The 72,089-nt window shown below is 50.1% G+C and overlaps 3 non-coding genes and 1 pseudogene across 3 annotated transcripts; 3 read left to right on the top strand and 1 right to left on the bottom strand.

The window, feature by feature from the left end:
- Positions 1–16,557: 16,557 nt before the first annotated feature.
- LOC140390753 (U1 spliceosomal RNA) lies at positions 16,558–16,721 on the top strand. The gene has a single exon (XR_011934810.1). It is a non-coding gene; the product is annotated as a U1 spliceosomal RNA (small nuclear RNA).
- An 8,846-nt stretch (positions 16,722–25,567) lies between these two features.
- On the bottom strand, positions 25,568–25,715 carry LOC140390907 (U1 spliceosomal RNA; annotated as a pseudogene).
- Positions 25,716–50,574: 24,859 nt separating this feature from the next.
- LOC140390742 (U1 spliceosomal RNA) lies at positions 50,575–50,738 on the top strand. Its single transcript, XR_011934799.1, has one exon. It is a non-coding gene; the product is annotated as a U1 spliceosomal RNA (small nuclear RNA).
- Positions 50,739–64,172: 13,434 nt separating this feature from the next.
- LOC140390730 (U1 spliceosomal RNA) lies at positions 64,173–64,336 on the top strand. The gene has a single exon (XR_011934788.1). It is a non-coding gene; the product is annotated as a U1 spliceosomal RNA (small nuclear RNA).
- Positions 64,337–72,089: the final 7,753 nt, after the last annotated feature.

The raw sequence follows: 72,089 nt of genomic DNA, 5'->3' as shown, positions 1-72,089 counted from the left end.
GTTTAGTGTGTTTTGGGGCGTTTTGGAGAATGTTTTTGAGGTTTTGATGTTCAGTTTTAGATTAGCTCTCTCTCTCTCTCTCTCCCTCTTTTTCATGTTTCATTTCCAGACTTTGACCTTTTAAAAGTTACTTTCGAGCTGTCTGCCTAAGCAAGAAAATAATGTCTTTGATTCTTCTGAAAGCTTCAAATTGTCTACGAATTGCCTTTTAAATGACTTTCAAATTGTAATCAATAGAAGACAAATAAAAGAATTCCTTTTGGCACCTGAGAAGTTTTAACTGCAAATTTCTGCAGTCCCAGTAATCGCAAAGTGCTTCTGGTAACCGAATAGTAGGAATACTATAAATTCCTTCAACTTTACACAGTCAAATAAGACTAGATCTAACAACTTGGCGTAGTCCAATAATATTAAAGATCTGACACCCCCCCAATGCATCCCCGTCGGGTTCACGGGCCCAGTGTGGACCAGGACAGCTTTCTCAGCCCTGCAACTGTGCAACAGTTTGCGAGCACCACCGGCATGCTGGGGAACATTCAACAGCTGGAACACCCAACTGCATAGACTCTGGACTCTGAGACTGGTAAATCTACCTTTTTAAAATGGGGTTTAAAATTGCATCTATTAATGTGCGAAGCATTAAAGATACTTCGCGGTGTGTAGCCACACTCGGATACTTCACAAACGTGAAAGCCGACCTACTGTTCCTGCAGGAGTGCGGAATTCCTCACCTCAGCAACTACAGGCACTGGTCGAGCTGGTGGCCCCATGGGCCATCCATCTGGTTAGGAGGAAACGACTGTCGTTCGTCCGGCCTGGGTATTCTGCTGCGGGGAGGCAACTTCACCATCTCCGACGTTAAGGAGGCAGTGGGTGGACGGCTCCTTGTAGCAGACGTTAAACTCAATAAGGTCCCTCTCAGACTCATTAACGTGTACGCCCCGGCCGTAAAGAGTGAGCGGCCGGCAGTCCTTCAGCAACTCCCGCTGCTGTTGGCCACCTCCAAGCCGGTCATCCTGGGCGGTGACTTGAACTGCATCATCGATGCGGCTGGACGATCCGGCAGAGCCAACAGCAAACTAGACGCTACCTCCAGGCTCCTGATGGAAACGGTAAAAGACGCCAAGCTGCTCGACGTCTTCAGCAACCCTGCAGACGGAGCGCAGCGTAGGTACACATGGTCACGACCAGACGGGTCCGTCCGCTCCAGGATAGGCTTCTTCTTTGTGTCCCGTGCTTTTACGGTCAGGTCCACCGTCATTAAGCTGGTGTTCTTCTCTGACCACTGCCTCCTACTGGCCGACTGTCACATGCAGGAAAACCAGGGGGCGGGCAGGGGGACATGGAAGCTGAATGTAAAACTGTTGACTCCAGCGAACCAGAAAAAGGGATTACAAAGGTTGGAGAACCGTGAAACCCCTCTTTGAGTCTCCACATCTCTGGTGGGAAGCAATCAAGGGGAACATCAAAAGGTTTTTCATCCTCAAAGGCATTCAAAAGGTGAGAGTGAGACGAGGGGCCGTGTCCAGGCTCCAGAAATGTATGCAGAATTTGCTCCAGCTGCAGTCGATGGGGGTTGATGTCAAGGAGGATCTCCAAGAGGTGAAGAGCCAGCAATGAATGAATGAATGGACGGACGGAAGTGCAGGCTGTCATAGGGAGCACTGGCATTGCTGGCTGTGGGGGGGCATGAGCACTGGCAGTGCTGGCTCAGGGGCTGGTTGAGGGAGCACTGGCAGCGCTGCCTGTTGGGTTGCACTGGCAGTGCTGGCTGTTGGGGGTGGCGGAGCACTGGCTGTGGGGATGGAGGTAGCACTGGCTGTGGGGGAATGGGGGTGCAGTCCTGGCTATGTGTGGGAGATCAGGCAGTGCTGGGTTTGGGGTTGAGCACTGGCAGTGCTGACTGTGGGGGTCACTGGCAGCGCTGGCTGGGGAGGGAAGCACTGGCATTGCTGGCTGTGGGGGGAGCACTAGCAGTACAGGCTGTGGGGGTGGGGGTGCACTGCCTGTGGGCAGGTGCGGGGAGCACTGGAAGTGCTGTCTGTGGGGGGGCACTGGCAGTGCTGGCTGTGGAGGGCACTGGCAGTGCTGGCAGTGGGGGGGCACTGGCAGTGCTGGCTGTGGAGGGCACTGGCAGTGCTCCCCCCCATTCCAACATTCCACCATGTTGATGTGGACATCTGTACATGTTTCAGAGCTGACACTGAGACACACACAAAATGTACAATATCAATTATTATTCTGAAGCAATTGATTAAATCACCCCTTAATCTAAATTCCATTGTTTTAGAGTAAAGCTTCATTTACACTGTTCATCGAACACTCACAACCCAAATACTGGGGTTAAAAACAGGGTCAAAATCCCCCTGACGATTATAAGAATTGAGCCCCAAGTTCAAATCCCTCTTCTTCTCCACCTCTTTGCTCTCTTCACGCTCTTCTTCCTGCCCGGGTCACCCAGCAACAACGAACCAACATTGACCGTGACCGGAGCAGTGAAGATCAAAGTCGTAAGTCTTAATTCAACGCTCGCTACGAGATAGGCGCTCCTAGCTACCAATCCGTACCAACTTCGAATCCCGCAGGCTCAGAACCCAAACGAAAGGCCATTTGTTTCCCTGACCTGGTGGGCCAGTTCAAAGTTAAGTATAGGCCTGTTAGTTGTAGAAGTAGCTTAGACGTAGTATTTGTGCATGAGTAGTGATTACTGTGTATAATAAATGTGCTTTGATTTAAATCTTACTAATCAGTGTATTGGATTATTGATCATTACTCGGACTTGAACCTCGTGGCGGTATCATAAAGATACCTGGCGACTCGAGAGCAAAGGTAATAAAACAGAGCAATTGAACTAAGGCAAAGTTAGCAACATCACCCACCAAAGGGTTAATGTGTTTGTGTCGAAGTGCAAGGCCGGGGCGGCAATAAAGAGACAACTCATGTGAGTGTGGCCTGTGGAGTAGGCCTCAGTCCATCCACTTGTCCTCTGGAGAATAGCCCTTGTCCAAAGATTCCTGCTCACATTGCAGTCTTCAAAATTCAAATTCCTGGGGAAAAGAGGGAGAAAGTTAACTGAAAGACAGGAAAACGTTGACACTATTTGATCTAGTGAGATCCCAGGATCCACTTTTCAGTTACACAAACTCTCAGCAATGTTCAAACACAAAAATGGCACAGCTTTCAACCAGAGGCTAAAAAAAGATGAGAGACAGTTTCCCCCTTCCCTTATGTTTCTCTCTGTCTTTCGATCCCTCACTCATTTATATTTCTGTCTCCCTCCCTCACTCACTATCCCTCAGATATTAAAATTACACCTCGGTCAGGGTAATAACCAGACACAACTCACCCTGGGTGAAGCCTGCAGAACAGGCCTCAGCCAGCGCTGAGTTCAAATACTATTGGGAAATGATTAGAAACAGTATTGGTTGGGATCTCCTCAGAGTTCTGTGTACAAACCTACCCCCTGACTTTCTGTCATGAATGTTTTCAGTCTGTCCGCTGCGATGGTTTACTAAAGGTGTGTCTTCACATGAGAGGCCAGAGGCATTTGTCCTGTCTATGATCATGTTAATTCAGGGCACAGCAACAGATCTACACTGTCATCATTAAACCCTCCCAGGACAGGTACAGCACGGGGTTCGATACAGAGTAAAGTTCCCTCTACACTGTCCCCATCAAACAGTCCCAGGACAGGTGCAACATGGGTTTAGATACAGAGTAAATCTCCCTCTACACTGTCCCATCAAACACACCCAGGACAGGTACAGCACGGGGTTAGATACAGAGTAAAGCTCCCTCTACACTGTCCCCATCAAACACTCCCAGGATAGGTACAGCACGGGGTTAGATACAGAGTAAAGCTCCCTCTACACTGTCCCCATCAAACACTCCCAGGACAGGTGCAACATGGGTTTGGATAGAGAGATGCAGAGATGGAGAGGCTAACAAAAGACATTCATTTGAGAATTTGAAATTCCATTTAACACTGCCAGCAAAGGTACATCATGGGGTTAGTTACAAGTTGCACATCCCTCTATACTGTCCCCATCAAACACTCAAATGTGGGGTACAGCACGGGGTTAGATACAGAGTAAAGCTCCCTCTAGACTGTCCCTATCAAACACTCCCAGGACAGGTACAGCACGGGGTTAGATACAGAGTAAAGCTCCCTCTACACTGTTCCATCAAACACTCCCAGGACAGGTATATAGGGACAGGAGTTGGCCATTCAGCCTATCGAGCTTTCTCGAGCGACTACACCATCTCAATTTCGATGAATCAAGAACCTGTTTTAATTTTCCGACAAAAAACGCTGAATCAATTTAACTCCTGGCAGCATCAGTAGCTGTAAATGCTGCTGTACACTCTGTCTGAAATATTACTGCATTAGAGAATGTCATTGTGAATATTAGCTTGTAATATATAACTGTTCACATCCATATCGCTATTGAGAACACATTAGCTCCTTTCCAGGTTATCACTGCAGTTGACTCTGTCACTGTTTATGCTATAAGATCTTGTCCCAGTTAATACGACATTACGCCATGTACATCTGTACATGTTTCAGAGCTGACACTGAGACACACACAAAATGTACAATATCAATTATTATTTTGAAGCAATTGATTAAATCACCCCCTAACCTAAATTCCATTGTTTCGGAGTAAAGCTTCATTTACACTGTTCATCAAACACTCACGACCCAAATACTGTCTGGGGTTAAAAACAGAGTCAAAATCCCTCTGATTCAACAAATTTTTCATTCAAGGTTTTTATTTTTATTTTTTGGAAATACAGAACTCAAATTGCACACAATCCCACGGTGGACTCTTGCTTATTTCAATCATGAGCTCTGCGCTTCACATTCAAACATGAAGTTTAAGCTCCAATTAAAGGTGGCTGCTTGTCTCTGTTTGTGTATTCGCTGTTCCTGCTGCTTTGTCACTTGCCTGAAGTATTTGAATAATAGGTGTTGGTTAATCAGTCCTTTCTACCAGCACATGGAAGTTGTGAACATTCAAGCCTCACAGTCTGATGTAGTTAACAAACAACTGCATCCTTTGATAATCAATCGATTTCCTATCCCTAAATAGATTGGACACATTTTCATAATGCAGGAATATCTCAATCAAACTTCAGTTCCCATACACTTGTTAACACTTGACTGCAAAAGGTAAATGCCACTGAGAGATTCCGAAAGCTGCCACAGAAGTGACTGGTTAGATTAAATTTTGAAACAGAACTATGTTAACTGATGCCTCAATCCTATCACACAGAAATGTTGTACGTTTTGAACTTCCACTGTTTCTATCTTCTCATCATTTATAAAGAACACGGTTCTGTCCTTTCTAAGTCAAAAGTGCATCATCTTATATTTCCCTACACTGAAACACGTCCACCAGTTGTGCCTACTGACAAAACATTAATATCTCTCTGCAATTTGATGTTCCCAGCTATGCTGCTTACAATGCTGTCTAATGATTGGTGTCGTTGGCAAACTAGGATGTGTTGCATTCTATCAAATTATCTTAAATGACTAAGATATTCAGTAAAACTCTGTGTGTGTGCATGCGTGTGTGTGTATCTGTGAGTGTGTGTTTGCATTTAAGTCTCAAAGGAATATAGGAGCAGATGCAGTCCATTCAGCCCATTGAGCCTGATCCACCATTCAAACAGATCTTGGCAAGCCCAGACTCATGCACACTCACACACTCATTCCTATGTTACTACACACAGTCGATTTGTGTCTCGAACATGTTCAATGATTGAGCTTCCACAGCCCTCTGGAATAGCATGACAAAGATTCCCCATTTTCTACAGAGTGAAGCTCCCGCTACACTGTCCCGATCAAACACTCCCAGGACAGATACAGCACTGGATTAGATACAGAATGAAGCTCCCGCTACACTGTCCCCATCAAACACTCCCAGGACAGGTACAGCACGGGGCTAGATACAGAGTAAAGCTTCCTCAATACTATCCCTATCAAACACTCCCAGGTCAGGTACAGAACACGGTTAGATACAGAGTAAAGCTCCCACTACACTGTCCCCATCAAACACTCCCAGGACAGGTACAGCACGGGGCTAGATACAGAGTAAAGCTCCCTCTACGCTGTCCAAATCAAACACTCCCAGGACAGGTACGGCACGGTGTGAGGTACAGAGTAAAGCTATGGATGAACAAACAAAGAACAAAGAAATGTACAGCACAGGAACAGGCCCTTCGGCCCTCCAAGCCCGTGCCGACCATACTGCCCGACTAAACTACAATCTTCTACACTTCCTGGGTCCGTATCCTTCTATTCCCATCCTATTCATTATGGATGGACAGATGGTCGGACGGATGGAATGGGGTCGAAAGAGACAGGGAATTTCCCCCACACCCCCTCAGATCTGTCTCTCTTTCTCTCTCTCAGGGGTTCTCTCCCTCCCGAGACATTTTCAAATCGACCGTCTCAGGATTATAGCTTGTGTAAAATCGCACTTTCTAAAACATGTAACTGGGCCGTGACTGCACACAGCGGACCCCCACCCCAAAACCCTCTCTTTTCCACAATATCTCTGTCTTTCTCTCACCCCCTCTCTTTTTCTCTCGTTCTCCCGCCACCCTCTCTCTCTGTCTTTCTCTTTCCCTCTCTCTTACCTCTCGACAAATCACATTGGGGTTTTCTTTTACATTTATTACAAGATAAATATAGAAAGAAATGGCTGGAAAGAGGGAGAGATTGGAAAGAGAGAGAGATTGGAAAGAGAGAGAGATAGAAAGCTGGAGGGACAGAGACAGGGATATTTCACCACATAACCCCCTCAGAAATCCTTCCAAAGCCACCGCCCTGTCTAAAACACAAACACCACTGGGATTGAGGACAAATCTTTACCCAGGCTGCGGCCTATTCATTTCAGACCCACTCCCTCACCCCCTCCCGACTGCTTCACACTCAGTGAAGCTGAGTTGCTTCTTTTAATTGGGTGGTTACCAGTTGCAGTACAGGAAAGGCCCCAGGTCACTGACACACAGCAGGATCCCACAGATAGCAATGAAACCAGCTGCCCCAGACCTTGAGAGACTTTTTCAAACCGCCTTCTGAGCATTTCATACCTCCCAGCATTAACTTCTGTTTTGTGCCAAATCAGGGTATACCCAGAAGTGTTTGATTGGACTTTCACAAGGAACCGTGACATTAATTACAGTAAAACACGGGCACTGTGCGATTGGGAAATTAAACTGCACCCCCCCGCCCCCCCCCCCGCCCCCCCCCAACCCGGCCAATCGCAGCCTTTTTCATTCAAGCCCCTTTGTGAGGGCCGGATTGAAATCATAGAATTTACAGTACAAAAGGAGGCCATTCAGCCCATCGAGTCTGCACCGGCCCTTGGAAAGAGCACCCTACCCAAGCCCACACCTCCAGCCTATCCCACTTTATCCCCATAACCCAGTAACTCCACTTAACCTTTTTGGACACAAAGGGCAATTTAGAACAGCCAATCCACCTAACCTGCACATCTTTGGACTGTGGGAGGAATCCAGAGCACCCGGAGGAAACCCACGCAGACACGGGGAGAACGTGCAGACTCCGCACACACAGTGCCCCAGCCGGGAATCGAACCTGGGACCCTGGAGCTGTGAAGCAACTGTGCTAACCACAATGCCACCATGCTGCCCAGAGGGAATGTCCTCTGAAAGGTTTCTGTCTTCCCATTTGTAATACATGTCCCACCACACTAGACATGTTTAATATTTGTAATTCCACAGATCCATCCCTTTCATCTCCTCTCAGTCAGTCAATTAAAGGTTTTTCTCTCCCTCCACCCCCACCCTCCTCCTCCTTTCCCTCAATCTATTTTTGGACACTGTGGCGGTGTGAGGACTATAAGGTGGAGGGGGGGGAGCCAGAGTATGTGTACACAGCAGGATCTCACACAAACCTGGGTATGGCCAGATACAAAGCAATTTTTAAGTGAGGATTGGGGTTCAAGTGAGTGGGAAATCATAGATTATCATAGAATTTACAGTGCAGAAGGAGGCCATTCGGCCCATCGAGTCTGCACCGGCTCTTGCAAAGAGCACCCTACCCAAGGTCAACACCTCCACCCAACACTAAGGGCAATTTTGGACACTAAGGGCAATTTATCATGGCCAATTTATCATAGCCAAATCACCTAACCCGCACATCTTTGGACTGTGGGAGGAAACCGGAGCACCCGGAGGAAACCCACGCACACACGGGGAGGATGTGCAGACTCCGCACAGACAGTGACCCAAGCCGGAATCGAACCTGGGACCCTGGAGCTGTGAAGCAATTGTGCTATCCACAATGCTACTGTGCTGCCCAGCGTGTGTCCACGCCTCTCTCTCACTCTCTCGGATTTTCACACGGTGGAATACAGACAGGCAGAGAGAGAGAGAGAGAGAAATACTCAGTCAAGTCCTCAATAAACTCCATTCAAAGTGCTTCCTGCACATCCACTAAACCCGAGATTCTTCGTAGGGTGCAAAATTGAGGCCTAGTCAGAGAGGCTGCATTAAACCGCAGGGACAAAGAACAAAACCCCCCCCGCCCCCCAACCCCCTCGCCTCCGCCCCCAGTTAAACAGAACAATCCTCAGCATCAGCAACTCAGTCGCGAAACCTCCCAGACAGAGCACGAGGGAGCGAGAGGGAAAGGGGACCCCAACTGACCTCCCCTCCCTCTTAACCAACCAAACCCCCCAATTAAAATAACCACAAATCACCTTGGGATTCTCAACCCCATTTATTAGAAGATTCAATGTACAAATAAATGATTGGAAAGGGAGAGATAGAACGCTGGAGGGACAGAGACAGGGATATTTAACCCCTAAACTCCCCCTCAGAAATCCTTCTAACCCCACCGCCCTGTCTAAAACACAAACACCACCTTTGAGGACAAACCTGTACCCAGGCTGCGGCCTATTCATTTCAGACCCACTTCCTCACCGCCTCCCGACTGCTTCACACTCAGTGAGCCAGTTTAATTTTAAATTGTGCCTGGTCACTAAGTTGACAGTTCAGGAAAGGCTGCAGGCCATTGGTGCACAGCAGGATCCCACACACAGCAATGTGATTCTGTCAGGGTGGGACAGGCAGGTGAGCAGGGGGTGGGGGACATGTTCCTTCCCTTGACTGCTATATTCTTTCTTCCATCTCCCCTCGCCACCACCCCAACCTCTGAACAGCACGGGTATTCCGAGTCTGGAGACACAGCCGCCCTCAGAAAGTTAAACTCCCCTCTTTAAACTGGGAAGCCCGGTCCATGAGGGGACTTTTTAAAATCAACCTCCCAGCATTTATTTCTATTCTTTTCCCAAATCAAGGAATCCCCGGGAAGGTGTGCTGGAAGCTCCCCGTTGCAGTTTGTGGGGTGGTTTTCATTGATTGAAGGTTTAAAGAGACACGAAGAAGGTGGAGAGAGATGGACAGATATCGGCAGAACGCTGGGAAGACAGAGAGAGAGAGACAAGAATGTTAAGAAGGCAGAAAGGGAGAGAAAGCCTCTCTTTTTCACTACCTCCCTCTCTGTCTTTCTCCTCTCCCTCTCTGTAATCTCCATCACCACGCCAGCACCACACTGTTTCTGTACTTCTCTCTCTCTCTTGAGGGTTCTACCATTCACTGTATATTCCATTTGTGCGGAATAAACTCCATCTGCCATCTCTCTGCCCAAGTCCCCAAACGGAGACTTAATATAATATTAAAACAGGTTTCTTTTTTTTGTTATAAATATAGAGAACCCAATTGTTTTTTCCAAATAAGGGGCAATTTAGTGTAGCTAATCCACCAAACCTGCACATCTTTGGGTTGTGGGGGTGAAACACACACTGTCACTGGGAGAATGTGCAAACTCCACACAGACAGTAACCCAGGGCGGGGATCGAACACAGATCCTCAGCGCTGTCGTGTTGGGTGTTCCGATACACAAACGAACCAACACGGTTGTAGATGGTACAACTCTGTTTTATTATTCTGTACAATAATAACTATTAACTTCTGGCTGTGGTTCGTACTTCACCAGCTAACCTGTGGACCCAGCCCTAGCACTATCTTAGTGAGGCACTCAGCACATGGTGCATGTCTGAGTGGCGCGCTGTGAGCTCTGTGCTCTGAGCTACCTCCTTGTCGAATGAGCGGGAACTGTGGTGTTCCCTGTTTTATAGACATCCCCCCTTTTCACAAGAATATGTGCCTACATGGTAATAAATATTGGTGTGTACTGAGTGCATCGGAGTATGTGTGTGCAATATTTACAACATGTACATGAGGCTAAACTATAGACAGAGGAAGGTGTCAGGTGCAACAGAGCAACGAGGCTGTACCACGAACAAAACAAGTGCAAACAGCGAACATCGAAAGAGAACTTCTGGAACGACAAGAAAGAAAGACGTTAACAGTATGGCAAAGCAATTCAGTGAGTCCAATGTGCAAACAGGCTTATAAGTCCAGTCTATTAGGTGGGCGACAAATTCGGGTTGATCGCCTCAAGTGTGGGTCAGGATCCACCGGCTGAGGAATGGGCCTGGCCACGGGCGAGAGAGGAATAGGCAGAGTGGCAGGAAGCTCAACAAAGTCAACATCAGGGACAACAGGAGGACGTGGCACCGGTGCATGATCACGTAGCGAGTGCGGAAGCAGCCGAAGGGCCCGCCGATTACGCCGGCGAATGGAGTCATCAGGCAGGCGAACCAGGAACGAGCGGGGTGCCACGCGGCGGAGAACCTCGGTGGTTGCCGACCAGCCACCCTCCGGTAGGTGTATGCGGACGTTGTCTCCAGGTGCCAGGGCAGGAAGATCAGTTGCCCGAGCGTCATGTGCCACCTTCTGCTGAGCACGCTGCTGTCGCATCCTTTGCAGTACTGGAGCATGGTCGGGTTTAGGAACTTGAATGGACGACACAGTGGTCCTGAGGTACGACCCATCAACAGCTGGGCTGGCGAGAGGCCCGTGGACAGTGGGGCCGAGCGATAGGCCAGCAGGGCTAAACAGAAGTCAGATCCGGCATCAGAGCCTTGCAGAGGAGCCGCTTCACGATATGGACGCCCTTTTCTGCCTTGCCATTGGACTGGGGATGCAAAGGGCTGGACGTCATGTGTGTGAAGTCATATAAGTGGCAAAAGAAGACCATTCTTGGCTCGCAAAACAGGGCCCGTTGTCAGACATGACGGTGAGCGAAATCCCATGGCGAGATAAGGTTTCTTTGCATGCTTTGATGACAGCTGATGATGTCAAGTCGTGCAGGCGTATGACCTCTGGATAATTTGAAAAATAGTCAATTATAATGACGTAGTCCCTGCTGAGCGCATGAAAGAGGTCCACACCCACCTTTGCCCAGGGGGACGTGATGGCCTTCGTGTAGTTGTTCGAGGACAAGCCGGTGCATGCTGTGTGGGATCACAATCCGGTCCAACTTGAGGAGGACACCATCAACGACGGCCAAGTCGTCCCGGACATTGTAGGATTGTGGGCACTGCCCCTTGAGCCACCCTTCCATCATGTGGCGCATCACACGTTGTAGAAGGGGGTCAGCCGCAGTCTCAGGGTGGCGAATGTGGGCCAGACGTGCATCAGTAGCCGGCAGGTTGGCCGATGTGAAGGCTACTTGTGCGTCGACCTGACAAACGAACCCCTCCGATTCGGGCGGTGTGTTCACTGCTCTGGACAGGGCATCCGTGATGGTGAGGTCCTTCCCGGGGTGTAGACAAGTTGGAAGTCGTACCTCCGGAGCTTGAGCAGAATGCGCTGGAGGCGAAGGGTCATATCCTTGAGGTCCTTCTGAATGATGCCGACCAGGGGGCGATGGTCGGTCTCCACAGTGGACTGCGGAAGACCATACACATAATCGTGGAATTTGTCGATGCTGGTCAACAAACCCAGGCACTCCTTTTTAATCTGCGCATAGCTGGAGACGACTGATGTGCTCCTGTGGTTTGGTGGACCAGATGATGACGTCGTCAACATAGACTCGTACCCCTTCGATGCCCCCATCATCTGTTCCATGATGCGATGAAACACCTCGGATGCCGAGATGATGCCAAACGGCATCCTATTGTAGTAGTATGGGTATGGGGTAGTGTTCCCTCATGATGTTGTTGTTCAGGTCTTTCGGGTCGATGCAGATCCGGAGCTCGCTGGAGGGCTTTTTTACGCACACATTGGAGCTGACCCATGGCGTGGGCTCCGTGACCCAGGAAAGCACTCCTTGGTCCTGCAGGTCCTGCAGCTGCTGCTTGAGGCGGTCCTTGAGTGGTGCTGGGACTCTACGAGGTGCGTGAATGACCGGGGTGGCGTCCGGTTTGAGCCGTATTCTGTAAGTATAGGGCAGTGTGCCCATGCCCTCGAAAACCTCCTGGTTGTGGGCAAGGAGCGAGTGGAGCTGCGCCTAAAAGTCTGCATCCGGGAAATCGGACGTGCCTTCTGGAGACAAAGTGTGTACCCGCTGAACGAGGTGGAGGATCTTGCACGCCTGTGCGCCTAACAGAGAGTCCTTCGAGGATTCAACTATCTCAAAAGACAGTGTGGCTGTATGTGAAATGTGTGCGACCTCGAGCTGGCAGGACCCCATGGCCAGGATTACTTTTCCGTTATAATCAACCAGCTGAGAATGGGATGGCAGAATCGGTGGTTTAACCTTCAAGGTGTGGATGGCTGACTATATAATGAGATTGGCGGAGGCACCAGTGTCTAAGCGGAATGTAATTGGTGATCGGTTGACTGTTAGGGTGGCATACCATTCATCGCCCAGATTAATGCTGTGCACTGGCATCGGCTGGTGGGTCCGACTTGGGGATATCCGGTTCTTGTTTATTACTGCAACGCGGAAGGGTTCCCGGTCGTCGGCATCACCGGTCAGCACGTCAGCGAGGCTGGCGGAATTGCGGAGAGTTGGCAGGTTGAGCTGCTCGACAGCCGGCAGCGTAGTGGCCCATCCTGCCACAGCGGAGGCATTGTCGCGCTTTGGCCGGACATTGCCGTTTTAAGTGTGCGGATCCACAGTTGTCGCACTTCGTGACGTCATGGTGTTCGTTGCGCCACCGCGCATGCGCGGTGCGGTCTTGCGTAGAGCGCGCCTGCGCGTCCCGTCCCTCTGCGTCGATGTCCCCTCTTTTGGCACGTACAAGCGCGGGAGGCCTCGGAAAGCGAGCGAAATGGCCGCCCTCGTCCGGGCCGCGGGCCGGGAGGAACCCGATCGACTGGACCCGCTCGGGCTCGTAGGACCCCTGCCGTGCCGGCCGCCTGGAATTGGGAGTACCGGCTGGTCGCGTTTTCGTGGAGGACGCAGGTCTCGATGGCGGTGGCTAGGGTGAGACGCTTTATTTTGAGGAGCTGCTGGCGTAGTGTCCGAGGTGACCCCAAAGACTATCTGATCCCGAGTCATGGAGTCGGAGGTGGCCTCATAGCCGCAGGACTGCACGAGGATACGGAGGTGTGTCAAATAAGACAGAAAAGGCTCATCCTTACCCTGCAGGCGCTGCTGGAAGATGTACCTCTCGAAGCTCTCATTGACTTCCACATTGAAGTGTTCCTCAAATTTGAGCAGGACCGTCTTGTACTTTGTCTTGTCCTCGCCTTCCGCGAATGCCAGGGAGTTGTAGGCGTGGATGGCGTGTTGCCCCGCCGTGGAGAGGAGGAGGGCGATCTTCCTGGTGTCCGATGCATTCTCCCTGTGTGTGGCTTCTAGGAAGAGCTCGAAGCACTGTTTAAACAGCTTCCAGTTGACGCCGAGATTTCCAGCGATTTGGAGCGGCTGCGACGGTCTGATGGTTTCCATGGCGCAGGATGCCGGGTTTCTGAAGAGGTACAGGTAGGTCTGACAGTCGCTGGCGAGTTTCCAGACCTGGTATCATGTCGTGTTCGGTACACAAACGAACCAACACGGTTGTAGATGGTGCAACTCTGTTTTATTATTCTGTACAATAATAACAGTGACTTCTGGCCGTGGTTCGTACTTCACCAGCTAACCTGTGGACCCAGCCCTAGCACTATCTTAGTGAGGCACTCAGCACATGGTGTATGTCTGAGTGGCACGCTGTGAGCTCTGTGCTCTGAGCTATCTCTGGTCGAATGAGCGGGAACTGTTGTGTTCCCTGTTTTATAGTGCGTGTGCTCTCACTGGTGATTGGCTGCGATGTTGTGTGTGTGTTGATTGGTCCGTCGACCTGTCCATCAATGTGTGTGTGATCGCACCATGATATGTTAATGTGGATATCATGACAAGCGCCATAGACTGCAGTGCTAACCACTGCGCCACCTCCGACCTCACCACCTCAACCTTGCACCTCTCTGGAGGCATACTCATATACTGCCCCTCTTACCCTTCGCAACTGCCCAACCGCCTTACCCGTGGTTACCAACTCAAATTTCATTTGCACCATCTGCCGTTCCTTTAACAGCCCTTCCTCCGGGATCTCTGCATATCTCCGGTCCACCTGCAACATTTCCTCCACTAGCCTTTCTATCTCACCCGCTCAGCCTCTTCCCCATGGGTCCGCATCGAAACCAACTCCCCCCCTGGCAACTGCTTTCAGTGCCTCCCAGGCCGAACCTGCCGAAACCTCCACGTCCCAGCCAATAACGTCTTATCTGCCACGATAAAATCTATTTGTGAGTACACCTTGTGCACATGGGAGTAAAACTAAAATTCTTTCGCCCTCGGCGTCCCAAATCTCCACGGGTCCACCCCACCCACCCACCACCCCCCCACCCCCCCCCCCCCACCCCCCCCCCCCCCCACCCCTCCCCGTTTGCTGCATGAACCAGAGGAGCTCTTTAGCTGCAGGCAACACCCTCCCCGACCTCGAGCTCGACTGGTCCAGTCTCGGATCCAAGATTGTATTAAGGTCGTCCCCCCCATAATCAGTCGCTGAGAGTCCAGCTCCGGAATATTCCCCAGCACCCGCCTCATAAATTCCACGTCATCCCAGTTTGGGGCATGGATGCTGACCAACACCACCAGCATCCCCTCCAGTTTCCCACTTACGAGCGGGAGTCAGCAAATGTGTGAGCGCTCACTCCATGGTCGCCTCCAGAAGTCCCCTCTCTCTGTGTTTCTGCACGAACATGTAGAAACTGACAGCAGGCATATTGACTGCACAGCAAGATCCCAGAATCAGAAATCGTGATCACGATAGAAAAATGTCCATGTCGCCTGCGGAAAGTATTAATTAACTCCCTCATTCCCACGTTTGAAGTTTAAGACTTTTAGTTCATGACCGTCAAACTTACGTTTCAATCTGTGAGCTATTTTAATGTCCACTGCTGCTGAATTAAAAAAATATATTTTCATTCAGATGAGGACGGACATAACAACATACAATCATTGGGGGAGGGGTGTGTGGGGGGTGAGTGTGTGTGTGGGGGGGAAGAGTATGGGGGGGATGTGGGGGGGGGAGTGTGTGTGTGGGGGGGGAGTGTGTGTGGGGGGAAGTGTGTGTGTGGGGGGGGATTGTGTGTGTGGGCGGGGAGAGTGTGGGAGATGTGGGGGGGGGGAGTGTGTGTGGGGGAGTATGTGTGTGGGGGGGAGTGTGTGTGTGTGGGGGGGGGAGTGTGTGTGTGTGGGGGGAGTGTGTGTGGGGGGCGTGTGTGTGGGGGGAGTGTGTGGGGGGGAGTGTGTGTGTGTGGTGCGGTATGTTAGTGGCAGCACGTAGCATTGTGGATAGCATAATTGCTTCACAGCTCCAGGGTCCCAGGTTCGATTCCAGCTTGGGTCACTGTCTGTGTGGAGTCTGCACATCCTCCCCCTGTGTGCGTGGGTTTCCTCCGGGTGCTCCAGTTTCCTCCCACAGACCAAAGATGTGCAGGTTAGGTGGATTGGCCATGATAAATTGCCCTTAGTGTCCAAAATTGCCCTTAGTGTTGGGTGGGGTTACTGGGTTATGGGGTTAGGGTGGAGGTGTTGACCTTGGGTAGGGTGCTCTTTCCAAGAGCCGGTGCAGACTCGATGGGCCGAATGGCCTCCTTCTGCACTGTAAATTCTATGAATGAAATGTGGGGGGGAGTGTGTGTGTGGGGGGAACTGTGTGTGGGGGGAGTGTGTGTGGGGTGGGAGTGTGGGGTGGAATGTGTGTGTGGGGGGGGCGTGTGTGTGGGGGGAGTGTGTGGGGGCGGGGAGTGTGGGGGGGCGGGGGGGGCCTCAACCTCGTGACCAAAAACATCTCTCCGAGTGACAATAATCAGCATGTTTGTGACTCCAAACCCTCCTGATCAATGTCTCTCTGCCAGTGTCAGAGAAGTTTCATCTTTCCTCGCCGAACAAAGTGAGACAGAGAAAGTTTTCTTTCCCGAAAGCCGAGCCTGTGATTGTGGCTGAGGGGCGGTTCACTTCCTTTTAAGGGCAATATGCAAATCAGCATAGCGGACTCTTTAAGCCATTTTTCTCCAACTAGAGAGGAACATTCCAACATTTGTCAGAACAATACCGAAGATCTAAAGTTACTGGTGAGAGGAAATTGTAAGTAAAGGGACAGTTTGGCGGTGTAAATGCAGTAAGTGTGAGTGAAAGATGTGATGTGTGGTGTGGGCTGGGAGTGTGTCGTGTTTTTAAGCATACTTACCTGGCAGGGGTGAAACCATGATCAAAAAGGTGGTTCGCCCAGGACGAGGCTAGCCCATTGCACTTCGGGTGTGCTGACGCCTGCGATGTCCCCAAATGCGGGATACTCGACTGCAAAATTTGTGGTAGTGGGGGACTGCGTTCGCGCTCTCCCCTGGTTTACAAAACAAAAATAGAACTGGTCTTCACACACTTGCCAGTAGGGCGCTCAATTCCTTCTATACCCATTCAGTCCGAAGTATTTCCACACAATAATTGACGACCTCCATTATTTTACTCTCTTCCCGTTATCACCAATTATTCCTTCTGCTCAGAGTTTATTACTCTGCCTGCAATCCACCCACAACTGGAATTTATTTCCCCCAGAAAAAATTACCCTCACCCCACACAATTCTCACCCTGACATTTTGTTTTGTGCCCGGCAAATTCCAAACACCGTGGGCTGGATTCTCCAATCCTCAGGCTAAGTGCTGATGCCAACGGAGGGTCCGTGGAGTTTCACGATGGCAAAATTGACGCAAAACCCTCACCAATTCTGCTACCGGTGAGTGGCTAGCAGCGGCGTTGCGTGGAACACTCGTGGAACGCGCGGTAAATGGTTGGAGAATCGCCAGGTCCCGTGCCGAGTGTTGCAGACTGGCACATTCCAAGGTCCAGGACTACGTGCTGAGGGACGCACTCAAGCAGCTGCTGCCAAGGCGCAATGGGGAAAGACCACTGTGTAAGGTCTCACCAGCAAATGTACACCGAGGGGTGGGTGACAGTGTAAACCCCCCTCGGTCTGGGTCATTAACACTCCAATGTATAAAAGAAACATGACAATGGAAATGTTTAAGAAGGAATTGTAACGTAAAGAGCGATATGTGTGTAAGGTTATCAAACTTGAATGGAAGAAAGTCAAGGGAATGTGTAACTCTGATGGAAATGTACAGTCAAGACAATTCAAAATGTTCTGTAATGTTTATGACAGGTTTTATGAATAAAGTATATTTTTTGAAAAAAAAAGGTTCGCCCAGGACGAGGCTAGCCCATTGCACTGCGGGTGTGCTGACGCCTGCGATGTCCCTAAATGTAACTTCATTGAAGCCTACTTGTGACAATAAGCAATTTCCATTTCATTTCTATCCTAAATCACCTTGGGATTCTCAAACCCATTTATTAGGAGATTCAATGTACAAATAAATGATTGGAAAGGGAGAGATAGGAAGCTGGAGGGACAGAGACAGGGATATTTAACCCCAAACCCCCCCATAGAAATCCTTCCAACCCCTCCGCCCTGTCTAAAACACAAACACCACCATTGAGGACAAACCTGTACCCAGGCTGCGGCCTACTCATTTCAGACCCACTCCCTCACCGCTTCACACTCAGTGAGCCAGTTTAATTTTAAATTGCGTGTGGTCACTAAGTTGACAGTTCAGGAAAGGCTGCAGGCCATTGGTGCACAGCAGGACCCCACACACAGCAATGTGATCCTGTCAGGTGGGACAGGCAGGTGAGCAGGGGGTGGGGGACATGTTCCTTCTCTTGACTGCTATATTCTTTCTTCCATCTCCCCTCGCCACCACCCCAACCTCTGAACAGCACGGGTATGCCCGACACACGTACACACATGCACCCCACCACATGCATCAGTACTCCCCCCTCCGAAACACACACATTTCTATATTTTTTAAAGTAAATTTAGAGGACCCAATTAAGGGGCAATTTAGCATGGCCAATCCACCTACCCTGCACATCTTTGGATTGTGGGGGTGAGACCCACGCAGACATGGGGAAAATGTGCTCACTCCATATGGATAATAACCCGGGGCCGGGATCGAACCCGGGTCCTCGGTGGCGTGAGGCAGCAGTGCTAACTACTGGGCCACCATGCTGCCCCAAACAGACACAATCCTTCTTAAAATAAATTTAGAGTACCCAATTATTTTTTTTTTCCAATTAAGGGGCAATTTAGCGTGGTCAGTCCACCTAACCTGCACATCTTTGGGTTGAGGGGGTGAAACCCACGCAGACATGTGGAGAATGTGCAAATTCCACACGGACAGTGACCCAGGGCCGGGATTCGAACCCGTGTCCTCAGCGCCGCACAAACACACACAATTCTGACACACACACAGCTATCTGACACACGCACACCCGGCACACCACCCCCTCCAACGAAAAACACACACACCCAGCTTTGATACACACAATCACCCCGACACATATACACAATCCCCACACACATCCCGACACCCACACGTACCTGGCTCGGGCACACACACCCAATACGTACACACATCCCGACACATACAATCACGCAATTCACCCACACATACCTCTGACGCACACACACCCCCTACACAGACTTAACTTTTTTGAAACTGGGATAGAAAGAAATTGATGGAGGTTTTGAGAGTCCCAAAGATGTTGATTGTTGTCTCCAGCGGGGAGAGGTTTTTAGGATCATGAGGAGGTTACTGAAAATAAACTGAGGAGGTTTTTATGAGGGGTTTAGGTTAATGTTCTTCGGGACACATTCCCACACACACAGGCACACACACCCACACTCTACACACATCCTTCACACACATACAAACACCTGACACACCACACTCACTCACGCACAGACATAAGACACAAATCCCTGACACAATTGATTGACACACAGCGACTCATACACATTTATAAGACACTCTTTAGAGATACTCAGCACTGCGGAAGCTGAATATATGAAATAAGTACAGTAACTATAATTTACAGTAACTGGTGGGGCATAATCATCAGGACAGGCGGCAACTTTGAGGAGGGAGACAGAAATAGTTTTTCAGCTCTAGTGATCTTCATATACACAATCCCCACACACAATCTTCAGCTCTTCCGGGGCAGGTGTGACCTGTATAAGATGGATGGGTTGCATCTAAACCGGAGAGGCATAAATATCCTGGCCGCGAGGTTTGCTAGTGTCACACGGGAGGGTTTAAACTAGTATGGCAGGGGGGTGGGCACGGGAGCAATAGGTCAGAAGGTGAGGGCATTGAGGGAGAACTAGGGAATAGGGACAGTGTGGCTCTGAGGCAGAGCAGACGGGGAAAAGTTGCTGAACACAGCGGGTCTGGTGGCCTGAAGTGCATATGTTTTAATGCAAGGAGCATTACGGGTAAGGCAGATGAACTTAGAGCTTGGATTACTACTTGGAACTATGATGTTGTTGCCATTACAGAGACCTGGTTGAGGGAAGGGCAGGATTGGCAGCTAAACGTTCCAGGATTTAGATGTTTCAGGCGGGATAGAGGGGGATGTAAAAGGGGAGGCGGAGTTGCGCTACTTGTTCGGGAGAATATCACAGCTATACTGCGAGAGGACACCTCAGAGGGCAGTGAGGCTATATGGGTAGAGATCAGGAATAAGAAGGGTGCAGTCACAATGTTGGGGGTATACTACAGGCCTCCCAACAGCCAGCGGGAGATAGAGGAGCAGATAGGTAGACAGATTTTGGAAAAGAGTAAAAACAACAGGGTTGTGGTGATGGGAGACTTCAACTTCCCCAATATTGACTGGGACTCACTTAGTGCCAGGGGCTTAGACGGGGCGGAGTTTGTAAGGAGCATCCAGGAGGGCTTCTTAAAACAATATGTAAACAGTCCAACTAGGGAAGGGGCGGTACTGGACCTGGTATTGGGGAATGAGCCCGGCCAGGTGGTAGATGTTTCAGTAGGGGAGCATTTCGGTAACAGTGACCACAATTCAGTAAGTTTTAAAGTACTGGTGGACAAGGATAAGAGTGGTCCGAGGATGAATGTGCTAAATTGGGGGAAGGCTAATTATAACAATATTAGGCGGGAACTGAAGAACATAGATTGGGGGCGGATGTTTGAGGGCAAATCAACATCTGACATGTGGGAGGCTTTCAAGTGTCAGTTGAAAGGAATACAGGACAGGCATGTTCCTGTGAGGAAGAAAGATAAATACGGCAATTTTCGGGAACCTTGGATGACGAGTGATATTGTAGGCCTCGTCAAAAAGAAAAAGGAGGCATTTGTCGGGGCTAAAAGGCTGGGAACAGACAAAGCCTGTGTGGCATATAAGGAAAGTAGGAAGGAACTTAAGCAAGGAGTCAGGAGGGCTAGAAGGGGTCATGAAAAGTCATTGGCAAATAGGGTTAAGGAAAATCCCAAGGCTTTTTACACGTACATAAAAAGCAAGAGGGTAGCCAGGGAAAGGGTTGGCCCACTGAAGGATAGGCAAGGGAATCTATGTGTGGAGCCAGAGGAAATGGGCGAGGTACTAAATGAATACTTTGCATCAGTATTCACCAAAGAGAAGGAATTGGTAGATGTTGAGTCTGGAGAAGGGGGTGTAGATAGCCTGGGTCACATTGTGATCCAAAAAGACGAGGTGTTGGGTGTCTTAAAAAATATTAAGGTAGATAAGTCCCCAGGGCCTGATGGGATCTACCCAGAATACTGAAGGAGGCTGGAGAGGAAATTGCTGAGGCCTTGACAGAAATCTTTGGATCCTCGCTGTCTTCAGGGGATGTCCCGGAGGACTGGAGAATAGCCAATGTTGTTCCTCTGTTTAAGAAGGGTAGCAAGGATAATCCCGGGAACTACAGGCCGGTGAGCCTTACTTCAGTGGTAGGGAAATTACTGGAGAGAATTCTTCGAGACAGGATCTACTCCCATTTGGAAGCAAATGGACGTATTAGTGAGAGGCAGCACGGTTTTGTGAAGGGGAGGTCGTGTCTCACTAACTTGATAGAGTTTTTCGAGGAGGTCACTAAGATGATTGATGCAGGTAGGGCAGTAGATGTTGTCTATATGGACTTCAGTAAGGCCTTTGACAAGGTCCCTCATGGTAGACTAGTACAAAAGGTGAAGTCACACGGGATCAGGGGTGAACTGGCAAGGTGGATACAGAACTGGCTAGGCCATAGAAGGCAGAGGGTAGCAATGGAGGGATGCTTTTCTAATTGGAGGGCTGTGACCAGTGGTGTTCCACAGGGATCAGTGCTGGGACCTTTGCTATTTGTAGTATATATAAATGATTTGGAGGAAAATGTAACTGGTCTGATTAGTAAGTTTGCAGACGACACAAAGGTTGGTGGAATTGCGAATAGCGATGAGGACTGTCTGAGGATACAGCAGGATTTAGATTGTCTGGAGACTTGGGCGGAGAGATGGCAGATGGAGTTTAATCCGGACAAATGTGAGGTAATGCATTTTGGAAGGGCTAATGCAGGTAGGGAATATACAGTGAATGGTAGAACCCTCAAGAGTATTGAAAGTCAAAGAGATCTAGGAGTACAGATCCACAGGTCATTGAAAGGGGCAACACAGGTGGAGAAGGTAGTCAAGAAGGCATACGGCATGCTTGCCTTCATTGGCCGGGGCATTGAGTATAAGAATTGGCAAGTCATGTTGCAGCTGTATAGAACCTTAGTTAGGCCACACTTGGAGTATAGTGTTCAATTCTGGTCGCCACACTACCAGAAGGATGTGCAGGCATTAGAGAGGGTGCAGAAGAGATTTACCAGAATGTTGCCTGGTATGGAGGGCATTAGCTATGAGGAGCGATTGAATAAACTCGGTTTGTTCTCACTGGAACGAAGGAGGTTGAGGGGCGACCTGATAGAGGTATACAAAATTATGAGGGGCATAGACAGAGTGGATAGTCAGAGGCTTTTCCCCAGGGTAGAGGGGTCAATTACTAGGGGGCATAGGTTTAAGGTGAGAGGGGCAAGGTTTAGAGTAGATGTACGAGGCAAGTTTTTTACGCAGAGGGTAGTGGGTGCCTGGAACTCGCTACCGGAGGAGGTAGTGGAAGCAGGGACGATAGGGACATTTAAGGTGGCATCTTGACAAATATATGAATAGGATGGGAATAAAAGGATACGGACCCAGGAAGTATAGAAGATTGTAGTTGAGTCGGGCAGTATGGTCGGCACGGGCTTGGAGGGCCGAAGGGCCTGTTCCTGTGCTGTACATTTCTTTGTTCTTTGTTGTTGTTTGAAAAGCTGGATGCTTAATGAGTTTAAAACAAAGTGTATGGGTGGCAGGGAGGGGAGTTGAATAAATCAGAAGGTCTGTGACAAAATGGAAGAGAGGACAGATTGAGAATCTGTAGAATCCTTACAGTGCAGAATGAGGCCATTCAGCCCATCGAGTCTGCATCAAACCTCTGAAAGGACACCCTACGAAGAACCATAGCCCCTCCCTATCCCCATAACTAAAGGAGCATTTTAGCACGGCCAATCCACTTAACGTGCTCATTTCTGGACTGTGGGAGGAAACTGGGGCGCCCAGAGGAAACCCACGTAGTCATGGGAAAACGTACAAATTCCACCCAACGCCGGAATAGACCTGGATTCCTGGTGCTGTGAGGCAGCCATGCTAACTACTGTGCCACCGTGCAGGGATGTGTCTTTACAAAGCAGGCCTGGAGAATGATGCAGTAATTTTTGTAGCAGTTCAGTTCGAGTGACTCTGTGATACAGGAACCTGTGCTCCAACTGTTCCCAGGGATGTACCCCAAGATATCCTATTTATTCATAAATTGTGAAACAAACCTGTTGGACTTTAACCTAGTGTTGTAAGACTTCGTACTGTGCTCACCCCAGTCCAACGCCGGCATCTCCACTTCATAAAATATGTAAGGTATATGAAATGATCCTTCCAATTTGACATCATATAAAGGGCAATACGATGGCGCAGTGGTTAGCACTGCTCCCTCATACGACAGCACGGCGGGGCAGTGAGTTAGCCCTGCCGCCTCACGGTGTCGAGGTCCCAGGTTTGATCCCGGCTCTGGGTCACTGTCCGTGTGGAGTTTGCACATTCTCCCCGTGTCTGCGATTCGCTCCCACAACCCAAAGCTGTGTCGGGTAGGTGGATTGTCCATGCTAGATTGCCCCTTAATTGGAATTTTTTTTTTTAATGATTTAAAAAATATATATGTATATATATATATATATAAAAATGGCAATGCAGTTCAAATACAGTCTGCGACATTGACATACTTCAGTACACTTACAAACAGAAAATTCTGTTCACACCCCAGAGACGCAGGCACCCTTCCTCAATACTCGATACACATATCCCGGATGCACACACACCTCGACACATACAGCCCGGAAGCACACATATAATCTGGATATACACCCCCGACACAGCCCCGGCACACACACATGCATAAAACCTGGCATGCACACGCATCACAGACAGACTAAAAACCCCCCCACTCTCCGACACGGATGTGAGGAAAAGCCTTTTTACCCAGAGGGTGATGGGAGTTTGAAACTCGCTGTCTGAAATGGGGCGGGGGGGGGGGGGGTAGAGGCAGAGAACCTCAGAACATTGAGGAAGTATTTAAATACGTACTTGGGATCCCAAGGCTATGGGACAAGTGCTGGGAAATGGCATTAGAATGGTTGTTTTTGGCCGGTGCTGGCTAGATGGGCCGAAGGGGCTTTTGTGTGCTGCATTACGCAATGACTCCATCTATTTCTTTCTTTAATACACTCCGTGACTTGTTTCGCTACAGCCTGCAGTGGTAGAGAATTCTACAGGTTTACCATCTTTTGTGTAAAGAGATTTCCCCTCATCTCAATCCTAAATCATCTACCTAGTTTCACGAGACGGTGTCCCAGGTTCTAGATTCCCTAACCAGGGAAAACACCCTCCCAGCAGCTAGTCTGTCCAGCCGTTAGAATTTTATACGTTTCAACCGGGGTTGGAGTCTCCGGCCGCCCAGCCGCGTGCTTCTCAGCAGTACACCGTTCGCTGGCAGCAGGATTCACTGCTCCCGCTGCTCGTCAATGGGCTTTCCCATTTACCGGGAAACCCGTGGGCCGGGTAGCACTGCCAGCAGAAGACGTGAATCGCAACAGTTGGAGAATTCCAGCCCAGATCTCCTCTAATCCTTCTAAATGCCAGTGAATACGGGCACAGTTGAACCAATCTCTCTTCATAAGACAGTCCTGCCAACCCCAGTGTCAGCCTAGTGAACCTCTGCTGCATTGCCTCAATAGCAAGTATATCCTTTCTTCTCTCAGTCGGCCCAAACAGACGCCAGAGTGTGGCAACTAGGGGCTTTTATTAATGTAAACCTAATTGTTACGATAAAGATTATTATTAATTGTTTGCTGCATTTTCATTGACTGGTGTACAAGGCCACACAGATCCCTTTGTACATCCACAGCCTGGACTGATGGGGAGCCTTACTCACCTGTATAGGTTCATTATCTCGCCACTGCTCTCCCCCTTACACTGTAAACCAGCTACTGCTGTCAATGTAAATACATAGACACCGGCATCGGGCGAAGCATACAGGAGTGTAGTATTAATCAGATCAGTCCACGAGAGGGTCATTTGGGAGTCTGGCGACAGTGGGGGAGAAGCTGTTTTTGAATCTATTCGTGTTTGTTCTCAGACTTTTGTATCTCCTGCCCGATGGAAAAAGTTGGAAGAGTGAGTAAGCCGGGTGGGAGGGGTCTTTGATTATGCTGTCCGCTTTCCCCAGGTAGCGGGAGGTGTAGATCGAAAATCCCCTAGTCGGCACATTATGGCGCCTGTTCAGATTCACTGAGGGAGAATTCAGAACGTCCAATCACCTAACAAGCACGTCCTTTGGAGTTAACCGGGGCACCCGGAGGAAACCCAAGCAGATACAGGGAGAACCGTGCAGACTCCACACAGACAGTGAGCCAAACCGGGAATGAACCTGTGTCCCTGGTGCTGTGTAGCAATAGTGCTACTGTACCGAATTAGATATACCTCTTGGGGCTAAAGGGATATGGGGGAAGGTGGGATGAAAGTATTGAACTTGATGATCAGCCATGATTATAACAAATGGGTGGCAGCGCAGACAGAAAGGGCCTCTTCCTGCTTCTATTTTGTATCTGTCTACTGAACCTGTGGAGTTTTCGAATCACCATGATTTAACTGACTGGCAGGGAAACAAACTGAGTGGAACAACTCCCTCTGCAGGAATCGAATAAGTTTCTATTTTTGATTTGTAAATCAGGGGAGAGCGCGAACGCAGTCCCCCACTACCACAAATTTTGCAGTCGAGTATCCCGCATTTGGGGACATCGCAGGCGTCAGCACACCCGAAGTGCAATGGGCTAGCCTCGTCCTGGGCGAACCTTTTTTTCCCAAAAGATATACTTTATTCATAAAATCTATCATAAACATTACAGAACATTTCGAATTGTCTTGACTGTACATTTCCATCAGAGTTACACATTCCCTTGACTTTCTTCCATTCAAGTTTGATAACCTTACACACATATCGCTCTTTACGTAACAATTCCTTCTTAAACATTTCCATTGTCATGTTTCTTTTATACATTGGAGTGTTAATGACCCAGACCGAGGGGGGTTTACACTGTTACCCACCCCTCGGTGTACATTTGCTGGTAAGACCTTGAGTGCGTCCCTCAGCACGTAGTCCTGGACCTTGGAATGTGCCAGTCTGCAACACTCGGTCGAGGACAGCTTGTTGCACTGGAAGATCAGCAAGTTTCGGGCAGACCAAAGAGCGTCTTTCACCGAGTTGATGACCTTCCAGCAGCAGTTGATGTTTGTCTCGGTGTGTGTCCGTGGAAACAGTCCGTAGAGCAAGAGTCCTGTGTCACAGAGCTGCTCGGGACAAATACCACTGCATCTCTCTCCAGACCTTCTTTGCAAAGGCACATTCCACAAGGAGGTGGGTGACATTTTTCCCTCCCTTATCCAGAGGTTTGTACATAGTGTTCCTTCGGACACGGTCCATCTTGGATCTCCAGATGAATTTGATGATGGCCCAGGTGACTGCTGTGGCGTAGGGTCGGGTAATGGGCCAGACCTGCTCTACGTGCAGGAACACCGAGAGTGCCTCACACCTGATGACCAGGGTTTTGCCCGCAATGGAGAGGGAGTGTTGCTCCCACCCGCCCAGTTTCTGTCTTACCTTGGCGATGCGCTCCTCCCAGTTTTTGGTGCACGGCCCAGCAGCTCCGAACCATATCCCCAGCACCTTCAGGTAATCTGACCTGACAGTGAAGGGACAAAGGACCGGTCGGCCCAGTTCCCAAAGAACATGGCGTCGCTCTTGCCGCGGTTTACCTTGGCTCCCGAGGCCAGTTCAAACTGGTCGCAGGCATTCAAGAGCCTGCGTACAGACGCAGGATCCGAGCAGAAGACGGCGACATCGTCCATATACAGGGAGGCTTTAACTTGCACTCCTCCACTGCCTGGGATCGTCACTCCTCTTATACCCGGATCCCTCCTGATGGACTCGGCAAAAGGTTCTATGCAGCACACAAACAGGGCCGAGGAGAGAGGGCAGCCCTGCCTGACTCCAGATTTGATCTGGAACTTTTCTGATTCCCACCCATTGATTGAGACTGCGCTATCGATGTTTGTGTAGAGCAGTTTGATCCAATTGCGAATTCCCTCCCCAAACCCCATTTTGGAAAGCACATCCATCATGTAGGTGTGCGATATTCTGTCAAAAGCCTTCTCCTGGTCAAGGCTGATGAGGCAGGTGTCCACCCTCCTGTCCTGCACGTAGGCGATCGTTACCCTGAGTAGCACGAGGCTATCAGAGATCTTCCTGCCGGTTACAGCACAGGTCTGGTCAGGGTGGATCACCGACTCCAGAGCAGACCTGACCCGATTGGCGATGAGCTTGGCTAGAATTTTATAATCCACATTCAACAGTGAAATGGGTCGCCAATTTCGAATTTCTTCCCTTTCCCCCTTCTGCTTGTAGATGAGGGTGATGATGTCTTTCTTCATGGACTCTGACATGCTGCCTTCCAGGAGCATACTCTCGTACACTTCCAGCAGGTCTGGGCCCATCCAGTCCCACAGAGCCGAATACAACTCAGCCAGTAAGCCGTCGCTTCCGGGGATTTTACTCGTCTCAAAACGACCTGACGACCTTTGTCAGCTCTTCCAGAGTTAGCGGTTTGTCCAGGTTTTCCCGCTCGCTGTCGCCCAAGACCTCCGTGATAGACGACAGGAAGGTCTGAGAAACAGTGTTATCTGTTGGCTCCAGGTCATACAGTCCAGCATAAAAGGATTTGCTGATCCTCAGGATGTCAGACTGCGATGAATTTACAGAGCCATCTTCTTCCTTTAGGCTGCTGATCACAGAGGTCTCTCTGTGCACCTTTTGGAAGAAGAAGCGTGAGCACTTTTCATCCTGCTCCACGGAGCGGACTCTAGAACGGAAGATAACCTTGGAGGCCTCCGCGGTGTAGAGTGAGGCTTGCTGGCTCTTCACCTCTTGGAGATCCTCCTTAACATCAACCCCCATCGACTGCAGCTGGAGCAAATTCTGCATACATTTTTGGAGCCTGGACATGGCCCCTCGTCTCACTCTCACCTTTTGAATGCCTTTGAGGATGAAAAACCTTTTGATGTTCCCCTTGATTGCTTCCCACCAGAGATGTGGAGACTCAAGAGGGGTTTCACGGTTCTCCAACCTTTGTAATCCCGTTTAAGTTCCTCGAGGTTCTCTGGAGTCAACAGTTTTACATTCAGCTTCCATGTCCCCCTGCCCGCCCCCTGGTTTTCCTGCAGGTGGCAGTCGGCCAGTAGGAGGCAGTGGTCAGAGATGAACACCGGCTTAACGACGGTGGACCTGAACGTGAAAGCACGGGACATAAAGAAGAAGTCTATCCTGGAGCGGACAGACCCGTCTGGCCGTGACCATGCGTATCTACGCTGCGCTCCGTCTGCAGGGTTGCTGAAGACGTCGAGCAGCTTGGCGTCTTTTACCGTTTCCATCAGGAGTCTGGACGTAGCGTCTAGTTTGCTGTTGGCTCTGCTGGATCGTCCAGCCGCATCAATGATGCAGTTCAAGTCACCGCCCAGGATGACCAGCTTGGAGGTGGCCAACAGCAGCGGGAGTCGCTGAAGGACTGCCGGCCGCTCACTCTTTATGGCCGGAGCGTACACGTTAATGAGTCTGAGAGGGACGTTTGTGTATTTAACGTCTGCCAGAAGGGGCCGTCCACCCACTACCTCCTTAACGTCGGAGATGGTGAAGTTGCCTCCCCGTAGCAGAGTACCCAGGCCTGAGGAACGACAGTCGTTTCCTCCTCACCAGGTGGATAGCCCGTGGGACCATCAGCGCCTGTAGTTGCTGAGGTGAGGAATTCCGCACTCCTGCAGGAACAGTGGGTCGGCTTTCACGTTTGCTAAGTAGCCGAGTGTGGCTACACACCGCGAAGTATCTTAAATGCTTCGCACATTAATCAATGCAATTGACTTCCGGTTACGGCGATGCTCAGCTAAGCCGCACGTTTCGGCGGCTCCAGCTCTGACGGACTTTCGGGCTCTTTGAGAGCCCCAACGGGAAATTTTCGCGACGAACCCCGGTGTGGGGTGAAGCAACAGTGAGTCCCCCCCAGTGTGAAAGAAAAAGATCGGCGGTGGTGGCCAGATCATGGAGGATCCTCGAGGGCAGCGGCAGAGGAAAGAAAGAAACAAGATGGCGTCGGAGGGAGCCCAGGCGACATGGGGACCGGACCAGGAAGAATTTCTAAGACCGTGTGTGGAGGTGTTAAAAAAGGAGGTGCTGGCCCCGATGTTACAGGCAATCGAGGGGCTTAAAGAGACACCAAAGGCCCAGGAGATAGAGCTCCATGTGGTGGAGCAGAAGGTAACTGATAACGAGGACGCGATCCTGGGCCTAGCGGTCAAAATGCAGACGCACGAGGCGCTTCATAAGAAGTGCATCGAAAGAATTGAAATCCTGGAAAATAGATCAAGGAGAAAGAACCTCCGGATCCTGGGTCTCCCCAAGGGAGTGGAAGGAGCTGACGACGGGGCCTATGCGAGCGCGATGCTACGTTCGCTAATGGGAGCTGAGGCCCCCTCGGGCCCCTTGGAAGTGGAAGGGGCTCACCGGGTCACTGCGAGGAGACCAAAGGCTGGAGAACCACCAAGGGCGATGGTCGTGCGATTTCACCGCTTCAATGACAGAGAGGTTGTTTTGAGCTGGGCCAAGGTGGTACGGAGTAGCAGATGGGAGAATGCGGTGATACGAGTGTATCAGGACTGGAGCGCGGAGGTGTCGAGAAGGAGGGTGAGTTTCAATTGAGCCAAGGAGGGGCTGCATAAGAAGAAAGTAATGTTCGGGATGTTGCAGCCGGCGCGATTATGGGTCTTCGTAAGGGGGAGACAATTGAATGTCAACATGCAACGGCTATTGGGGGTGATAATGATGCCCCCTGCAGAGGGGGAGGCAGAGATAGTGGCGGCAATGGATGCAGAGAAGGCATTTGATAGGGTAGAGTGGGAGTATCTATGGGAGGTGCTGAGGAGGTTCGGGGAGGGGTGTGTCAGCTGGGTTAAACTTCTCTATGGGGCCCTAATGGCAAGTGTAGTCTCAAATCAGAAAGATCGGAGTATTTTCGGCTCCAGGAAATGGAGAGGGTGGTTAGAAGGGGAGAGGAACACAGAGTGTCACTCTACGCAGATGACCTACTGGTGTATGTGGCGGATCCAGTGGGTGGGGGGGGGGGGGGGGGGGGGGGGGGGGGAATGACAGAGGTTCTGCAGATTTTGAGGGAGTTTGGAGATTTCTCGGGATATAAGCTTAACATGGGAAAGAGTGAGCTTTTCGTAATACACCCTGGGGACCAGAGTAGAGGGATAGATGGCCTGCCGCTAAGGAGAGTGGAAAGAAACTTCCGATACCTGGGGATTCAGATAGCCAGGAGCTGGGGGACCTTACACAAACTCAATCTGACTCGGCTGGTGGAGCAAATGGAAGAGGATTTCAAAAGGTGGGATATGCAGCCGCTGTCACTGGCGGGCAGAGTGCAGGCGAAGATGATGGTCCTCCCGAAGTTCCTATTTGTGTTTCAATGTCTCCCCATATTGATCACTAAGGCCTTTTTCAAGAAAATAGATAGGAGCATCATGAGCTTTGTGAACAGGGAAGGCCCCGAGGGTAAGGAGGGGGTTCCTGCAACGTAGCAGGGACAGAGGGGGACTGGCTTTGCCGAATTTGGGCGACTATTCCTGGGCCGCCAATGTGGCGATGATCCATAAGTGGATGATAGAGGGAGAGGGGGCGGCGTGGAAAAGGCTGGAGATGGCGTCCTGTAAAAGAACGAGCTTAAAAGCGCTGGTGACGGTGCCACTACCGCTCTCCCCGAAAAGGTTTACCGCGAACCCAGTGGTGGCAGCAACATTAAGTATCTGGGGGCCATGGAGGTGACAGAAGGGTGTGTTGGGAGCCTCGGTGTGGTCCCCGATCTGGAACAACCATAGGTTTGCCCCAGGGAGGTTGGACGGAGGGTTCCAGAGCTGGCACCGGGCAGGAATTAGGAGAGTGGGAGACGGATTTATAGATGGGACGTTTACGAGCGCTAGAGGAAAAGTATGAGCTGCCTCCAGGGAATATCTTCAGGTATATGCAGGCGAGGGCGTTCACCAGCCAACAGGTGAGGGAATTTCCGCTGCTCCCGACACAGGGGAGCCAGGATAGAGTGCTTTCAGGGGTGTGAGTCAGGAGGGCAGTGTCCGAAATATACCAGGAGATGAGAGAAGAGGGGGAGGAGCTGGTAGAAGAGCTGAAAGGAAAAAGGGAAGAAAAGCTCGGGGAGGAGAGTTTGTGGGCTGATGCCCTAAGCAGGGTAAATTCCTTTTCCTCGTGTGCCAGGCTTAGCCTGATCCAATTTAATGTGCTACATAGAGCACATATAACGGGAGCGAGGATGAGCAGGTTCTTCGGAGTAGAGGACAGATGCGGGAGGAGCGGGGTAAGCCCGGCGAACCACACACAAGTTTTGGGCGTGTCCGGCACTGGAGGTGTATTGGAGGGGAGTGGCGGGACTGAGCTCGAAGGTGGTGAAGGTCTGGGTCAAGCCAAGCTGGGGGTTAGCTATATTTGAGGTAGCGGATGAGCCAGGAGTGCAGGAGGCGAAAGAGGCCGATATTGTGGCCTTTGCGTCCCTGGTAGCCCGGCGAAGGATTTTACTCATGCGGAAGGAAGCGAAACCCCCCCGGCGTGGAGGCCTGGATAAACGATATGGCAGGGTTCATAAAACTGGAGCGGATGAAGTTTGCGCTGAGGGGATCGGCTCAGGGGTTCTCCAGGTGGTGGCAACCGTTCCTCGACTATCCAGCGGAATGTTAGGGGGGAAAATAGATAGCCAGCAGCAGCAGCCCTGGAGAGGGAGGGGGGGGGGGGGATTGTTTTTGTTCAAGATGGGGTGGAGAGGCGGGGGGGGGGGGGGGAAAGAGCACTATTGTGTTATTTTGTTAGTCCACTATTTTATTTAAACAATGTTATCTATTAGTTATCATGTTACCGTTTTTGTTGATTTGTAAGGAGGAAAAATTGTGTTTGAAAACTTTAATAAAACATATATTTTTTAAAAAATAGATGCAATTTTAAACCCCATTTTAAAAAGGTAGATTTACCAGTCTGAGTCCAGAGTCTATGCAGTTGGGTGTTCCAGCTGTTGAATGTTCCCCAGCATGCCGGTGGTGCTCGCAAACTGTTGCACAGTTGCAGGGCTGAGAAAGCTGTCCTGGTCCGCACTGGGCCCGCGAACTCGACGGGGATGCATTGGGGGGGGGGGGGGGCGGCATAGTGTAGCCCTGGCATCCGTCGTGCCATTCAGTGAGTGTTGGGGTTGCAGGCCGGTTTTCACCTGGGTGGTTGCTGCTTGTTAATTTCTGGAGTTGGGTCTGTGACCTTATCTTTAATGTCGGGCGTTTGGTGTCCGTTGGTCATATTGCTGTTCCCATCCACCAGAGGTTGATGATCTCGGCGTGCTTTATTTCCTTCCCTGTCCTCAGTGCCGTATGCAGCAGTGCTAACCACTGTAACCCGTGCCACCCCCTAAAATGCTGCAAATGTTGATTCTTCAACATTATTAACTAAAGCTGACTGTGAAAGTTTCTATAAGTATGTAAAGAGGCACATGGAACAAAGAAATAGCTGACGAACTCAATTCGTACTTTGCTCTGTCATAGATTCATAGGATTCACAGTGCAGAAGGAGGCCATTCGGCCCATCGAGTCTGCACCGGCTCTTAGGAAAGAGCACCCTACCCAAGCCCACACCACCCTATCCCCATAACCCAGTAACCCCACCCAACACTAAGGGCAATTTTGGACACTAAGGGCAATTTAACATGGCCAATCCACCTAACCTGCACATCTTTGGACTGTGGGAGGAAACCGGAGCACCCGGAGGAAACCCACGCACACAGGGGGAGAACGTGCAGACTCCGCACAGGCAGTGACCCAGCCGGGAATCGAACCTGGGACCCTGGAGCTGTGAAGCAATTGCGCTAACCGCTATGCTACCGTGCTGCCCAAAGAAGGGCAAGGAAGGCATGAACAATGTACTGGAAGTTCTGAGAAGCATAAGTTTTAGTGAGGAACTTTGAAGGAAATTAGTAGGATTAAAGAAATGGTTTTGGGGAAATGAATGGGATTGACAAATCCCCAAGGCCTGATAATCTTCATCCCAGAGTATTTGAGGAAGTGGCCCCAGAAATGGTAGATCCATTGGTGGTCATTTTCCAAACTTTTGTACTCTGAAATGGTTCCTACAGATTGGAGGGGAGCGAATTCAAAAAGGGACGGAGAGAGAAAACAGGGAACTATAGACCAGTGAGCCTAACGTCAGTAGGAGGAAAGTTGCTGGAGTCCATTATCAAGGATTTCATAGCACAGCATTTGGAAAGCAGTGGTGCAATCAGACAAAGTCAGCAAGGATTTACAAAAGGGAAAGCATGCTTGACAAATCTAGTAGAATTCTTTGAAGATGTGACCAGTAGTGTTGACCAGAGAGAATCGGTGAATGTGGTTTATTTAGACTTTCAGAAGGCTTTCAACATGGTCTCACATAGCAGATTAATATGTAAAGTTTAAAGCACATGGGATTACAGGTGGTGTCTCATGACGGATAAAAAAAAACTGGTTAGCAGTCAGAAAGTAAAAAGATGGAATAAATGGGTCTTTTTCTTTTTTTTTTTAAATAATATTTTATTAAGGTATTTGAAAATTTTTATGACAGTAACAAAAACAATGACATCAACATGGTAAAATAAACATTCCCCCCCCTCAGCCCAAACGTCACACACCTCACCCATACAACAGTCCCCCCCCCCCCCCCCCGCCTTCCCCCCCCCTTCTTTCCCCCCCCCCCCCACCCAGCAGATGTGGTCATGCTACAGGAGACGCACCTGAAACTGGCAGATCAGGTCAGATTACGTAAAGGATGGGTGGGACAGGTATGTCATTCGGGTTTGGATGCGAAAAATAGAGGGGTGGCTATATTAGTGGGGAAACGGGTAGTGTTTGAGGCGAGGACCATAGTAGCGGACAGTGGGGGTAGATACGTGATGGTGAGTGGCAGATTACAAGGGGAAGCGGTGGTTCTGGTGAACGTATATGCCCCGAACTGGGATGATGCAAACTTCATGAAGCATATGAAGGCAGCACGGTAGCATAGTGGATAGCACAATTGCTTCACAGCTCCAGGGTCCCAGGTTCGATTCCGGCTTGGGTCACTGTCTGTGCAGAGTCTGCACGTTCTCCCCGTGTGCACGTGGGTTTCCTCCGGGTGCTCCGGTTTCCTCCCACAGTCCAAAGATGTGCAGGTTAGGTGGATTGGCCATGATAAATTGCCCTTGGTGTCCAAAATTGCCCTTAGTGTTGGGTGGGGTTGCTGGGTTATGGGGATAGTGTGGGGGTGTGGACCTTGGGTAGGGTGCTCTTTCCAAGAGCCGGTGCAGACTCGATGGGCCGAATGGCCTCCTTCTGCACTGTAAATTCTATGATGATTCTGTGCTGGGGCATATCCCGGACCTGGAGGCGGGAAAGTTGGTAATGGGGGGGAAGATTTCAATACGGTGCAGGATCCAGGACTGGACCAGTCCAGGTCTAGGACCGGCAGCGGCCAAGGTGCTTAAGGACTTCATGGAGCAGATGGGAGGAGTAGACCCCTGGAGATTCACTAGGCCCAGGAGCAGGGAGTTTTCCTTCTTCTCCCATGTCCACAAGGTGTATTCTCGGATAGACTCCTTTGTCCTGGGAAGGGCACTGATCCCGAAGGTGACAGGGACGGAGTATTCGGCCATAGCCATCTCGGACCATTGGGTAGATCTGGTAGTAGGAGGGGAAATGGAACGGCACCCACTCAGGAGATTAGATATGGGACTGTTGGCGGATGAGGGGGTGTGTATAAGGGTGAGGGGATGTATCGAAAGGTACCTTGAGATTAACGATGGAGAGGTTCAGGTGGGAGAGGTCTGGGAGGCACTGAAGGCGGTGGTCAGAGGGGAAGTTCCCGCGCCAGAAAGGTGATGGCGGGAAGATAGGCGCAAGGTAGATGGGAGTTCCCCACATGGGGGGTCAGGGAGTGAGCGGGAGAAGCCGGGGTCAGTTGAAGTCAGCTGACTTGCAGAAGTAATATGGGGGGAGCAATCACGGGGATCTGGTGGGGGGGGGGGGGGGGGGGGGGGGGGCGGGGGAGGATAACTGGGTTGCTGCTGCGGAAATCAAAGAGTAACTGGCTAAAGAAAGGGTGGTCGGGGCTGGAATGCGCCACCTGGGGAACGAGTGGGAGCGCGGAATCGGGACGTGGGACTGGCCTAGAGAGGGTGATGGCTAGTCGACACGGGAAGGGGGCAGGTAGCCCCCCAGTGCGGCTGATCACGTGGAACGTGAGAGGCCTAAATGGACCGATTAAAAGGGCCCGAGTATTCACGCCCTTGAAAGGACTGAGGGCAGACATGGCTATGCTCCAGGAGACGCACCTGAAGGTGGTGGACCAAGTTAGGCTAAGGAAAGGATGGGTGGGACAGGTGTTCCATTCAGGGCTGGATGCAAAGAATAGAGGGTGGCCATACTGGTGGGGAAACGGGTATCATTCGAAGCAAGGAGCATTGTAGCAGATAGTGGAGGCAGATATGTGATGGTGAGTGGCAGGCTGGAGGGAATGGAGGTCGTGTTGGTTAACATGTATGCCCCGAATTGGGATGATGCGGGATTCATGAAGCGGATGCTGGGACGTATACCGGACATGGAGGTAGGAAACTTGATAATGGGGGGGGTCCACCATGCTGGACCCAGGGTTAGATAGATCCAGATCTAAGACCGGAAGAAGGCCGGCAGCGGCCAAGGTGCTTAAGGGGTTTATGGACCAAATGCGGGGAGTGGATCCATGGCGATTTGTTAGACCGAAGGCCAGGGAGTTCTCCTTCTTCTTCCCCCATGTTCATAAGGTGTACTCCCGGATAGATTTTTTTGTTTTGGGAAGGCCATTGATCTCGAGGGTGGAAGAAACTGAGTATTCAGCCATAGCTATCTCGGATCATGCCCCACATTGGGTGGACCTGGAACTAGGAGAGGAGAGGGAGCAGCATGCACTCTGGTAATTAGATGTGGGATTGTTGGCGGATGAGGGAGTCTGTGGAAGGGTTCAGGGATGTATCGAGAGATACCTGGAGGCCAATGACGACGGGAGGTCCGAGTGGGAGTGGTATGGGAAGCACTAAAGGCGGTGGTCAGAGGAGAGCTGATCTCCATCAGGGCCCACAAAGGGAGAACAGAGGCCAAGGAAAGGGAAAGATTACTGGGGGAGATCTTAAGGGTGGACAAAGAATATGCGGAGACCCCGGAGGAGGGACTGTACAGGGAGAGACGACGACTCCAGACGGAGTTCAATCTTCTGACCACCAGGAGGGCGGAGGTGCTGTGGAGGATGGCACAGGGGATGAGATATGAATATGGGGAAAAGGCTAGTCGCCTGTTGGCCCATCAGCTGCGAAAGAGGACAGCGGCGAGGGAGATAGGGGGAATTAGAGACGAAAAGGGAGCTACGGAAAGCAGGGAAGATAAACGAGGTGTTTAAGACCTTTTACGAAAGACTTTATAGGTCCCAACCCCCGGAGGGAAAAGAGGGGATGCAGCAGTTTCTGGACCAACTAAGGTTCCCGAGGGTGGAGGAGCAGGAGGTGGAAGGCCTGGGGGCACCAATTGGGGTGGACGAGGTTACCAAGGGGCTGGGGAACATGCAGGCAGGGAAGGCCCCGGGACCAGATGGGTTCCCGGTGGAATTTTATAGAAAATGTGGACTTGCTGGCCCCACTGTTGGTGAGGACTTTTAACGAGGCCAGGGAAGGAGGGACTCGACCCCCGACAATGTCGGAGGCGACGATATCGCTAATTTTGAAGCGGGATAAAGATCCGCTGCAGTGCGGGTCCTATAGGTCTATTTCACTATTAAATGTGGACGCCAAATTGCTAGCAAAGGGGCTGGCATCGAGGATAGAGGACCATGTCCCGGGGGTGGTGCACGTAGACCAGACAGGATTCGTAAAGGGGAGACAACTAAATGTCAACGTGCGACGGCTCTTAGGGGCGATAATGATGCCCCCAGTAGAGGGGGAGGCAGAGATAGTGGCAGCAATGGGTGCAGAGAAGGCATTTGACAGGGTGGAGTGGGAGTATCTATGGGAGGTGCGGAGGAGGTTCGGGGACAGGTTTGTTAGCTGGGTCAAACTCCTCTATGGGGCCCCAACGGCAAGTGTGGTCACGGGTCGGCAAAGATCGGAGTATTTCCGACTATACAGGGGAACAAGACAGGGATGCCCGCTATCTCCATTACTGTTCGCGTTGGCAATTGAACCACTGGCCATGGCGCTGAGAGACTCCAGAAAATGAAGAGGGGTGATTAGAGGGGGAGAAGAACACCGAGTGTCACTCTACGCGGATGACCTACTGTTGTATGTGACAGACCCAGTGGGAGGGATGACAGAGGTCATGCAGATATTGAGGGAGTTCGGAGATTTCTCGGGATATAGGCTTAACATGGGGAAGAGTGAACTTTTCGTGATACACCCTGGGGACCAGAGTAGAGGGATAGAGGGCCTGCCTTTAAAGAAAGTGGAAAGGAACTTTCGATACCTGGGGATTCAGATACCCAGGAGCTGGGGAACCTTGCACAGACTTAATCTGACACGATTGGTAGAACAAATGGAAGAGGACTTCAAGAGGTGGGACATGCAGCCGCTGTCACTGGCAGGCAGAGTGCAGGCAATTAAGATGATGGTCCTCCCGAGGTTCCTATTTGTATTCCAATGTCTCCCTATACTGATCACTAAGGCCTTCTTTAAAAAAATAGACAGGACCATCACAAGCTTCGTGGGGGCAGGGAAAGTTCCGAGGGTAAGGAGGGGATTCTTACAACGTAGCAGAGACAGGGGGACTGGCGCTGCCGAATTTGGGCGACTACTACTGGGCCGCCAATGTGGCGATGATCCGTAAATGGATGATAGAGGGAGAGGGAGCGGCGTGGAAAAGACTAGAGAGAAAGTCCTGTAAAGGGACGAGTCTAGAGGCACTGGTGACGGCACCACTACCATTCTCACCAAAAAAATTTACCACGAACCCAGTGGTGGCAGCAACATTAAATATCTGGGGGCAATGGAGGCGACAGAGGGGTGTGCTGGGAGCCCTGGTGGGGTCCCCAATTAGGAACAACCATAGGTTTGCCCCAGGGAGGATGGATGGAGGATTCCAGAGCTGGCACCAGTTGGGAATTAGGAGGGTGGGAGATTTATTTAGACGGGGAGTTTGCGAGTTGGAGGAAAAGTATAAGCTGCCCCGGGGAAATTTCTTTAGGTAGATGTAGATGAGGGCGTTCAGAAGACAACAGGTGATGAAATTTCCATTGCTCCCGACACAGGAGATCCAGGATAGAATGCTCTCGGAGGTGTGGGTCGGGGAGGGCAAGGTGTCAGAGATATACCGAGAGAGGAGAGAAGAGGGGGAGGAGCTGGTGGGCAAACTAAAAGGAAAGTGGGAAGAAGAGCTCAGGGAGGAGATAGAGGAGGGTCTGTGGGCTGATGCCCTAAGCAGGGTAAATTCCTCTTCCTCATGTGCCAGGCTTAGCCTGATTCAATTTAAGGTGCTACATAGAGCACACATAACAGGAGCAAGGTTGAGCAGGTTCTTCGGAGTGGAGGACAAGTGTGGGAGGTGCGGCGGAAGCCCGGCAAACCACACACATATGTTTTGGTTGTGCCCGGCACTGGAGGGGTATTGGAGGGGAGTGACGGGAGTGACTTCGAAGGTGGTGAAGGTCCGGTCAAACCAGGCTGGGGGTTAGCTTTATTTGGAGTTGCGGATGAGCCGGGAGTGCAGGAGGCAAAAGAGGCCGATGTCGTGGCCTTTGCGTCCCTAGTAGCCCGGCGTAGGATTCTACTCATGTGGAAGGAAGCGAAACCCCCCGGACTGGAGGCCTGGATAAACGATATGGCAGGGTTCATAAAACTGGAGTGGATGAAGTTTGCGCTGAGGGGATCGGCTCAGGGGTTCTCCAGGCGGTGGCAACCGTTCTTCGCCTATCTAGCGGAACATTAGGGGAAAATAGATAGCCAGCATCCCAGAAGGGGGGGGGGGGAATTGTTTTTGTTCTAGATGGGGTGGAGAGGTTGGGGAAGCACTATTTTGTGTTATTTTGTTAGTTCACTATTTTATTTAAACAATGTTATCTATTAGTTATCATGTTACCGTTTTTGTTGATTTGTAAGGAGGAAAAATTGTGTTTGAAAACTTTAAAAAAATATATACTTTTAAAAAATTAATAGATGCAATTTTAAACCCCATTTTAAAAAGGTAGATTTACCAGTCTGAGTCCAGAGTCTATGCAGTTGGGTGTTCCAGATGTTGAATGTTCCCCAGCATGCCGGTGGTGCTCGCAAACTGTTGCACAGTTTCAGGGCTGAGAAAGCTGTCCTGGTCCACACTGGGCCCGTGAACTCGACGGGGATGCATTGGGGTGGGGGGGGGGGGGGGTTAGTGTAGCCCTGGCGTCCGTCGTGGCATTCAGTGGGTGTTGGAGTTGCAGGCCGGTTTTCGCCTGGGTTGTTGCTGCTTGTTAATTTCTGGAGTTGGTCTGTGACCTTATTTTTAATGTCCGGCGTCCGTTGGTCATATTGCTGTTCCCATCCACCAGAGGTTGATGATCTCGGTGTGCTTTATTTCCTTCCCTGTCTGTGGTCTGGGGGGTCTGTGCATCCCATTCTACATTGGTACTTTGCCTCTTTATTTGAGGTCGATTCTGGTCTTGTTTTCCCTCACCGGAGGAGGTTTCGGCACTAAGCCAGCTGGCTGAAAGGTGCCGCTGTTTGCATTCCCCATCGGGGGTTCCTTCAGTTCAATTTGGTTTCCTCTTTCATTTGTCCCTGTTCACCGTTTCCCAGGGCCCTTGATTCTTCAGCCTCTTCCGTTGATTCTTCCTCGTCAGATGAGGTTGAGTTGTCAGGTTGAGCTGGGGCCTCCACTTTTTGTTGAAGGCCCTTCAGTTGATCTTCAGCATTCTGTGCTGTGGTGTCTTTGTCGATGGAGGGGGCATGAACCTCCTCTGTGGTCGCCTTTTTGACTCCGCCGCTGATGATTTGTGCGTACGTTGCCCCGCGTTTTGGGCAGGCCCTGTAAAGATGGCTGGCCTCCCCACACAGGTTACAGCACTTGTCTTCCTTGCAGTCCTTTGTCATGTGTCCCTCCTGCCTGCAGTTTTTGCAGAAGGAGACATTGCAGTTGGCGTCAACATGCCCTGTTTTGCCACAGGTGCAGCATACTTGTGGCTGTCCCTCGTAGTAGAGATGGCCTCGATTTCCTCCAATGGCGAAACTGGAGGGGGGATGCAGGATGGTTCCGTCGTCACCTGTTCTCAGAGTCACCTTGACCTGGTGCTCACTTGTCCAGATGCCAAAGGTGTCCTTCACTTGCACGCTGTTACTTTTCAGCTCGACGTACCTGGCCAGGAACGTGAGCACATCAGACACAGGGACGTGGGGGTTGTACATGTGCACTGTAACAACCCGGTTTTGCTGCGACGGTAGCGTAAACAGAGGCTCCGCAGTCAGCATAGACAGGGGGCTCTGGTTACCTTTTTCCTTGAACAAGTTCAAGAATTTGATGCAAGCTGCGACACTCTTGAAGGTGACATCAAAAAAACCATTGTTGGGGAGGTTTTGCAAGCAGATGATATCTGCTCCTTGAAACCCACAGCATTCAAACAGCACACGCTTCACAAAGAAATTGCGGTCCACAGGTGACTCCCCTTCAGACTTCTTCACTGTGACTCGTACAGTGTTTCGCATTCGGCAGCCTGGTGGGCTGGATGCAGCTGCAGCCATAGCTCAAATGTTGAGTCTGAACTGTATCGGCGTTAGGCCTAAACCAGAGGCTTAGACCAGCATGAAGATCCACCAATAGCAGCAGAGCTCTAAACGTTTCCTCTTCCAACAACTTTAATCGCTCAGTGTTCTCCAATCCACGATCACCATCACACTCCTTTCAGCGAAAAAATCTTCATTTCACCCCTGCAAGGTAAGCATGCCTGGAAACTCTCGCACTCTCCCAGCCCACACCACACATCACATCTTACACTCACACTTACTGTATTTACACCGCCAAACTGTCCCTTTACTTACAATTATCTCTACCGATTCAGACTAGTTCTGTTGTATTAATTTGAAAATTGTCGAATATACCTCTTCAGTAAGAAAAACATTGATAAAAAAGCCTGAATTTGCATATTGCCCTTAAAAGGAAGTGAACCGCCCCTGAACCAATCTGTCCGTCAAACGAGGGACTGTTTTACGGAAAGAAAACTTTCTCTGTCTAACTTTGTTCAGCAAGGAAAGATTTAACCTTTCTAACACTGGGATAGAGAGAGATTGATGAGGAGGTTTTTGGAGTCACAAAGATGTTGATTGTTGTCTCAAAGAGAATGTTTTAGGGTCATGAGGAGGTTATTGAGAGGCATCTTTGGAGGTTTGTTTGGGGGGGGGGGCAGATTAATGTTCATGGGGACACAATTCCCCCCACCCCCCCACACACGCACACACACACACACACACACACACATACCACCGAAACATGCACACCAGACACACACACTCCTATAATTTTTTTTTTAATTTAGAGGACCCAATTCATTTTTTTTCTAATTAAGGGGCAATTTAGCGTGGCCAATCCACCTCGCCTGTACATCTTTGGGTTGTGGGGGTGAGGCCCATACAACCACGTGGAAAATGCGCAAAGTTCACATGGACCGTGACCCGGGCTCGGGATCAAACTCGAGTCTTCGATGCCGTGAGGCAACAGTGCTAAGCACATGCACGACCATGCCACACCCATCTGGCACACACACACACCACCGACACACATACATAACCCCCACACGCATCCCGACACACACATACCCGACACGAACACACACACCCAACACGCACACAAACCCCAATACATACAATAACCCAACTCATACACACACCTCTGACACACACACCCCCCGACACAGAGTTAACTTTTCTGAAACTGGGATAGAAAGAAATTGATGAGGATGTTTTGAGGGTCACAAAGAGGTTGATTGTAATAACAAGTAAGCACCAATTTTTTATAATCCAGGTTAACATAGTCCAAAACCATTTAAACAGACTTGCTATAATTTTAATTGCTGTTTTAACTGTTTCTTTAAATTTTAAGCCTACATCTATCAAATTGTTTCCCAAATTACTGCTAGTTGCGGTTTTGTTTTGTAACGCGTTTCCTATCTTAACTTGTCCTTTCTCGGGGTCCCATTGAGTATCATTAGTTTTCCCCGAATACTGTCTAAAAATCTTCAATCTATCTGATAGGTTGTATGTATCCCAGGCTGCTTGTAAGTGCTCCCCACATTTTACTGAACATGTTGTTCCTGTCGCTCTTTCTTGATTTTAACATACTGCTGTTGAATGAATGAAATGAAATGAAAGGAAAATGAAAATTGCTTATTGTCACAAGTAGGCTTCAATGAAGTTACTGTGAAAAGCCCCTAGTCGCTACATTCCGGCGCCTGTTCGGGGAGGCTGGTACGGGAATTGAACCGTGCTGCTGGCCTGCCTTGGTCTGCTTTAAAAGGATCTCCTGGATGTCCTGAAAATTAACGATTTCTTCTGTTATACTTAAACATTTGTTTATTCTTATTTTTATTATGTGTTCTGTGTGATTCAATCTGGTATCTATTTTTCCATATCCCATATCCCATTACCTGATTTCCCTAATTAGCCATACTGATATTCCCAAACTAATTGCGGTAATCCCCATTAACATTGTTGCCTCCCATTTTAACCAATCTAGCTTACTCCCAGTCCTAGCTTCTTCCATTCCTTCTGCAAATTTGATCCTCATTTTCCTCTTGATTGTAGTCCTTTTTCTCCTTCTAAACAAATGGGTCTGTATCATTCTCTCTAGCTGAAAAATCAAACGAACAGGTCAAGGTTGGAGAGGGCCCTATTTCTTTAAGTTGTGTCTTTCTATTCTTGTTTGGATATTCCAGAAGTGCCCTCTCCAGGACTTCCATTGCCACCATTTCTTTCTTTTTTCTTTCTTAAATGACTTCTTTTTTCTGACCATTTATGTACATCATTCAATTAAGGCTGGTTAACCCTCCTTCTTCTATCATTGCACACCTGAGTGAGATTCGAAGAATCTCAAAGTCCTCCTCTTTCGCTCGCTCAGTGGGAGGGGGTGTGGACCTAGGTAGGGTGCTCTTTGGGAGAGTCAGTGCAGGCTTGATGGGCCAAAAGGCTTTCTGCACTGTAGGGTTCTGTGATTCCACGCTGTTTTGAAAGTGGTGGACCATTGAAAATAAAAGCAAAATGCTGCAAAACCCGGGTCCTCGGCGCCGTAGGCAGCAGTGCTAACCACTGCACCCCGTGCCACCCCCTAAAATGCTGCAAATGTTGATTCTTCAACATTATTAACTAAAGCTGACTGTGAAAGTTTCTATAAGTATGTAAAGAGGCACATGGAACAAAGAAATATCTGAGGAACTCAATTCGTACTTTGCTCTGTCCTCGCAAGGAAGACATGAACAATGTACTGGAAGTTCTGAGAAGCATAAGTTTTAGTGAGGAACTTTGAAGGAAATTAGTATGAGTAAAGAAATGGTTTTGGGGAAATGAATGGGATTGACAAATCGGCTTAACTTTACAAGGCTGGTGGAGCAAATGGAGGAGGGGTTCAAGAGGTGGGACGCGTTGCCGCTGTCCTTGGCGGGTAGGGTGCAGTCAATCAAAATGACGGTGCTCCCAAGGTTTTTGTTCCTGTTCCAGTGCCTCCCTGTGTTTATCCCGAATACTTTTTTCAGGCGGGTTAACAGGACTTTAATGGGGTTTGTGTGGGCGCGAGGGACTCCGAGGGTGAGAAGGGTGTTCCTGGAGCAGAGTAGAGATAGGGGGGGCTGGCGCTGCCCAACCTCTGTGGGTACTACTGGGCCGCCAATGCGACAATGGTGCGCAAGTGGGTGATGGAGGGGGAGGGGGCTGCATGGACGAGGCTGGAGACGGCGTCCTGTGTGGGTATGAGCCTGGGGGCGCTGGCAGCGGCGCCGCTGCCGCCCCCTCCAAGGAGGTATACCACGAGCCCGGTGGTGGTGGCGGCCCTCAAAATATGGGGGCAGTGGAGGCGGCATAGGGGGGAAGTTGGGGCCTCGGGGTGGACCCCATTACGGGGGAACCACCGGTTCGCCCCAGGAAGAACAGGTGGAGGGTTTTCGGGGTGGCACAGGGCAGGGATACGAAAGTTGGGGGACCTGTTTGTGGACGGGAAGTTCGCGAGCTTGGGTGAGCTGGAGGAGAAGTACGGGCTCCCCCCGGGGAACACCTTCAGGTACTTACAGGTAAGGGCGTTTGCCAGACGGCAGGTTGTGGAATTCCCGCGGCTACTGCCACACGCAGTACAGGACAGGGTGCTCTCGTGGGGGTGGGTGGGAGTGGGGAAGATCTCGGAAACTTACCAGGTGATGCAGGAGGAGGAGGAGGCCCCGGTGGTGGAGTTGAAAGGTAAGTGGGAGAAGGCGTTGGGAGAGGAGATCGAAGAGGGGACGTGGGCAGATGCCCTAGGGAGGGTGAATTCTTCCTCTTTGTGCGCGAGGCTCAGCCTCACACAGTTTAAGGTGCTGCACAGGGCACACATGACCGGGACAAGGATGAGCCGGTTCTTTGGGGGTGAGGACAGGTGTGTTAGGTGCTCAGGGAGCCCAGCAAATCACATCCATATGTTCTGGGCATGCCCAGCGCTGGAGGAATTTTGGAAGGGCGTAGCGAGGATGGTGTCGAGGGTGGTAGGATCCAGGGTCAGACCGGGCTGGGGGCTCGCAATATTTGGGGTGGCATAGGAGCCGGGAGTGCAGGAGGCGAAAGAGGCCGGAAATTCTGGCCTTTGCGTCCCTGGTAGCCTGGCGAAGGATTCTCCTTCAGTGGAAAGATGCGAGGCCCCCAAGCGTGGAATCCTGGATCAGCGATATGGCAGGGTTCATTAAATTGGAGAGGGTGAAATTCGCCTTGAGAGGGTCGGTACAAGGGTTCTTTAGGCAGTGGCAACCGTTCTTAGACTTTCTGGCAGAGCGATAGACATTGGTCAATGGCAGCAGCAGCTCGGGGGGGGGGGGGGGGGGGGGGGGGGGGTTAACTTTATTTTTGTTTATGTTATTTACACTGGAGGGTCTGAGGGGGTGTATACACCTGTTGTGTTAAGTCGGGGTGTTAATGTTAATTTATAATTTAGGTACAGTGGGGGAGGGGTTTGGGGGGTTGTTTTTTTAGATTGTGTTTTGTACTTAACCCTGTTGGGTTCTTTTTTCTTTCTCATTTTGTTATTGATATTTTATGAAAACCTTTAATAAAATTTTTTTTTTTTTTTAAATGTCACTATCGTCCCTGCTTCCACCACCTCCTCCAGCAGCGAGTTCCAGGCACCCACTACCCTCTGTGGAAAAGACTTGCCTCGTACATCTACTCTAAACCTTGCCCCTCGCACCTTAAACCTATGCCCCCGAGTAATTGACCCCGCTACCATGGGGAAAAGCCTCTGACTATTTGTCTATGCCCCTTATAATTTTGTAGACCTCTATCATGTCGCCCCTCAACCTCCGTCGTTCCAGTGAGAACAAACCGAGTTTATTCAACCGCTCCTCATACCTAATGCCCTCCATACCAGGCATCATCTGGTAAATCTCTTCTACACCCTCTCTAAAGCCTCCACATCCTTCTGGTAGTGTGGCGACCAGAATTGAACACTATACTCCAAATGTGGCCTAACTAAGGTTCTGTACAGCTGCAACATGACTTGCCAATTCTTATACTCAATGCCCCGGCCACTGAAGGCAAATATGGCGTATGCTTTCTTGACTACCTTCTCTGCCTGTGTTGCCCCTTTCAGTGACCTGTGGACCTGTACACCTAGATCTGTCTGACATTCAATACTCTTGAGGGTTCTACCATTCACTGTATATTCCCTAGCTGCATTAAACCTTCCAAAATGCATTCCCTCACATTTGTCCGGATTAATCTCCATCTGCCATCTCTCCGCCCAAGTCTCCACGGAGACTTAATATAATATTAAAACAGGTTCCTTTTTTTTTGTTATAAATATAGAGAACCCAATTGTTTTTTCCAAATAAGGGGCAATTTAGTGTCGCTAATCCACCAAACCTGCACATCTTTGGGTTGTGGGGGTGAAACCCGCACTGACACTGGGAGAATGTGCAAACTCCACACAGACAGTAACCCAGGGCGGGGATCGAACACAGATCCTCAGCGCTGTCGTGTTGGGTGTTCCGATACACAAACGATCCAACACGGTTGTAGATGGTTCAACTCTGTTTTTTTATTCTGTGCAATGATAACTATTAACTTCTGGCTGTGGTTCGTACTTCACCAGCTAACCTGTGGACCCAGCCCTAGCACTTTCTTAGTGAGGCACTCAGCACATGGTGCATGTCTGAGTGGCACGCTGTGAGCTCTGTGCTCTGAGCTACCTCCTGGTCGAATGAGCGGGAACTGTGGTGTTCCCTGTTTTGTAGTGCGTGTGCTCTCACTGGTGATTGGCTGTGATGTTGCGTGTGTGTTGATTGGTCCGTCGACCTGTCCATCAGTGTGTGTGTGTGATTGCACCATGATATGTTAATGTGGATATCATGACAAGCGCCATAGACAGCAGTGCTAACCACTGCGCCACCTCCGACCTCACCACCTCAACCTTGCACCTCTCTGGAGGCATACTCATATACTGCCCCTCTTACCCTTCGCAACTGCCCTACCGCCTTACCCGTGGTTACCAACTCAAATTTCATTTGCAGCCTCTGCCGCTCCTTTAACAGCCCTTCCTCCGGGATCTCTACATATCTCCGGTCCACCTGCAACATTTCCTCCACTAGCCTTTCTATCTCACCCGCTCAGCCTCTTCCCAATGGGTCCGCATCGAAACCAACTCCCCCCTGGCAACTGCTTTCAGTGCCTCCCAGGCCGTACCTGCCGAAATCTCCACGTCCCAGCCAATAACGTCTTATCTGCCACGACAAAATCTATTCGTGAGTACACCTTGTGCACATGGGAGTAAAACTAAAATTCTTTCGCCCTCGGCGTCCCAAATCTCCACGGGTCCACCCCACCCACCCACCACCCCCCCCACCCACCCACCACCCCCCCCACCCACCCACCCACCCCCCCCCCCCCCCCACCCACCCCCCGTTTGCTGCATGAACCAGAGGAGCTCTTTAGCTGCAGGCAACACCCTCCCCGACCTCGAGCTCGACTGGTCCAGTCTCGGATCCAAGATTGTATTAAAGTTCCCCCCCCCCCCCCGCATATTTAGTCGCTGAGAGTCCAGCTCCGGAATATTCCCCAGCACCCGCCTCATAAATTCCACGTCATCCCAGTTTGGGGCATGGATGCTGACCAACACCACCAGCATCCCCTCCAGTTTCTCACTTACGAGCGGGAGTCAGCAAATGTGTGAGCGCTCACTCCATGGTCGCCTCCAGAAGTCCCCTCTCTCTGTGTTTCTGCACGAACATGTTGAAAGTGACAGCAGGCATATTGACTGCACAGCAAGATCCCAGAATCAGAAATCGTGATCACGATAGAAAAATGTCCAAGTCGCCAGCGGAAAGTATTAATTAACTCCCTCATTCCCACGTTTCAAGTTTAAGACTTATAGTTCATGACCTTCAAACTTACTTTTCAATCTGTGAGCTATTTTAATGGCCACTGCTGCTGAGTTTTTAAAAAATATTTTCATTCAGATGAGGACGGACATAACAACATACAATCATTGGGGGAGGGGTGTGGGGGGGGGAGTGTGTGGGAGATGAGTGTGTGTGTGAGGGGGAGTATGTGTGGGGGGGGAGAGTATGGGGGTGTGTGGGGGGGAGTGTGTGTGTGTGTGGGGGGAGTGTGTGTGTGGGGGGGCGTGTGTGTGGGGGGGAGAGTGTGGAGAGGGTGTGGGGGGGAATGTGTGGGGGGGAGTGTGTGTGTGTGGGGTGTGTGTGTGGGGGTGGAGTGTGTGTGGGGGGAGTGTGTGGCGGTGTGTGGGGGGGAGTGTGTGGGGGGGAGTGTGTGTGTGGGGAGAGAGTGTGGGGGAGAGTGTGTGGGTGGGGGTGTGTGTGTGGGGGGAGTATGTGTGGGGGGGGTGTGTGGGGGGGAGTGTGTGGGGGGAGTGAGTGTGTGGGGGGTAGTGTGTGTGTGTGTGGGGGGAGTGTGTGTGGGGGGGAGTGTGTGGGGGGGAGTGAGTGTGTGTGTGGGGCGGTATGTGGGGGGGGAGTGTGTGTGTGGGGGGGAGTGTGGGTGAGTGTGTGTGGAGGGGGAGTGTGTGTGTGGGGGGGAGTATGTGTGGGGGAGCAGTGTGGGGGGGGAGTGTGTGTGTGTGGGGGGGAGTGTGTGTGTGGGGGGAGTGTGTGGGGGGGAGTGTGTGGGGGGAGTGAGTGTGTGGGGGGTAGTGTGTGTGTGTGGGGGGAGTGTGTGTGGGGGGGGAGTGTGTGGGGGGGAGTGAGTGTGTGTGTGGGGCGGTATGTGGGGGGGAGTGTGTGTGTGGGGGGGGAGTGTGGGTGAGTGTGTGTGGAGGGGGAGTGTGTGTGTGGGGGGGAGTATGTGTGGGGGAGCAGTGTGGGGGGGGAGTGTGTGTGTGTGGGGGGGGCGTGTGTGTGGGGGGGAGAGTGTGGAGAGGGTGTGGGGGGGAATGTGTGGGGGGAGTGTGTGTGTGTGGGGTGTGTGTGTGGGGGTGGAGTGTGTGTGGGGGGAGTGTGTGGCGGTGTGTGGGGGGGGAGTGTGTGGGGGGGAGTGTGTGTGTGATGGGAGAGTGTGGGGGGAGTGTGTGGGGGGAGTGAGTGTGTGGGGGGTAGTGTGTGTGTGTGGGGGGAGTGTGTGTGGGGGGGGAGTGTGTGGGGGGGAGTGAGTGTGTGTGTGGGGCGGTATGTGGGGGGGAGTGTGTGTGTGGGGGGGGAGTGTGTGGGGGGGAGTGAGTGTGTGTGTGGGGCGGTATGTGGGGGGGAGTGTGTGTGTGGGGCGGTATGTGGGGGGGAGTGTGTATGTGTGTGGGGGTAGTGTGTGTGGGGGGAGTGTGTGTGTGGGGGGGAGTGTGTGGGGGGGAGTGTGTGTGTGGGGGGGAGTGTGTGGGGGGGAGTGTGTGTGGGGGGGCGTGTGTGTGGGGGGAGTGTGTGGGTGTGTGGGGCGGTATGTGGGGGGGAGTGTGTGTGTGGGGGGGAGTGTGGGTGAGTGTGTGTGGAGGGGGAGTGTGTGTGTGGGGGGGAGTATGTGTGGGGGAGCAGTGTGGGGGGGAGTGTGTGTGTGTGGGGGGGAGTGTGTGTGTGGGGGGAGTGTGTGGGGGGAGTGTGCGTGTGGGGAGTGTGTGGGGGGAGTATGTGTGGGGGGGAGTGTGTGTGGGGGGAGTGTGTGGGTGTGTGTGTGGGGGGGAGTGTGTGTGTGTGGGGGGTGTGTGTGTGGAGGTGTGTGTGTTGGGGGGAGTGCCTGTGTGTGTGGGGGGGAGTGTGTGTGGGGGGGGGCGTGTGTGTGGGGGGAGTGTGTGGGGGGGAGCGTGTGTGTGTGGGGCGGTATGTGGGGGGGGAGTATGTGTGTGGGGGGGAGTGTGTTTGTGTGTGGGGGAGGAGTGTGTGGGGGGAGTGTGTGTGTAGGTGTGTGTGGGGGGAGTGTGTATGTGTGTGGGGGTAGTGTGTGTGGGGGGAGTGTGTGTGGGGGGGGAGTGTGTGTGTGGGGCAGATATGTGGGGGTGTGTGTGGGGTGAGAGTGTGTGTGTGGGGGGGAGTGTGTGTGTGTGGGCGGGGTGTGGCTGAGTGTGTGTGGGTGGGGTGGATTGTGTGTGGGGGGGCTGAGTGTGTGTGGGTGGGGAGTGTGTGTGGGGGGAGAGTGTGTGTGGGGAGTGAGTGTGTGTGGGGGGGGAGTGTCTGTGTGGGGGAGTGTGTGGGGGAGTGTGTGTGTGGGGGGGAGTGTGTGTGTGTGGGGGGGAGTGTGTGTGTGTGGGGGGGGGGAGTGTGTGGAGGGGAGTGTGTGTGGGGGGCGTGTGTGTGGGGGGAGTGTGTGGGTGTGTGAGTGTGGGGGAGGAGTGGGTGTGTGGGGGGGGGAATATGTGGGGGGGGAGTGTGTGTGTGGGGGTGTGTGTGGGGGAGAGTGTGTTTTTTGGGGGGGAGTGTGTGTGTGGGCGGGGTGTGGGGGCGCTGAGTGTGTGTGGGTGGGGAGTGTGTGTGGGGGGAGAGTGTGTGTGGGGAGTGAGCGTGTGTGTGTGTGTGTGGGGGGGGTTCTCAACTTCGTGACCAAAAACATTTCTCCGGGTGACAACAATGAGCATGTTTGTGACTCCAAACCCTCCTGATCAATCTCTCTCTGCCAGTGTCAGAGAAGTTTCATCTTTCCTCGCCGAACAAAGTGAGACAGAGAAAGTTTTCTTTCCGGAAAGTTGAGCCTGTGATTGTGGCTGAGGGGCGGTTCACTTCCTTTTAAGGGCAATATGCAAATCAGCATAGCGGACATTTTAAGCCATATTTCTCCAACTAGAGAGGAACATTTCAACATTTGTCAGAACAAGACCGAAGATCTAAAGTTACTGGTGAAAGGAAATTGGAAGTAAAGGGACAGTTTGGCGGTGTAAATGCAGTAAGTGTGAGTGAAAGATGTGATGTGTGGTGTGGGCTGGGAGTGTGTACAGTTTTTAAGCATACTTACCTGGCAGGGGTGAAACCATGATCAAAAAGGTGGTTCGCCCAGGACGAGGCTAGCCCATTGCACTTCGGGTGTGCTGACGCCTGCGATGTCCCCAAATGCGGGATACTCGACTGCAAAATTTGTGGTAGTGGGGGACTGCGTTCGCGCTCTCCCCTGGTTTACAAAACAAAAATAGAACTGCTCTTCATACAGTTGCCAGGAGGGCGCTCAACTCTTTCTATACCCATCCATTCTTTTGTATTTGCTCGTTACCTAGTCTTTCCACACAATAATTGCCCACCTCCATTATTTTACTCCCTTCCATTATCAACAATTATTCCTTCTGCTCAGAGTTTATTACTCTGCCTGCAATCCACCCATAACTACAATTTATTTACCCCAGAAAAAATAACCCTCACCCCACGCAATTCTCCCCCTGACATTTTATTTGTGGTCGGCAAATTCAAAACACCGTGGGCTGGATTCTCCAATCCTCAGGCTAAGTGCTGATGCCAACGGAGGATCCGTGGAGTTTCACGATGGCAAAACTGACACAAAACCCTCACCAATTCCGCTACTTGTGAGTGGCTAGCAGCGGCGTTACGTGAAACACTCGTGGAACGCGCGGTAAATGGTTGGAGAATCGCCAGGTCCCGTGCCGAGTGTTGCAGACTGGCACATTCCAAGGTCCAGGACTATGTGCTGAGGGACGCACTCAAGCTTGGGTCAGCTGCCGCCAAGGCGCAAAGGGGAAAGACCACTGTGTAAGGTCTCACCAGCAAATGTACACCGAGGGGCAGTTAACAGTGTAAACCCCCCTCGGTCTGGGTCATTAACACTCCAATGTATAAAAGAAACATGACAATGTAAATCATAGATCATAGAATTTACAGTGCAGAAGGAGGCCATTCGGCCCATCGAGTCTGCACCGGTTCTTGGAAAGAGCACCCTACCCAACGTCAACACCCCCACCCTATCCCCATAACCACATAACCCCACCCAACACTAAGGGCAATTTTGGACACTAAGAGCAATTTATCGTGGCCAATCCACCTAACCTGCACATCTTTGGACTGTGGGAGGAAACCGGAGCACCCGGAGGAAACCCACACAAACACGGGGAGGATGTGCAGACTCCTCACAGACAGTGACCCAAGCCGGAATCGAACCTGGGACCCTGGAGCTGTGAAGCAATTGTGCTCTCCACAATGCTACCGTTCTGCCCGTCTATAATGTTTAAGAAGGAATTACATAAGAACATAATTACTAGGAGCAGGAGTAGGCCATCTGGCCCCTCGAGCCTGCTCCTCCATTCAATGAGGTCATGGCTGATCTTTTGTAACGTAAAGAGCGATATGTGTGTAAGGTTATCAAAATTGAATGGAAGAAAGTCAAGGGAATGTGTAACTCTGATGGAAATGTACAGTCAAGACAATTCAAAATGTTCTGTAATGTTTATGATAGATTTTATGAATAAAGTATATTTTTTGAAGAAAAAAAAAGATCGGACACATTTCCATAAAGCAGGAATATCTCAATCAAACTTGAGTTCCCATAGACTTGTTAACACTTGACTGTATAAAGTAAATTCCACTGAGAGATTCCAAAAGCTGCCACGGAAATGACTGGTGAGATTAAATTTTGAAACAGAACTATTTTAACTGATGCCTCAATCCTATCACACAGAAATGTTGTACGTTTTGAACTTCCACTGTTTCTATCTTCTTATCATTGATAAAGAACATGGTTCGGCTGTTTAGCACCGGGCTAAATCGCTGGCTTTGAAAGCAGACCAAGGCAGGCCAGCAGCACGGTTCAATTCCTGTAACAGCCTTCCCGAACAGGAGCCGGAATGTGGCAACTCGGGGCTTTTCACAGTAACTTAATTGAAGCCTACTTGTGACAATAAGCAATTTTCATTTCATTTCTATCCTTTCTATGTCTAAATCACCTTGGGATTCTCAAACCCATTTATTAGAAGATTCAATGTACAAATAAATGATTGGAAAGGGAGAGATAGAAAGCTGGAGGGACAGAGACAGGGATATTTAACCCCAAACCCCCCTCAGAAATCCTTCCAACCCCACCGCCCTGTCTAAAACACAAACACCACCATTGAGGACAAACCTGTACCCAGGCTGCGGCCTATTCATTTCAGACCCACTCCCTCACCGCCTCCCGACTGCTTCACACTCAGTGAGCCAGTTTAATTTTAAATTGTGCGTGGTCACTAAGTTGACAGTTCAGGAAAGGCTGCAGGCCATTGGTGCACAGCAGGATCCCACACATAGCAATGTGATCCTGTCAGGGTGGGACAGGCAGGTGAGCAGGGGGGTGGGGGACATGTTCCTTCCCTTGACTGCTATATTCTTTCTTCAATCTCCCCTCGCCACCACCCCAACCTCTGAACAGCACGGGTATTCCAAGTCTCGAGACACATCCGCCCTCAGAAAGTTAAACTCCCCTCTTTAACCTGGGAAACCCACTGCCCGGTAAATCACCCTCCCAGCATTTATTGCTATTCTTTTCGCAAATCAAGGAATTCCCGGGAAGGTGTGCTGGAGGCTCCCCGGTGCAGTTTGTGGGGTGGTTTTTGTTGATTGAAGGTTTAAAGAGACACCAAGAAGGTGGAGAGAGATGGACAGATATCGGCAGAACGCTGGGGAGACAGAGGGAGAGAGACAAGAATGGAAAGAATGCAGAAAGAGAGAGACAGCCTCTCTTTTTCACTACCTCCCTCTCTGTCATTCTCCCTCTCTCTAATCTCCATCACCCCCCAGCCCCACATTCTTTCTGTACTTCTCTCTCTGTCTTGCTCATCCCAGTAGTTGTGAAGGAGAGAGAGAGAGAAAGAGAGGGTCACACACAGGAATCTAACAATCAGAACCACAGCAAACTGAATTCAAATGGCCCCCTGCGGATTTCATTGCACCCTCATATTTATGTCTCGGCCTAAAATACAGGCTTCATTCCAGAATTATACCCGCTTCAAGTTAAGGGACTTTAATTCCGCACCATCGAGATTACTTTAGTCGATGGATAAATTTTAAAAGTGACCCCGCTTTTGTTAATTTTGTGAATTCTGCAGGCAACTTATGCACAGGGAGATCCCAAAAATGATAACACTTTCCTTATTGAGTTCAGAGTTTCACATCGTGAATTTCTCTCTCTCTCTCTCTTTCTCTCTGTTTCTACACCATTGTTGCAATGTACAAACTGACAGCAGTATTGTTTGCACAGTAAGATCCCACAAGCAGAAATGTGATCCTGGCTGAATATCCCCTCAGTCATCTGTGGAAAGGGTTCATCAACTCCCTCATTCCCAAGACTTTCAAATTTGAGACCTTCGAACCCACTTTGCAGTCCATGTGCTATTTTATTTTAAGAGTTGTGATCTCAATTGCTTTGCGGGCAAAGGCCACAGGCCTGTGCGTGAACAGCAAGATCCCACAGCAGCAGCAATGTGAACCTAACCAGGCGGGGCGCTGTCTTTCCTCTCCCCCCCCCCTCCCTCACTCCTGCTACGAGCCTCATTCCCCCATTCCACCCTGGATCTAAACCCCTTCCTCCCCCCTCATCCTGTGTGTGTGGATTGGACCAAGTCTAAAGAACTCCCTTCAATCCTCGGAAAGAGTTAAACTGCCTCTCAAAACTAAGAAAACCCTTTTTAAAACAAAATCCATTGGTACAGAGAAAGATCCCAGAAGGTGCAGTCAGCAGTGTTGCGTGTCGTTTAAAATAGCTAACAGGTTATACAGAGAGTGAACGTGGCTCAGGCAATGAAATCAAACCCCCCCTCCCTTTTGGGACATCCAGATTTAAAAGAACCCCTGTTATTTTGGGTTCATAAACAACATTTAGACAGCTTCATATTACAGATCTTTAATTTACTCTTTGTCACCCACCAAAGGGTTAATGTGTTTGTGTCTAAGTGCAAGGCCGGGGCGGCAATAAAGAGACAACTCACGTGTGTGCGGCCAGTGGAGTAGGCCTCAGTCCTTCCACTTGTCCTCTGGAGAATAGCCCTTGTCCAAAGATTCCTGCTCACATTGCAGTCTTCAAAATTCAAATTCCTGGGGAAAAGAGGGAGAAAGTTGACTGAAAGATGGGAAAACTGACACTATTTGATATAGCGAGATCCCAGGATCCACTTATCAGTTACACAAACTCTCAGCAATGTTCAAACACAAAAATGGTACAGCTTTCAACCAGAGGCTAAAAAAAGATGAGAGACAGTTTCCCCCTTCCCTTATGTTTCTCTCTGACTCTCAGTCCCTCACTCATTTATATTTCTGTCCCCCTCCCTCACTCACTATCCCTCAGTTATTAAAATTACACCTCGGTCAGGGTAATAACCAGACATAACTCACCCTGGGTTAAGCCTGCAGAACAGGCCTCAGCCAGCGCTGAGTTCAAATACTATTGGGAAATGATTAGAAACAGTATTGGTTGAGATCTCCTCAGAGATCTGTGTGCAGACCTACCCCATGACTTTCTGTCATGAATGTTTTCAGTCTGTCCGCTGCGATGGTTTGCTAAAGATGTGTCTTCACAGGAGAGGCCAGAGGCATTTGTCCTGTCTATGGTCATGTTAATTCAGGGCACAGCAACAGATCTAGCAATGTCCTGTCCTTACTTCAGTATTTATGTTAATATTTAATTCCCCCTGAGTTTCTGACTAGTTTGGGTTGTCTATTCATCTGTCTCCCGAGGAGGGGTTTCTATACAATGAGTAAAAACCAGCAAGAATTTCCCAAGACGGACCTGTCTTGGGAGTCTTTGATGGGAACAATCTTATTCTATGTTACTCACAGTCAGATTTCCTCAGTCAGCTGCTATATAAATTGGGATTCAATTTGATTTTTTTCACACTGTGAGATGTAAAGTTTATTCCTGAATCAATACAGGGTCATCGGCAACAACATCATTTTATTAGACAAGGAGGTTCAATGGGATTTTTCACTGAAATCCTCTGATGTCAATTCCTGAGATTAGAATTGATGTCAATTCCTGAGATTAGAATTTATAATGAAACAATTTAGATTAAATTAAAACAGTCAGTATGATCATCCCCAACTACTTTCTGTTAATTGATTTTTCGCAGCTGGATTCACACAATACAGACAGCAATGTCTCGTAGATATTGGAAGTGCCACAAATGTCGTCAAATGCAGTGCGTGGGGTCCCTCAATGTTTCAATCGTACTGAGGAACAGTCAGCCCACAGGGACAACATTTCTGTATAATAGGACTGATGCACAAGTTAAAATCGTTCACCTGAGGAAGGAGCAGCGCTCCGAAAGCTAGTGACATCGAAACAAACCTGTTGGACTTTAACCTGGTTTTGTAAGACTTCGTACTGTGCTCACCCCAGTCCAACGCCGGCATCTCTACATCATGGCTACCATCGACACCGCAAACTGCCGGCTCAAAGTGGAGAGGATCTCCAGGAAGGTCGCGCATATAGACACTGACATTAAGTTTCTACAAAGATGCAAGAAAGCAGACAAGATCCCGAAAGGGCTACAGATCACAAACCCACTCAAGTCGACCGACAACACTGACTACGCTGAGAGACTCTGCCGTCGCACCTCTCACACACTCCTCAACCACCTCGGCCGCCAGCTCTACAGCAGACGCAGCAACCTGGAAACCAAGATAGAGGCCATATTCTCAACTTGCGCTCAGGATGCAGCAGACCAGCTGCGGAACACCGCCAAACAGATGAGACAACAATACTATGCCACCTATATGCACACCAAGAACAGGAAGCTTGAGAAACTTGGCATCACCACCGGCAGCAACCAAGCCACCCCCGGTACCACAGTAGAAAATAATACAGGGAAATCTATTGTCAACTTGTCAGACTACACCCTTCAACCAGATAAAACCGAAGTCCTCAGCAGAGGGCTCAATTTCTGCACCACCACCTAAATGGACCCCATCAGCTTCGCGGCAGACGCGGAGGAATTCATCAGGCGAATGAGGCTCCAGGAATTCTTCCACAGACCCCCAAGAGGCCAACAGCGAACCCAAGGAGACTATCAATGAACCGGAACAGCAGACCAAGAGATCTGCGGTGCGGCAACCGAAGAGGAAAGAGTCGAATTGGACCCCTCCGGAAGGCCGCTGCCTTAGACTCGACATGTATGCTCAAGCCGTCAGGAGTCGAGTCAATGCCAGATTCATCAGTCGCATTCACAAGACAGCCCCGAACGTCACCCAAGCACAACGCAATGCCATCCGCCCTCTCAAGACCAACCGCAGCATCGTCATCAAACCAGCAGACAAAGGAGGGGCCACTGTCGTACTGAACAGAACGGACTACTGCAAAGAAGTATACCGACAACTGAACAACCAAGAACACTACAGACAGTTACCCGCAGATCCGACCAAGGAACACATCCGCCAACTTAACAGACTGATCAAGACCTTGGATCCAGATCTGCAGAGCAGGCTACGTGCTCTCATCCCACGTACTCCCCGCGTTGGAGATCTCTACTGCCTCCCGAAAATACATAAGGCCAACACACCAGGCCGCCCTATCGTTTCAGGCAATGGGACCTTGTGTGAGAACCTCTCTGGCTACATCGAGGGCATCTTGAAACCCATCGTACAAGGTACGCCCAGCTTCTGTTGCGACACAACGGACTTCCAACAGAAACTCAGCAACCATGGACCAGTTGAACCAGGAACATTCCTCGTCACAATGGACGTCTCGGCACTCTACACCAGCATCCCCCATGACGGCGGCATTGCTGCAACAGCCTCAGTACTCAACACCGACAACTGCCAATCTCTAGACGCAATTCTGCAACTCATCCGCTTCATTCTGGATCACAACGTCTTCACCTTCAACAACAAGTTCTTCATCCAGATGCACGGAACAGCCATGGGGACCAAATTCGCACCCCAATACGCCAACATCTTCATGCACAAGTTTGAACAGGACCTACTCACCACACAGGACCTTCAACCGACGTTATACACCAGATACATCGATGACATTTTTTTCCTTTGGACCCACGGCAAAGAATCACTGAAATGACTACACGATGACATTAAAAAGTTCCAGCCAACCATCAGACTCACCATGGACTACTCTCCAAAATCAGTTGCATTCCCCGGAGCGGAGAAACGACGTCATCTTCTTCACAGCCTTCAACACGTCATTGATGACGATGAACATCTTACCAAGGTCATCCCCACACCCCCACTACTTGCCTTCAAACAACCGCGCAACCTCAAACAAACCATTGTTTGCAGCAAACTACCCAGTCTTCAGAACAGTGACCACGACACCACACAACCCTGCCATGGTAATCTCTGCAAGACGTGCCAGATCATCGACATGGATACCACTATTACACGTGAGAACACCACCCACCAGGTACGCGGTACATACTCGTGTGACTCGGCCAACGTTGTCTACCTCATACGCTGCAGGAAAGGATGTCCCAAAGCGTGGTACATTGGCGAGACAATGCAGACACTGCGACAACGATTGAACGGACATCGCGCAACAATCGCCAGGCAGGAATGTTCCCTTGCAGTCGGGGAACACTTCAGCAGTCAAGGGCATTCAGCCTCTGATCTCCGGGTAAGCGTTCTCCAAGGCGGCCTTCAGCACGCGCGACTACGCAGAATCGCCGAGCAGAAACTTATAGCCAAGTTCCGCACACATGAGTGCGGCCTCAACCGGGACCTGGGATTCATGTTGCATTACATTCATCCCCCACCATCTGGCCTGCGAAATCCTACCAACTGTCCTGGCTTGACACAATTCACACCTCTTTAACCTGGGGTTACCCCATCTCTGGATCTGCAAAGATTTAATCACCTGCTAATGGTCGCATTCCAAGCATTGTTTGGCATCTTTGGATTTGTCTATATATGTGTTTCTGGAACATACGTCTTCATTCACCTGAGGAAGGAGCAGCGCTCCGAAAGCTAGTGACATCGAAACAAACCTGTTGGACTTTAACCCGGTGTTGTAAGACTTCGTACAAGTTAAAATAATTCTGTTTGAAAGTTTAAAGTAATCAGTCATTGTTCTGTGCAAGTTTTGGAATCTGTCAGTGGAATTTACTTCACACAGGCAAGTGTTAACAAGTGTATGGGGAACTGATTAGAAGTTTTGATTGAGATATTCCTGCATTATGGAAAGGTGTGAGATCTTTTTAGGGTTGGGAAATGGATTGATGATCAAAGGAAGCAGTTTTTTGTTTACTACATCAGACTGAGGTTCACAACTTCCATGTGCTGAGAGAAAGGATTGATTAACCAACACCAATTATTCAAATCCTTCAGACAAGTGACAAAGCAACTTGAATTCAGAATATCCAATATACAAACAGAGACAAGCAGGCACCTGTAATCAGAGCTTAAACTTCATGTTTGAATGTGAAGGGCTGAGTTCATGATTGTAATGAACAAGAGTCCACCCTGGGATTCGGTGCAATTTGAATTCTGCTTTTCCAAAATAATAAAAATAAGTATCTGCAATGAAAAATCCCTTGGACAGGACAGAGGGATTTTGACTCTGTATTTAATTCCAGACAGTATTTGGGTTGTGAGTGTTTGATGGACAGTGTAGATGAAGCTTTACTCTGAAACAATGGAATTTAGGTTAAGGGATGATTTAATCAAATGCTTCAGAATAATAATTGATATTGTACATCTCGTGTGTGTCTCAGTGTCAGTTCTGAAACATGTACAGCACAACCTCATCTTGTTTCTGTGTCTCCCTGTATCTCTCTCTCTCTCTCTCTCTCTTTCTCAAATTAGCTGGTCCATTTCCTAAATTACTCCTGACTAGATTTCAAAAGGGCTCCATTGCCTGTGAAGCAGTTTGCGATACCCAAAGGTTCTGAAATGTGCTTTCGAAATGCCTGTCCCCAAGTTGCTGTGAGGATGTTCAGAGTCAGTGGGTGACTTGGGTCACACACAGGACAGATACACCTCTCCAAGTTAAAGGTGGAGATGCCGTCGTTTTCGGCTGGTCCCGCTGGCGCAAATCACAACAGGTCCTTACCTGCAGGACCTGGCTCTGCGTGCGGCCTGCGGAGTCCTCGCGGGGCACGGGGGAATCTGGCCCCGTGGTGGGGGGGGGGGGGTGGCCCCACGGTGGCCTGGCCCGTGATCGGGGCCCACCGATCCGCAGGTGGGGCTGTGCCGTGGGGGCACTCTTTCCCTCCACGCCGGCCGCTGTGAACCTCCGCGATGGCCGGCGCAGAGAAGAAATCCCGTGCGCATGCGCAAGAAATACGCCAGCAGTGGGGGGGGGGGGGGGGGTGAACGGAGTCTTTAAGGAGTTCTATAGTAAACTGTCTGAGTCGGAGCCTCCCACGGGAGTGGATGGGATGAGGCAACTTTTGGACCAGTTGAGGTTTCCAAAGGTGGAAGAGGCCCTGGTGGAGGGGCTGAGGGCCCTGATTGAATTGGAGGAGATTGTCAAGGGTATAGAGGGCATGCAATTGGGTAAAGCCCCAGGGCAGGACGGTTACCAGGTAGAATTCTATAAGACATTTTCGGAAATATTGAGCCCACTCCTGATGAGGACCTTCAATGAGGCTAGAGAAAAAGGAACCCTCCCCCCCCCAACAATGTTACAGGCCTTGATCTCACTCATTCTTAAACGAGGGAAGGACCCGGAACATTGCGAGTCACACAGGCCGATTTTGCTGATAAACGTGGATACCAAATTGCTAGCTAAGATTCTGGCCACAAGAATTGAGGATTGCGTCCCAGGGGTGATAGAGGAAGTCCAGACTGGGTTTGTGAAAGGCAGACAACTCAATACCAATGTCCGGAGACTTTTCAATATTATTATGATGCCCTGAGAGGGAGGGGAGGTGGAGGTGGTAACAGCGAAAGTTTTTGTTACCCTGGTATACAAGTGGCCAGGAAATGGGATGCCCTGCACAGGCTCAACCTGACCCGGTTTGTGGAGCAAATGGAAGGGGACTTTAAAAGGTGGGACATGCTCCCGCTGTCACTGGCAGGGAGGGTGCAGACCGTGAAAATGGCTGTCCTCCACAGATTTTTGTTTGTCTTTCAGTGCCTCCCCATCTTCATCCCTAAGGCCTTTTTTAAGTGGGTGAGTAGGTTCATTGTGTGGGCGAATAAAGGAGATCGCTGTTGGAGCGCAGTCGGAGGGGTGGGGGGGCAGGTTGGCGCTGCCAAGCTTTCACAACTACTACTGGGCGACCAATATAGCGATGATTAGGAAGTGGGCGATGGTGGTGGGGGGGGGGGGGGTGGGGGGGTGGGGGGGGGAGCAGCTGGAGACGGCGTCATGTAAAGGTACCAGTCTGGGAGCTTTGATAACAGCTCCTTTGCCGTTCTCGCCGACCGGTTACTCCACAAGTCCGGTGGTGGTGGCGACACTGCGGATCTGGGGACAGTGGAGGAGGTACAAGAAGGTTGAGGGAGCGTCGATCTGGACCCCGATATGTAACAACCTCAGGTTTGTCCCGGGTAGGATGGATGGTGGGTTCCACAGCTGGCAGAGGGCAGGTATCAGCAGGATGGGAGATCTGGTCATAGACGGAAGCTTTCCCAGTTTGAAGGCGCTAGAGGACAAATTTAATCTGCCGCCAGGAAACGCCTTTAAACATCTGCAAGTACGAGCATTCCAGAACAAACAGGCAGTGGCCTTTCCGACGCTGCCACCACTGAGGATACAGGACAGGGTGGTCTCCGGCACCAGGGTGGGGGAGGGGAAGGTATTGGATATCTACCGGGAACTACAGGAGGCGGAGGAAACCCTGGTGGAGGAGCTCAAGGGCAAGTGGGAGGAGGAGCTAGGTGAGGGGTGAGGAGTTGAAAGCGGGTCTGTGGGCAGAGGTCCTGGGCAGGGTTAATTCCTCCTCATCATGTGCCAGGCTCAGTCTAATTCAATTTAAGGTGGTCCACCGGGCACACATGATGGCAGCGAGAATGAGCACGTTTTTAGGGTAGAAGACAGTTGTGTGAGGTGCAAGGGCAGCCCTGCAAACCATGTCCACATGTTTTGGGCATGCCCGGAGCTTAGAGAGTTCTGGCACGGGTTCGCGAGGGCAATGTCCAAGGTGCTTAACACACGGGTGGTGCCGAGTCCAGAGATAGCAATCTTTGGAGTGTCAGAAGACCCGGGAGTTCAGGGGGCGAAAGAGGCCGACGTCTTGGCCTTTGCCTCCCTAGTAGCCTGGAGATGGATTTTATTAATGTGGAGGGACTCGAAGCCCCCGAGTGTAGAGACTTGGGTTAACGACATGGCTGGGTTTCTCAGCCTCGAGAAAATAAAGTTTGCCTTAAGAGGGTCAATGCTGGGGTTCGCTCGGAGGTGGCAGCCGTTCCTCGACTTTCTCGGGGGAAATTAAAATGTCAGCAGCAGCAGCAATCCGTAGGGGGGGTGGGTGTGTGCTTCATTGGGATGGTGTGGGAAGACTGGGTCGCGTGGGGTAATGTCTGTTTAATTGTTATTGTATATTCTCTTTTTGCATTATGTGAATGTTCACTCTAGTTTGTTTTGTTGTTATTGTTACTACTGTATTATTATGAAAAAATTCTGCAAAACCTTAATAAAAATACTTTTTAAAAAGAAAAAAAAAGGTAAATACGGCAGCGATTCGGCGCATGCGCCAGATCGCGCTGGCGCTCCCGCACGTGCGCCAACCTCGCCGGCCGGCGGAGGCCCTTCGGCGCTGGTTGGTGTGGTGCAATTTAATGTGGTCAATCCACCTACACGGCACCTCGTTTGGGTTGTGGGGGCGAAAGCCATGCAAACACGGGGAGAATGTGCAAACTCCACACGGACTGTGACCCAGAGCCAGGATCGAACCTGGGACCTCGGTGCCGAATAAAGATTATTATACAGTGTAGTCTCACAGGCTCTCACCCTGGGTACATGATAGTCAGAACTCCAAAAGGAATAATTGTAGTGACCACATCAACATGGTGGAATGTTTATTCTAGTCTTATAGTATAAACAGTGACCGGGTCAACTGCAGTGATATCTGGGAAAGGAGCTAATGTGTTCTCAATAGTGATATGGATGAGAACAGCTATATATTACAAGCTAATATTCAGAATGACATTCTCTAATGCAGTAATATTTCAGATAGAGTGTACAGCAGCATTTACAGCTACTGATGCAGCCAGGAAATAAATTGAAATATGGGGTTTATATTGAACAAGAACAACAAAGAACAAAGAAAAGTACAGCACAGGAACAGGCCCTTCGGCCCTCCAAGCCAGTGCCACCTAAACTACAATGCTGCCCGCCTAAACTACAATCTTCTACACTTCCTGGGTCTGTATCCCTCTATTCCCATCCTATTCATGTATTTCTCAAGATGGACCTTAAATGTCACTATCGTCCCTGCTTCCACCACCTCCTCCGGCAGCGAGTTCCAGGCACCCACTACCCTCTGTGTAAAAGACTTGCCTCGTACACAGGGCTAAATCGCTGGCTTTGAAAGCAGACCAAGGCAGGCCAGCAGCACGGTTCAATTCCTGTAACAGCCTCCCCGAACAGGCGCTGGAATGTGGCGACTAGGGTCTTTTCACAGTAACTTCATTGAAGCCTACTTGTGACAATAAGCGATTTTCATTTCATTTCATTTCATTTCTAAACATTGCCCCTCGCACCTTAAACCTATGCCCCCGAGTAATTGACCCTGCTACCATGGGGAAAAGCCGCTGACTATCTGTCTATGCTCCTTATAATTTTGTAGACCGCTATCAGGTCACCCCTCAACCTCCGTCGTTCCAGTGAGAACAAACCGAGTTTATTCAACCGCTCCTCATACCTAATGCCCTCCATACCAGGCAACATCTGGTAAATCTCTTCTGCACCCTCCCTGTGGGGGGAGTATGTGTGGGGGGGAGTGTGTGGGTGTTTGTGTGGGGGGGTGTGTGGGGGGGGATTGGGGGGTAGGGAGTGTGTGGGGGGGGGGAGTGTGTGGGGCGGGGTTGTGTGTGTGGGGGGAGTGGGTGTGTGGGGGGGGAGTGTGTGTGTGTGTGGGGGGGGGGAGTGTGGGGTGGGGAGTGTGTGGGTGGGGGAGTGTGTGAGGGGGGGAGTGTGGGGAGTGTGTGGGGTGGAGAGTGGGTGGGGGGGAGTGTGTGGGGCGGTGGTGTGTGTGGGGGGGGGGAGTGGGGGGGGGAAGGAAGTGTGTGGGAGGGAGTGGGTGTGGGGAGTCTGGGGGGGGTTCCTCAACCTCGTGACCAAAAACATCTCTCCGAGTGACAATAATGAGCATGTTTGTGACTCCAAACCCTCCTGATCAATCTCTCTCTCTGCCAGTGTCTGAGAAGTTTCATCTTTCCTTGCTGAACAAAGTTAGACAGAGAAAGTTTTCTTTCCGGAAAGCTGAGCCTGTGATTGTGGCTGAGGGGCGGTTCACTTCCTTTTAAGGGCAATATGCAAATGAGCATAGTGGACTTTTTGAGCCATATTTCTCCAACTAGAGAGGAACATTCCAACATTTGTTAGAACAATACCGAAGAAGTAGCTTTACTGATGAGAGGAAATTGTAAGTAAAGGGACAGTTTGGCGGTGTAAATGCAGTAAGTGTGAGTGAAAGATGTGATGTGTGGTGTGGGCTGGGAGTGTGTCGTGTTTTTAAGCATACTTACCTGGCAGGGGTGAAACCATGATCAAAAAGGTGGTTCGCCCAGGACGAGGCTAGCCCATTGCACTTCGGGTGTGCTGACGCCTGCGATGTCCCCAAATGCGGGATACTCGACTGCAAAATTTGTGGTAGTGGGGGACTGCGTTCGCGCTCTCCCCTGATTTACAAAATAAAAATAGAATTGCTGTTCATTCACTTGCCAGTAGGGCGCTCAACTCTTTCGAGACCTGTCCAGTCTTATGTATTTGCTGGTTACCTAGTCTTTCCACACAATAATTGCCCACCTCCATTATTTTACTCCCTTCCATTATCAACAATTATTCCTTCTGCTCAGAGTTTATTACTCTGCCTGCAATCCACCCATAACTACAATTTATTTACCCCAGAAAAAATAACCCTCACCCCACGCAATTCTCCCCCTGACATTTTATTTGTGGTCGGCAAATTCAAAACACCGTGGGCTGGATTCTCCAATCCTCAGGCTAAGTGCTGATGCCAACGGAGGATCCGTGGAGTTTCACGATGGCAAAACTGACACAAAACCCTCACCAATTCCGCTACTTGTGAGTGGCTAGCAGCGGCGTTGCGTGAAACACTCGTGGAACGCGCGGTAAATGGTTGGAGAATCGCCAGGTCCCGTGCCGAGTGTTGCAGACTGGCACATTCCAAGGTCCAGGACTATGTGCTGAGGGACGCACTCAAGCTTGGGTCAGCTGCCGCCAAGGCGCAAAGGGGAAAGACCACTGTGTAAGGTCTCACCAGCAAATGTACACCGAGGGGCAGTTAACAGTGTAAACCCCCCTCGGTCTGGGTCATTAACACTCCAATGTATAAAAGAAACATGACAATGTAAATCATAGATCATAGAATTTACAGTGCAGAAGGAGGCCATTCGGCCCATCGAGTCTGCACCGGTTCTTGGAAAGAGCACCCTACCCAACGTCAACACCCCCACCCTATCCCCATAACCACATAACCCCACCCAACACTAAGGGCAATTTTGGACACTAAGAGCAATTTATCGTGGCCAATCCACCTAACCTGCACATCTTTGGACTGTGGGAGGAAACCGGAGCACCCGGAGGAAACCCACACAAACACGGGGAGGATGTGCAGACTCCTCACAGACAGTGACCCAAGCCGGAATCGAACCTGGGACCCTGGAGCTGTGAAGCAATTGTGCTCTCCACAATGCTACCGTTCTGCCCGTCTATAATGTTTAAGAAGGAATTACATAAGAACATAATTACTAGGAGCAGGAGTAGGCCATCTGGCCCCTCGAGCCTGCTCCTCCATTCAATGAGGTCATGGCTGATCTTTTGTAACGTAAAGAGCGATATGTGTGTAAGGTTATCAAAATTGAATGGAAGAAAGTCAAGGGAATGTGTAACTCTGATGGAAATGTACAGTCAAGACAATTCAAAATGTTCTGTAATGTTTATGATAGATTTTATGAATAAAGTATATTTTTTGAAGAAAAAAAAAGATCGGACACATTTCCATAAAGCAGGAATATCTCAATCAAACTTGAGTTCCCATAGACTTGTTAACACTTGACTGTATAAAGTAAATTCCACTGAGAGATTCCAAAAGCTGCCACGGAAATGACTGGTGAGATTAAATTTTGAAACAGAACTATTTTAACTGATGCCTCAATCCTATCACACAGAAATGTTGTACGTTTTGAACTTCCACTGTTTCTATCTTCTTATCATTGATAAAGAACATGGTTCGGCTGTTTAGCACCGGGCTAAATCGCTGGCTTTGAAAGCAGACCAAGGCAGGCCAGCAGCACGGTTCAATTCCCGTAACAGCCTTCCCGAACAGGAGCCGGAATGTGGCAACTCGGGGCTTTTCACAGTAACTTAATTGAAGCCTACTTGTGACAATAGCAATTTTCATTTCATTTCTATCCTTTCTATGTCTAAATCACCTTGGGATTCTCAAACCCATTTATTAGAAGATTCAATGTACAAATAAATGATTGGAAAGGGAGAGATAGAAAGCTGGAGGGACAGAGACAGGGATATTTAACCCCAAACCCCCCTCAGAAATCCTTCCAACCCCACCGCCCTGTCTAAAACACAAACACCACCATTGAGGACAAACCTGTACCCAGGCTGCGGCCTATTCATTTCAGACCCACTCCCTCACCGCCTCCCGACTGCTTCACACTCAGTGAGCCAGTTTAATTTTAAATTGTGCGTGGTCACTAAGTTGACAGTTCAGGAAAGGCTGCAGGCCATTGGTGCACAGCAGGATCCCACACATAGCAATGTGATCCTGTCAGGGTGGGACAGGCAGGTGAGCAGGGGGGTGGGGGACATGTTCCTTCCCTTGACTGCTATATTCTTTCTTCAATCTCCCCTCGCCACCACCCCAACCTCTGAACAGCACGGGTATTCCAAGTCTCGAGACACATCCGCCCTCAGAAAGTTAAACTCCCCTCTTTAACCTGGGAAACCCACTGCCCGGTAAATCACCCTCCCAGCATTTATTGCTATTCTTTTCGCAAATCAAGGAATTCCCGGGAAGGTGTGCTGGAGGCTCCCCGGTGCAGTTTGTGGGGTGGTTTTTGTTGATTGAAGGTTTAAAGAGACACCAAGAAGGTGGAGAGAGATGGACAGATATCGGCAGAACGCTGGGGAGACAGAGGGAGAGAGACAAGAATGGAAAGAATGCAGAAAGAGAGAGACAGCCTCTCTTTTTCACTACCTCCCTCTCTGTCATTCTCCCTCTCTCTAATCTCCATCACCCCCCAGCCCCACATTCTTTCTGTACTTCTCTCTCTGTCTTGCTCATCCCAGTAGTTGTGAAGGAGAGAGAGAGAGAAAGAGAGGGTCACACACAGGAATCTAACAATCAGAACCACAGCAAACTGAATTCAAATGGCCCCCTGCGGATTTCATTGCACCCTCATATTTATGTCTCGGCCTAAAATACAGGCTTCATTCCAGAATTATACCCGCTTCAAGTTAAGGGACTTTAATTCCGCACCATCGAGATTACTTTAGTCGATGGATAAATTTTAAAAGTGACCCCGCTTTTGTTAATTTTGTGAATTCTGCAGGCAACTTATGCACAGGGAGATCCCAAAAATGATAACACTTTCCTTATTGAGTTCAGAGTTTCACATCGTGAATTTCTCTCTCTCTCTCTCTTTCTCTCTGTTTCTACACCATTGTTGCAATGTACAAACTGACAGCAGTATTGTTTGCACAGTAAGATCCCACAAGCAGAAATGTGATCCTGGCTGAATATCCCCTCAGTCATCTGTGGAAAGGGTTCATCAACTCCCTCATTCCCAAGACTTTCAAATTTGAGACCTTCGAACCCACTTTGCAGTCCATGTGCTATTTTATTTTAAGAGTTGTGATCTCAATTGCTTTGCGGGCAAAGGCCACAGGCCTGTGCGTGAACAGCAAGATCCCACAGCAGCAGCAATGTGAACCTAACCAGGCGGGGCGCTGTCTTTCCTCTCCCCCCCCCTCCCTCACTCCTGCTACGAGCCTCATTCCCCCATTCCACCCTGGATCTAAACCCCTTCCTCCCCCCTCATCCTGTGTGTGTGGATTGGACCAAGTCTAAAGAACTCCCTTCAATCCTCGGAAAGAGTTAAACTGCCTCTCAAAACTAAGAAAACCCTTTTTAAAACAAAATCCATTGGTACAGAGAAAGATCCCAGAAGGTGCAGTCAGCAGTGTTGCGTGTCGTTTAAAATAGCTAACAGGTTATACAGAGAGTGAACGTGGCTCAGGCAATGAAATCAAACCCCCCCTCCCTTTTGGGACATCCAGATTTAAAAGAACCCCTGTTATTTTGGGTTCATAAACAACATTTAGACAGCTTCATATTACAGATCTTTAATTTACTCTTTGTCACCCACCAAAGGGTTAATGTGTTTGTGTCTAAGTGCAAGGCCGGGGCGGCAATAAAGAGACAACTCACGTGTGTGCGGCCAGTGGAGTAGGCCTCAGTCCTTCCACTTGTCCTCTGGAGAATAGCCCTTGTCCAAAGATTCCTGCTCACATTGCAGTCTTCAAAATTCAAATTCCTGGGGAAAAGAGGGAGAAAGTTGACTGAAAGATGGGAAAACTGACACTATTTGATATAGCGAGATCCCAGGATCCACTTATCAGTTACACAAACTCTCAGCAATGTTCAAACACAAAAATGGTACAGCTTTCAACCAGAGGCTAAAAAAAGATGAGAGACAGTTTCCCCCTTCCCTTATGTTTCTCTCTGACTCTCAGTCCCTCACTCATTTATATTTCTGTCCCCCTCCCTCACTCACTATCCCTCAGTTATTAAAATTACACCTCGGTCAGGGTAATAACCAGACACAACTCACCCTGGGTGAAGCCTGCAGAACAGGCCTCAGCCAGCGCTGAGTTCAAATACTATTGGGAAATGATTAGAAACAGTATTGGTTGAGATCTCCTCAGAGATCTGTGTGCAGACCTACCCCATGACTTTCTGTCATGAATGTTTTCAGTCTGTCCGCTGCGATGGTTTGCTAAAGATGTGTCTTCACAGGAGAGGCCAGAGGCATTTGTCCTGTCTATGGTCATGTTAATTCAGGGCACAGCAACAGATCTAGCAATGTCCTGTCCTTACTTCAGTATTTATGTTAATATTTAATTCCCCCTGAGTTTCTGACTAGTTTGGGTTGTCTATTCATCTGTCTCCCGAGGAGGGGTTTCTATACAATGAGTAAAAACCAGCAAGAATTTCCCAGGACGGACCTGTCTTGGGAGTCTTTGATGGGAACAATCTTATTCTATGTTACTCACAGTCAGATTTCCTCAGTCAGCTGCTATATAAATTGGGATTCAATTTGATTTTTTTCACACTGTGAGATGTAAAGTTTATTCCTGAATCAATACAGGGTCATCGGCAACAACATCATTTTATTAGACAAGGAGGTTCAATGGGATTTTTCACTGAAATCCTCTGATGTCAATTCCTGAGATTAGAATTGATGTCAATTCCTGAGATTAGAATTTATAATGAAACAATTTAGATTAAATTAAAACAGTCAGTATGATCATCCCCAACTACTTTCTGTTAATTGATTTTTCGCAGCTGGATTCACACAATACAGACAGCAATGTCTCGTAGATATTGGAAGTGCCACAAATGTCGTCAAATGCAGTGCGTGGGGTCCCTCACTGTTTCAATCGTACTGAGGAACAGTCAGCCCACAGGGACAACATTTCTGTATAATAGGACTGATGCACAAGTTAAAATCGTTCACCTGAGGAAGGAGCAGCGCTCCGAAAGCTAGTGACATCGAAACAAACCTGTTGGACTTTAACCTGGTTTTGTAAGACTTCGTACTGTGCTCACCCCAGTCCAACGCCGGCATCTCTACATCATGGCTACCATCGACACCGCAAACTGCCGGCTCAAAGTGGAGAGGATCTCCAGGAAGGTCGCGCATATAGACACTGACATTAAGTTTCTACAAAGATGCAAGAAAGCAGACAAGATCCCGAAAGGGCTACAGATCACAAACCCACTCAAGTCGACCGACAACACTGACTACGCTGAGAGACTCTGCCGTCGCACCTCTCACACACTCCTCAACCACCTCGGCCGCCAGCTCTACAGCAGACGCAGCAACCTGGAAACCAAGATAGAGGCCATATTCTCAACTTGCGCTCAGGATGCAGCAGACCAGCTGCGGAACTCCGCCAAACAGATGAGACAACAATACTATGCCACCTATATGCACACCAAGAACAGGAAGCTTGAGAAACTTGGCATCACCACCGGCAGCAACCAAGCCACCCCCGGTACCACAGTAGAAAATAATACAGGGAAATCTATTGTCAACTTGTCAGACTACACCCTTCAACCAGATAAAACCGAAGTCCTCAGCAGAGGGCTCAATTTCTGCACCACCACCTAAATGGACCCCATCAGCTTCGCGGCAGACGCGGAGGAATTCATCAGGCGAATGAGGCTCCAGGAATTCTTCCACAGACCCCCAAGAGGCCAACAGCGAACCCAAGGAGACTATCAATGAACCGGAACAGCAGACCAAGAGATCTGCGGTGCGGCAACCGAAGAGGAAAGAGTCGAATTGGACCCCTCCGGAAGGCCGCTGCCTTAGACTCGACATGTATGCTCAAGCCGTCAGGAGTCGAGTCAATGCCAGATTCATCAGTCGCATTCACAAGACAGCCCCGAACGTCACCCAAGCACAACGCAATGCCATCCGCCCTCTCAAGACCAACCGCAGCATCGTCATCAAACCAGCAGACAAAGGAGGGGCCACTGTCGTACTGAACAGAACGGACTACTGCAAAGAAGTATACCGACAACTGAACAACCAAGAACACTACAGACAGTTACCCGCAGATCCGACCAAGGAACACATCCGCCAACTTAACAGACTGATCAAGACCTTGGATCCAGATCTGCAGAGCAGGCTACGTGCTCTCATCCCACGTACTCCCCGCGTTGGAGATCTCTACTGCCTCCCGAAAATACATAAGGCCAACACACCAGGCCGCCCTATCGTTTCAGGCAATGGGACCTTGTGTGAGAACCTCTCTGGCTACATCGAGGGCATCTTGAAACCCATCGTACAAGGTACGCCCAGCTTCTGTTGCGACACAACGGACTTCCAACAGAAACTCAGCAACCATGGACCAGTTGAACCAGGAACATTCCTCGTCACAATGGACGTCTCGGCACTCTACACCAGCATCCCCCATGACGGCGGCATTGCTGCAACAGCCTCAGTACTCAACACCGACAACTGCCAATCTCTAGACGCAATTCTGCAACTCATCCGCTTCATTCTGGATCACAACGTCTTCACCTTCAACAACAAGTTCTTCATCCAGATGCACGGAACAGCCATGGGGACCAAATTCGCACCCCAATACGCCAACATCTTCATGCACAAGTTTGAACAGGACCTACTCACCACACAGGACCTTCAACCGACGTTATACACCAGATACATCGATGACATTTTTTTCCTTTGGACCCACGGCAAAGAATCACTGAAATGACTACACGATGACATTAAAAAGTTCCAGCCAACCATCAGACTCACCATGGACTACTCTCCAAAATCAGTTGCATTCCCCGGAGCGGAGAAACGACGTCATCTTCTTCACAGCCTTCAACACGTCATTGATGACGATGAACATCTTACCAAGGTCATCCCCACACCCCCACTACTTGCCTTCAAACAACCGCGCAACCTCAAACAAACCATTGTTTGCAGCAAACTACCCAGTCTTCAGAACAGTGACCACGACACCACACAACCCTGCCATGGTAATCTCTGCAAGACGTGCCAGATCATCGACATGGATACCACTATTACACGTGAGAACACCACCCACCAGGTACGCGGTACATACTCGTGTGACTCGGCCAACGTTGTCTACCTCATACGCTGCAGGAAAGGATGTCCCAAAGCGTGGTACATTGGCGAGACAATGCAGACACTGCGACAACGATTGAACGGACATCGCGCAACAATCGCCAGGCAGGAATGTTCCCTTGCAGTCGGGGAACACTTCAGCAGTCAAGGGCATTCAGCCTCTGATCTCCGGGTAAGCGTTCTCCAAGGCGGCCTTCAGCACGCGCGACTACGCAGAATCGCCGAGCAGAAACTTATAGCCAAGTTCCGCACACATGAGTGCGGCCTCAACCGGGACCTGGGATTCATGTTGCATTACATTCATCCCCCACCATCTGGCCTGCGAAATCCTACCAACTGTCCTGGCTTGACACAATTCACACCTCTTTAACCTGGGGTTACCCCATCTCTGGATCTGCAAAGATTTAATCACCTGCTAATGGTCGCATTCCAAGCATTGTTTGGCATCTTTGGATTTGTCTATATATGTGTTTCTGGAACATACGTCTTCATTCACCTGAGGAAG

Source organism: Scyliorhinus torazame, chromosome 14 (assembly GCF_047496885.1).
Source record: "Scyliorhinus torazame isolate Kashiwa2021f chromosome 14, sScyTor2.1, whole genome shotgun sequence".
Classification (NCBI taxonomy): domain Eukaryota; kingdom Metazoa; phylum Chordata; class Chondrichthyes; order Carcharhiniformes; family Scyliorhinidae; genus Scyliorhinus; species Scyliorhinus torazame.
The sequence above is the reverse complement of the archived record's forward strand: the minus strand, read 5'-3'. Positions and strand labels throughout refer to the sequence as shown.